This window comes from Anolis sagrei, chromosome 1, assembly GCF_037176765.1.
Source record: "Anolis sagrei isolate rAnoSag1 chromosome 1, rAnoSag1.mat, whole genome shotgun sequence".
Lineage (NCBI taxonomy): Eukaryota > Metazoa > Chordata > Lepidosauria > Squamata > Dactyloidae > Anolis > Anolis sagrei.
This window is the reverse complement of record NC_090021.1, coordinates 241,071,939-241,129,287: the sequence shown is the minus strand read 5'-3', so window position 1 is coordinate 241,129,287 and position 57,349 is coordinate 241,071,939. Positions and strand designations below refer to the sequence as shown.

The 57,349-nt window shown below is 41.7% G+C and overlaps 2 protein-coding genes across 4 annotated transcripts; one reads left to right on the top strand and one right to left on the bottom strand.

The window, feature by feature from the left end:
- Window positions 1-11,943: 11,943 nt before the first annotated feature.
- RPLP2 (ribosomal protein lateral stalk subunit P2) lies at window positions 11,944-20,167 on the bottom strand. Of its 2 annotated transcripts, none has more exons than XM_060769230.2 (5): window positions 20,058-20,167; window positions 17,599-17,722; window positions 15,779-15,827; window positions 13,351-13,446; window positions 11,944-12,063 (listed from the first exon to the last, which is right to left on the bottom strand). In XM_060769230.2, the coding sequence occupies exons 2-5, from the start codon at window positions 17,719-17,721 to the stop codon at window positions 11,987-11,989; spliced, it is 345 nt and encodes a 114-aa protein (XP_060625213.1). In that variant the 5' UTR covers window position 17,722; window positions 20,058-20,167; the 3' UTR covers window positions 11,944-11,986. The 2 variants fall into 2 exon arrangements, with proteins under 2 accessions (XP_060625213.1, XP_060625222.1); XM_060769239.2 differs by having other exon boundaries at window positions 11,944-12,060.
- A 4,005-nt stretch (window positions 20,168-24,172) lies between these two features.
- PIDD1 (p53-induced death domain protein 1) lies at window positions 24,173-52,944 on the top strand. 2 transcript variants are annotated; one of them, XM_060769251.2, is made up of 16 exons: window positions 24,173-24,404; window positions 26,951-27,324; window positions 29,251-29,664; window positions 31,442-31,645; window positions 33,659-33,713; window positions 36,787-36,988; window positions 38,448-38,570; window positions 38,854-39,033; window positions 40,332-40,479; window positions 40,886-41,021; window positions 42,332-42,482; window positions 43,021-43,144; window positions 44,428-44,546; window positions 46,071-46,178; window positions 49,319-49,524; window positions 50,525-52,944. In XM_060769251.2, exons 2-16 carry the CDS (start codon window positions 27,060-27,062, stop codon window positions 50,760-50,762), a joined length of 2,673 nt encoding a protein of 890 aa, XP_060625234.2. In that variant the 5' UTR covers window positions 24,173-24,404; window positions 26,951-27,059; the 3' UTR covers window positions 50,763-52,944. The 2 variants fall into 2 exon arrangements, with proteins under 2 accessions (XP_060625234.2, XP_060625243.2); XM_060769260.2 differs by having other exon boundaries at window positions 24,352-24,378.
- The last annotated feature ends 4,405 nt before the right edge of the window (window positions 52,945-57,349 follow it).

Here is a 57,349-nt window from a genome sequence, read left to right as displayed (position 1 = left end):
TCCAGCCTTAGTCAATCTAACTAGTTGAATTTGAACCCTATTCTTTGGGCCCTTCCACACTTCCCCTTTCCCCAGGATCTGATCCCAGGTTATCTGTTTATCTCAAGTTATCTGACAGTGAAGACTCATATATTTCAGGCCCCTTCCACGCAGCCGTATAACCCAGAATATCAAGACAGATAGTCTTGATTGGGCTATCTGACTCCACACAGGTTATCTGACTCCACATAGCCATATAATCCAGTTCAATATGGATTTTATACAACTGTGTGGAAGGAGCCTCAGTTTAAAGCAGATAATCTGGGATCAGGTCCTGGGATAAAGGGCAGTGCGGAAGGAGAGGCAACCTGTTTAAAGCTGTTTTTTCCCAACCAGATGTCCATCACCCCTGCAGTGTAATGGTGGCTGGACATGTTAGGAATTGCATGCCAACATATCTCCAGAGCACCAGGCTGGGGAAAACATGCTGTAAGGTCATATTGTTACTTAGCCTTCCTCTGGGAATCTGGGTTTTTAGGTTTTTGCGCTTGATTAAGTGAAATGGAGATCTGCAACTTTCACAGAATGGCTTCATTTTCTTGGAAACAAACTCACATTCTTAATTTTCTTGGAAAAATCTCAGTTCCATAGAGAGATGTTTCTATTTTCTTTGAAGCAGTGTTCTGCAGTGCAACACTAACCAATGTAACACTAACCAGAGGGTTAATATTGAGGCAAAGGCAAGATATAAATGAATGAAATATGAAAGTAATAATGTGAAACTTGATATGGTTACATTTTAATTAATGACACTGAAGTATAGCCTATCACTGGTTATGCAAGACCACTTAATACAGGGTGCACTTTAGCCACTATTTTGTATTCTGTATTTCAAACTAGTTAATAACAGCATAGAGGATGAAAACCAGAATTATAATGGAGAAGACTGGTGGCGCTAGTCCACTGGTGGCACGCTGATCTGCTGTATTTACTAATCAAAAGGTTGGTGGTTTGAATCTGGGGAGCGGAGTGAGCTCCTGCTGTTAGGCCCAGCTGATGTCGAACACGAATTTGGGGGACCCTGCCTAGGCAGAGACCGGCCAGACCCAAAAAGAGGACCCGGAACACCTGCCGAGACAGCAAGCACCAAAGAAGATTTTTCTCTGTTTTTTCCCAAAATAAACTCTCACAAAGTTGAAGAAAAGCCACCAAGATGTTTACTTCATTCCGCAGTAATCTGCTCAGGAGCTGACATAACTCACTGGGCAGAAAAACCCAATATTTATAGCCTTCAGATTCAAAAGTTCCCATACCCACCCCTCCCCCCTCAGCTGGCTTTGTTATGATTGGCTTGACGTTAGCAAGCCAGGACGAGATCCAATGAGGGCCCTAGTCCTGCTTTTGGCCACCCAGCCAATGAGGTTGAAGGGAGGTGGGCAACAGGGAAACAATTAAGAAATGTCTAGTTGACTGGATTAGGAATGGCTGGTGTTTGCCAAATGACCCAGCGATAGTTTCAGGTTCTCAAGCCCGGTCTGAGTTATTGTTCTGTTTCTTGAATTAACATTTTTGTCTGCCCCCAAGAGGCCAGGTCCTTTGTTTTTACTATCCTGTGATATGGAGTTCATTGATGAAACAGAGATGAGTTTCAGAGATCCAAGTGTGGCATAGCAGGGAGGCGGAGAGAAATCCCCGGTTCCTTGCAGATGAGGAAATGTCCTTTGTGTTGGGTGATCCAATATGTCCATAGACTCCATTAATCTGGATGGGCTGGCTATCAGCCCTCCAAGGTCCAAATAGATAGAGTCAATTATCTATTGTCCATGCAAATGGATCTGGTTGAGTCCTTTTTTTAGGGGATTACCAGCTCAGGAAGTTTGGAAACTCCAAGAGCCATTACTTGCTGGTTCATTAAAAGGTTGCTTTCCTTCATATTTTCTTGTATAGACATACATACATATAGGGAATAAGGAATGGGGCAAGGGAGCATACAGAGTTCATAGGAAAAGGGGGAATCATGCAGGGTCTAAGAGGAAGTCACATCAGCCCCCCACCCCCACCCCAAAGTCCATAAAAGTTCATAAAGTTTGGCAATTGTTTATAGAAGTTCCTATAAAGTTCATTAAAGTTCATAAGAAGTCATAAGAGTTCATGGGGGAGGGGTGCACCAAAGCTCAGGGGGTCACCGAGTAGTCTGAGTCCATTCATAAAAACAGGAGGAGAGATAGGGGATAATGGGATCAATTCAGCCTGGTGTCCTTGGCAAAACTATGAATTCCCTGATTTTGAACTATCCTTTACAGAGCCCGGGGGAGGGGGGGGGTTTACCTCCGATCACACAGCTTCTGCCAACCTAGCAGTTTGAAAATATGCAAATGTGAGTAGATCAATAGGATACCTTCTGCAGGCAAAAAAACTGCACTCCATGCAGTCATGCAGGCCACATGACCTTGCAAGTGTCTACAGACAATGTTGGCTCTTTGACTTAGAAATTGAGATGAACACTACCCCCCAAAGTCGGACATGACTAGACTTAATGTCAGGGGAAACCTTTAGCTTACATTTGTAGAATATATTTGAAGGGCAGCACTGCAATATGGGGAATCTGGGTGTATTTGCCTGTCCACCTTTGTAAGTGGAGATGTAAATACATTGTGCTTCCAAATGTGCGATCAGAAATGATTCCCTAACTCATGTCTTTCTATCTGTTTATGTTGAAACCTGATTAAAGGTTGGGGCAAGGGGCTTCAACCAAAGCATTTCTCCAATTAACTAAAAGTGAATTTAGGATTAAATTTATACTGACATGGAGCCTTTAGTAAGCCTCTAGAAGTGAACTCTGATCCCCAAAGCCCATACTATTGTTTTCAGAACAGTCGTAGACTGCTTTGACTCTTGTAAAAACATGGAAAATTCAATTTCTTTATTATGTCAAACTAATGTGATCATGGTGGGTAGCTGCGGCTGAATGTACCTGAAAGTCCTTCATGCATTTCTAATTAGGCACAGGAGATAACGGCTAATAAGCATGCCATACATGTTCCCCCCAAAGTTTAAGCCCCACAAACTTTCTTTCATAGGCAGCAGTCACAGCAATGCTATCTAAACATTAGGTCAGTTGTATTTACACCACTTCCTCTCTACTGCATTGCATGATTCTTAGTATCACATGTTTGTGTGAGTTAATAGCTGAGGTTACATGACAGTGTATTTTTGTCCTATCAAGGGTATGCGTCATAACCGCACATACTAAACTGAATGTAACCCATTTTACAGCTTCACAAAGGAATAAAAAAACATGAATTTGGTGATAGCATTCCCCCATATCCTCTTGTAAATATGATTAAAAAGCCTCTCAACTTCTGTGGGGGAAAAGAACCAACAAGGTTTTCTTCCAGAGCAGAAGTTCATAGTTCATTATAGTTTTGCCTTTGCACTTTGGACAGAGCACCTACAGCTGTTTTTGTTTTTCTAGGCTGTTTTCTCTCTACTGCTCTCTTGAGTCCCTCATAATAATTTCTTCTCCACAGTGCCTTTTGTTTTTCACTTGCATCCCAGGTGAGACGTGCAGTCTGTAGCTGGACATGAAAAAAAATGACTTCTGTATATCTGCTTTTTCCCCCAAGTATTCATTTGCAGTATTTTATCAGAAAATTCCTTACAAGTGTAATGAAGAAACCAAATGATGTGCATTGCATTACCGAGTGTAACCCTGCATGTTGTATAAATACTAATTGAAGACTCAGAAAATAGAATTATTTTATCCTTCCTGACATTAATAGGATCAAGTCATTCACTTCAGTGTGCATGGCATCACTCAGACAATTTCTGAACAGCTTATGAGCACCTTACAGACTAGGTTACAGTTTGAGTTGAGTGTGCAAAATGTTTTTGCAACTCTAAAAGAGTCCAAACAAACATCTGCATATACACATCATGCATTTGAACATTTGTTTTCTGGCCTGAGAGCAAGTCAGAGCTGCTTCCTGCACATTTGTGATACAGTTATTATTGATTTATCATTAATTTCATGTTGTCGAACTCCACACCAGGTTAAGTCACAGAATTACAGGTTGACTACCCCTTACCCAAAATACTGGGAGCCAGAAGCATTTTGCATTTCAGATTTTTTTTTTTAATGTTTGGAATAACTATATTACGTACTATAGACATAATGAAATATCTTGGGAGATGGGACCCAAGTCTCAATATTAAATTTGTTTATGTTCCATCTACACCATGGACACAGAGCCTGAAAGTAATTTTATACAATATTTAAATAATTGTGTGCATAAAGCAAACACTGTGTATTTCCAAACATATGAAAGCAAATATATAACTATCTCAGTCACTCACGTGGACAATTTTGAAAGTCCCAAAAAGGGATGCTCAACCTGTTGTGTTTTGTTGTGATAACGCCTCCAGCAACATACCACCAAGACAAGACATTTTCTGACTTATAAGGACTTCCACTGGTTGTAAGATCTCTTTACAGACTAAAGATCATTACTGCAGTGTGGGATGATATGGCCCTCCGGATGGTGAATTCCATCTGGCAGAAGCGTCGGCCAGCAGAGCCAATGGTGAGAAAATTGCAGCTTTCTCTCGGTACCACTGCTTGATGAGAACATATGAGAGGGCGCTTTAAAATGCTCCCTCTCATTAATTTGGTTTGATATAGTTTTAACATTGCTTTTATACTCTGCTGTTTTAATTGTGTTATTATTGGACTGTTATTATGTTTTTAACTGTGCTTTTGCTGGTGAATTTTGTTGTATGTTCTGGGCCTGGTCCCCCTTGTAAGCTGCACCGAGTCTCTTTGGAGAGATGGTGGTGGGGTATAAATATAAAGTTGTTGTTATACTTTAAACTGCAGTTTTTAATACGATAATTATCACTGAGTAATCCTTTTTAATTACAATCTTTTTTGTATTAGCCGTGGCTTTGTTTCAGCCTATGCTGTGAACTGGCATGGGTTCTATATTGAGCATAAAAATGATAGCAATAAAATAAGAACAATATGGTTTTACCATGTCCATAGTGAGTTGTGATCACTTCCTACCCACATATAGTTAACTAGTTTATTGTGCTCTTGTAGTGTGCCTTCAAATAATTTCTGACTTACACGGACCCTAAGGCAAACATATGACAGCATTTTCTTGGCAAAATATTTTCACACAGGGGTTAGCACTGCTTTCCTCCAATGGTGAGAGTGACTCTGCCTAAGGTCACCCTCTGGGTTTCAATGACCAAGTGGGATTGATTTATTTATTAAGAGCATTTCTATCCCGCCTGTCTCACCTCCAAAGAGGGACTCAGGATAGCTACCAGCAGGCACCATTCAGTGCCAAACAATATACAACATACATTTATACTACATTAAAAACAATTATAAATACATTAAAACAATATGCCATTTCATGTCATCCTCCAAATCAATCCATAGCCGTAAGTTCAAACAGTCCCTTAAAACCATCTTCAATCCATTGCTATCAACTAAAAACAGTCCGTTAAAACTATATATGGTGTGAACGCTTGATCCCATAACCAGGGTTTGGTCTTTTTCCAGAAGGTCATGAGGGAGGGGACAGATCTAATCTCATTAGGGTGTTCCACAGCTGAGGGGCCACCACCGAGAAGGCCCTATCTCTCGTTTCCACCAACGTGATTGTGATGGCGGTGGGACTGAAAGCAGGGTTTCTCCAGACGATCTTAAGGTCCTTGGGGGTTCGTAGAGGGAAATACGTTCAGACAGGTAAGCTGGGCCAGAGCCGTTTAGGGTTTTTTAGGTCAAGGCTAGCACTTTGAATTGTGCTTGGAAGCTAATAGGCAGCCAGTAGAGCTGACGTAACAGGGGGGTTGTAGAATCATAGAATCAAAGAGTTGGAAGAGACCTCATGGGCCATCCAGTCCAACCCCCTGCCAAGAAGCAGGAATATTGCATTCAAATCACCCCTGACAAATGGCCATCCAGCCTCTGCTTAAAAGCTTCCAAAGAAGGAGCCTCCACCACACTCCGGGACAGAGAGTTGCACTGCTGAACGGCTCTCACAGTCAGGAAGTTCTTCCTAATGTTCAGATGGAATCTCCTCTCTTGTAGTTTGAAGCCATTGTATGCTCCCTGTACCCCGCCCCTGTGAGCAGCCTGCCCCACTACCCTGGTCTTCAAAGTCATAGTCCAACACTCAAATGACTACATCGCATTGACTCACAGTAACAATAAATCCTTTCTGAAAATTTCTAAATCAGTAATTTTATTAGAAGTCATAACTTTGAAGAGGAAAAAACAATGAAGACAATAAGAGATTTGGTGGGTGCAATACCTTATTAATCAGCAAGACTTAAACAATTTGATCTCCAGAGTCGTAGTCGAATGCTCGAACCATGTTGGCTTTCCTTATTATGATTTCTAAAATCATAAATGAGGGCATTTTCTCATAAATGATCCCTTTGTTCACCTACTAGCAACTTTTTGAGATTTCAAAGCAAAAATTATTTCCAAACCAGCCACGCAAGATGCTACAAGTGCCCCAAATTCAGCATGTGGTCTTTTGCATATTCCCCACATGATCTTGTTAAGACTATGACTTGATGATACTGGCCATGCTAATTGGAGTTTGTGGGGGGGGGGGGGGCAGGGAGAGGTCAGAGTCCCAAAACAGAGAATTAACATTTACCAACTACAGGCTACAACATTTTGAATCTTAGCTATATCATATAATTATTTTCTGTGAATTTGCTGCAATGAGAAATTATGAAATCATTCCGTAAACTAGGAAGGTGGTGGAAAAGCATTGCTACACCATGTTGGGTTACTTCCTTATTTCATAAAAACAGATCTTTCAAAACATCGCATTGTTTGTTTGCTAGTGAGTTGTGCAAGTCTTATGCAAACCTCCCATAAGATTGCTAAATTGCTGCACCTCCAGTTATGTGTGGCTAAGCATAAAGTACAATATATGTAGATGTCCAACGCTAGGATTCTATGATTCTTGAGAAGGGAGTATTTGGGGAAAATTTTCTTCTAACGATGGAGACCTTAGGTGTTTCATAGAATCATAGAATCAAAGAGTTGGAAGAGACCTCATGGGCCATCCAGTCCAACCCCCTGCCAAGAAGCAGGAATATTGCATTCAAATCACCCCTGACAAATGGCCATCCAGCCTCTGCTTAAAAGCTTCCAAAGAAGGAGCCTCCACCACACTCCGGGGCAGAGAGTTCCACTGCTGAACGGCTCTCACAGTCAGGAAGTTCTTCCTAATGTTCAGATGGAATCTCCTCTCTTGTAGTTTGAAGCCATTGTTCCGCGTCCTAGTCTCCAAGGAAGCAGAAAACAAGCTTGCTCCCTCCTCCCTGTGGCTTCCTCTCACATATTTATACATGGCTATCATATCACCTCTCAGCCTTCTCTTCTTCAGGCTAAACATGCCCAGTTTCCCTAAGCCGCTCCTCATAGGGCTTGTTCTCCAGACCTTTGATCATTTTAGTCGCCCTCCTCTGGACACATTCCAGCTTGTCAATATCTCTCTTGAATTGTGGTCTAACCAAAGCAGAATAGAGGGGTAGCATTACTTCCTTAGATCGAGACACTATGCTCCTATTGATACAGGCCAAAATCCCACTGGCTTTTTTTGCCGCCACATCACATTGTTGGCTCATGTTTAACTTGTTGTCCACGAGGACTCCAAGATCTTTTTCACACGTACTGCTCTCGAGCCAGGCGTCACCGATTCTGTATCTTTGCATTTCATTTTTTCTGCCAAAGTGGAGTATCTTGCATTTGTCACTGTTGAACTTCATTTTGTTAGTTTTGGCCCATCTCTCTAATCTGTCAAGATCGTTTTGAATTCTGCTCCTGTCCTCTGGACTATTGGCTATCCCTCCCAATTTGGTGTCGTCTGCAAACTTGATGATCATGCCTTCTAGCCCTTCATCTAAGTCATTAATAAAGATGTTGAACAGGACCGGGCCCAGGACGGAACCCTGCGGCACTCCACTTGTCACTTCTTTCCAAGATGAAGAGGAAGCATTAGTGAGCACTCTCTGTGTTCGTCCACTTAACCAATTACAGATCCACCTCACCGTAGTTTTGCCTAGCCCACATTGGACTAGTTTCCTTGCCAGAAGGTCATGGGGGACCTTGTCGAAGGCCTTACTGAAATCCAGGTACGCTACATCCACGGCATTTCCCGCATCTACCCAGCTTGTAGCTCTATCGAAGAAAGAGATCAGATTAGTCTGGCATGACTTGTTTTTGATAAATCCATGTTGACTATTAGCGATGACTGCATTTGTTTCTAAGTGTTTGCAGACCGCTTCCTTAACAATCTTTTCCAGAATCTTGCCCGGTATCGACGTGAGGCTGACCGGACGGTAGTTGTTTGGGTCATCTTTTTTTCCCTTCTTGAAGATTGGGACCACATTGGCCCTCCTCCAATCTGCTGGAACCTCTCCCGTTCTCCAAGAACTCTCAAAGATGGTTGCCAATGGTTCCGAAATGACTTCCGCTAGTTCCTTCAATACTCTGGGGTGTAGTTGATCTGGCCCTGGGGACTTGAACTCATTAAGAGTGGCCAGGTATTCCTGTACGACTTCTTTCCCAATTTGGGGTTGGATGTCCTCCAATCCCTCATCCACTCCGTCTTGCTGAGGTTGAAGACTCTCTTTTTGTGAGAAGACCGAGGCAAAGAAGGCATTAAATAGTTCTGCCTTTTCCCTATCCCCTGTCAGCATTGCCCCATCTTCTCCTCGAAGAGGTCCTATCGCCTCCTTGTTTTTCCTTTTTCTACTGACATAAGAATAGAAGCCCTTTTTATTGTTTTTAATGTCCCTGGCAAGTCTGAGCTCGTTTTTTGCTTTATCCTTGCGGACCTTTTCCCTACAGGTGTTGGCTATTTGTTTGAATTCTTCTTTGGTGATTTCTCCCTTTTTCCACATCTTGTGCATGTCTCTTTTGTGTCTTAGCACAGTTAGAAGTTCTTTGGACATCCATTCTGGCTTCTTTGCACTTGTCCTATTTTTTCTCTTTGTTGGTACGGTTTGCAATTGCGCCTTGAGTATTTCACTCTTGAGAAATTCCCATCCATCCGTAACTCCCTTGTCTTTTAGTATCTGTGTCCACGGAATGCTGCTCAGCGTTTCCTTCATTTTTTGGAAATCAGCTCTCCTAAAGTCCAAAATGCGGGTTTGACTTGTCTTAGTTTCAGCTTTCCTTTGTACCTCAAATTGCAGGAGCACATGGTCACTTGCCCCTAAGGATCCTACCACTTCGACCGCATCGATCAGGTCCTCCGCATTTGTTAGGATGAGATCAAGAGTAGCCAATCCCCTTGTTGCCTCTTCTACCTTCTGGACCATGAAATTGCCTGCAAGGCAAGCGAGGAATTTGTTGGACCTTGTACTCTTGGCCAAGTTTGTTTTCCAGCAAATATCGGGATAGTTGAAATTGCCCATGACTACTACATCTCTTTTCTGTGCCTGTTTGGTCAACTGTTGGCAGAAGACTTCATCAAGTTCTTCCTCCTGGCTTGGGGGTCTGTAGTAGACGCCTACAACGACATCTTTTTGAGTCCTAGTTCCCTTGATTCTTATCCAGATGATTTCAAGCTGGTTTCCCAGATTGCTGTCTTGAATCTCTTCTGCAGCATAATAGTTTTTGACATATAAGGCTACTCCGCCTCCTCTCCCCTTTGTTCGGTTTCTGTGAAAGAGGTTATACCCCTCAATATCTACATTACATTCCAGCGATAGGAGTCATCCCACCAGGTTTCAATGATCCCTATGATATCATATTTGTGGTGTTGTGCTAAAAGTTGGAGTTCGTCTTATTTCCCATGCTCTGTGCATTAGTGTGGTTTCATACACCCCAGCTCACACTTTCTCCACCCAACTGTAACATAAAGGACATGTGCGGGGAAAAATCAAGTCAGTGTTAAACCCCCCTATAGAAACATCTCAAGAAAAACCTATAATAGGTTCATCTTACCATTGCCCTAAATTGGAAGGTGCACAAGTACAGAAATACCTTATGGTAGTGTGCATAAAATATTTGAGTCCAACATTGCTCCTTAATTCCTAGTTTAATATTAATGCTGAGTGAAAAAACAAAAAGATCCATTCTTTAACATTCCAGAAATCAGCTTTAAAAAAGCATTTTGATGTCAGAAACTAGCTTATTATTGTGCTTGTTTTGAAAACCACCAGTTCATTTAAATAGATGCTCTAAACTGCAGCACTGATATTTAGATTGTATTATTACCAGCTATTTAGTAAAATAGTTATTCTAACCATCCCACTAAACTAAGTCTATTCTGGTTTTCACATTAAGCTTTCCCATTCTTTTCACCTTCCCAAATGCGTAAAAGCTTTAGCATTGACTCTATAGGAAAGTGTTATCTAGAAACGTAATGTTTTGTGTAAGACGATGGCAAGGTTTATATACCAAAGCTTGCATGGTGTAGCGGTTTGAGTGCTCAACTAGGACACTGAGTTCAGTTCCGTTTGGCCAGTGGAAATTCTCTAGGTAACTAGCCAAGTCAGGAATGGCAATGGCCATTCTGAACAAATGTTGCCAAGAAAACTTCACATTAGGTTTGTTCCAAATCAGAATGGCTTGAAGGCACTCATCAACAAGACGTGGTCTATATTTAGCACACAGTGGGCATGATTAACATGATTAAATGTGGAAGGCTCAAATCTATTCCATTAGTGTTTAAATGAGTATCGCAAAGAGACAGTCAAATGGTAGTCCAGCCTCAAAACAAATCCTTTATCCAGTTTGAATTCTATAACAACATATTTTAGTGAAGACAGATGCATGTCAAGGAAAAAGAGTGATTTCCCCAAATGACAGTCTTATAAGTGGCCTTGACAATACCTCCTTCAAGAGTTAACACTATGATTGGTGTTATTGGTGTCATGCTACAATAAACGCAAACGTTCCATAATTGCAAATCCCTTATAAGATAAGTAACTATATTATAGGGCCAGGCCCCTCCCCACATATTTGACTAAGCACACTACCAGTAAGTCTGGTCTCTAAAGAAAGGCTAAGCCAGATGTTGAAAAAGGATATTTACCCTTAAAAAGCTGTATATATGTTAATAATTTTCAAAGCAGCCATGTTAGTCTCTTGCAGCATAAAAAAGAGGGGGGGGGGAGGAATGTGGTAGCCCCTTTATAACTGTTTTTTAAATTTTTTAACTTGAGCTTTTGTGGATATGATCGCACTGCCAAATGATTTTTTTTTCACTCTGTACTGCACCTGAAGAAGTGGGTTTTTATCTACAAAAGTTAATGCTAAAATAAATACTAGCTAACCTTAAAGGCACTACTACATTCTGTTTTCTCCTCTCCCCTTCTTCCTTTTTATGTAGACATGGTAGTTCTGCACGCAAACCCTATTTCTATCTTATCACATCACACAGGCATAGTGAGGTAACACCTTTATTAGAACCTAATAAACCCATATCTATATAGATATATAGATAAATTGATTGTGCCGCCGTCAAGAACTACAGATCTCTTAATCAGCCAGATAAAACATAAAAGCAGGAATGTGTAAGAGGAATGAAACCTGATTACGTTGGTATCACAGTGATCCCCTCCACTTTTAAAAAATATATATTTGTATATAATCTAGAGAGTATTACTTTCCAGTTGGTCTAATTAGTTTATTGAATTAATGTGAATTTATAGTTATGACTAAATACTATCAGCTTTGCTTTTTTGGTGGCTTAATAAACAAACTTTCATAAACAGCATCTCAGTATTCTTCTTAAGAATAACATGTGTAAAATAATGCTTGCCAGAGTTGAGTGTACAATGAAAAGTACTGCTATCACCACCATAATATAGAAAACTCATAAGTAAAACATAGAAACAATGTTCTGATTTTTCCACTGGATATGATTACTGGCATAGAAAATGATCCATAAGAAAAAAAAAACCCTTAAGACTGCAAGATCTTTTATCAAAGATTTATTACAGATTAACTCTAAATAAATTTTTAATCAAACAGTCCAAATCCCATATCATCATCGGACTCTTCTGATTCTTCTTTCTTTTCCTCTTTCTTTTCTTCTGCTGAAAAGATAAATAGATTCGTACCGTTAGCTGACAACTCTCAAAACAGCATACTTCTAGACTACATCTACATTTGCTTTAAAGATTAAAAGTGTGGAACCCATTACTTTTAAAATTCCAGAGTAGCACTGCAGATGCTGATGCCAGACAGGGCCCATCATCAAGTTGCATAGACTCAAAATACATATGTTGTGTGAAGAATTCAATCCTATCTTGAAATTCCATTTTTCTTATATAGCATTAATGATTATAGTTACAATTGGTGGTATCAATATTCATACTAAGATAAGAACTGCGAGCCAAAAAGAATTGTGCCGAAAGCTTAACCAGCATCCTACAAGTTGGGTCCCCCTTACTCAGAGTTCCAAAATACTCCAAAATTGTCTACATAAGTGGCTAATATACAGGGAGTCCCTAAATTATGAACAAGATAGATTCTGTAGGTTTGCTCTTAAGTTGAATTTGTATGTAAGTTTGTATGTAAGTTGGAGCGGGTACATTTTAAAGTGTAACTCCAGCCATATAAATACATACACAAACTCCTGTGGAGTTTGTTTGCTGTCTGTACCCCTGTTCAGATGATTTCACCTCACTTTCTATCCCTGTGATAATTTCATTTTGAAAAAATTGGCTTGTTGTGGAAACAAGGATTGGTGAGAAAGCTTCAGTAAAGACTCCTTTCCCCCACGATAGCTCTTTCGGGGTGAATTTCTCTTCTGAGTAGATTTCTCTCACTTCGTGTTGTCTCACCCTATTCATAACTATCAGTCATTTGTAAGCTGGATGTTTTTAAGTCGGGGAGTGCATTTGTTTTCTGATGGTTCAATGCAACCAATCCACATTTCAAGCACAAAATGTTGCATATAATTACCTTCAGGCTACGTGTAAAGTGTATTTGGAATGGAAACAAACTGAGTGTTTATATTTGGGTCTCCTCTTCAAAATCTCACTATGTATGAATATGCAAATTCTAAATATTCCAAATTCTAAAACAAAAATCCGAAATCCAAAATACTTGCAGTCCCAACCATTTCAGATAAAGGATACTCAGCCTATACTTCCTTTCAATAAACATTTCCTTACCATTGACAAGAACTATTACCAATGGAACCTTTCCATTTTTTCCATTTTCCAAATTATTTGTGAAACTGGTAAGATTTCAAAACAGTAGTGTAATAGGGTGGCCAGTCAGCAAGGTTTCATACATCTGGACTCCTGTTTATTAATTGTGCAGCCGCCTGATGCCCACCTCTCCAAATATTTCTTGCTGTGCTAAATTATACCCACCAGCAGCTGGTGCAGCTCCAGCAGCAGGAGCAGCAGGACCTCCAGCAGAGACTGCTACAGCTCCACCAACTGGCATGCTGGCAAGCTTGCTATTGCCTGGTTGAGAATAAAACAGGAAAAAAAATAAGCATTGCAAGCAGACAAGAATCAGATTAATCCACAGATTATCAATCCCACCCAGATAATAAGATAGCCTAAAATGGCCTTCTGATGCGGTAGAGCTCTACCTTGGCTAAACTCTGCCCTGTGGCCACTTCTCTCTTTCCAGATCTTTCCCTGCTGCCTCAATTTATACATGAGAAATACAGGAAAGGGATCATGAATGCACTATTGAACCCATGGTGCCTACCCCACAATGGGACATGGGAGGCTGAATCCTTTCCTTCTGCAGCATAAGGCCAAACATAAAACTGTCACAAAAGTACTATGCAACAAGCACTACATGATGGATGGACCTTGGAGATTTAAAATGCTTGCTTCTGATGCAAGTCAACAGTTCCAGAGAAGCTGGCAATATACCATTTCCCTTGCGGACATAGATCCCCTTGGCTCTCTATAAACGTCAATGAGGGTAAAATATCTGTTTGCTTCTAGGAACACATGGTTGAACAATCCTATGGTGTTCCTGGGCCAAAGAACAAACATGTTATATAACTAATTCAGAATAGCCTCAGAAATAGTGCAATTAATACAGAAGCCAAGTAATCATTCTGACATACTAAAACAATTATATGGACTCAAGTCCCAATGAAGTTTTAACCAGCCTAAGTCCAGAGTAACCTGTTGGTTTTAACCTTATTAGACAATTAACGGTTTGACTGTTACTGTAACTATGAGTGATATCACTGAAATAAGAAGCCTCTTTTTGATTAGCAGCACCAAAAATCACAGGCAGCAACCTATTGGAAAGGGAGGAAAGGATGTGGAAATCATGGAGGTGTTTCAAGTCACCACAGAAATTTGGAAAAGGCTGAGCAGACTTTGGACAAACTCCTTTTTGGTGCAAGGTATCAGCAAGATTGGATCTAGCATTAATCCAAGGCTTCATCCCTCTTTAATGAGGTGGGCAGACAATGAAAAAGAAGCTGAGGGAGGAAGTTCAGTCTTGGACACAGTAAACTTAAGGTAATGAAATGCCCAAAAGGTCATATAAGCAGCATAGTACTGGATGAAAGAACAAGCCTTTTAAAAAACATTTTTGGAGCAAAACAGAAGGGAACAAACAGATACAAGGAGAAAGTAGAGGCTTTCACAAGGCACAAGAAATCACTGGTAATGTTATGGAAGTGGATTCAGGGTCCACAAAACATAGACTGCAAGATTAGAAGGAAAGTTGGGAGAAAGACATGTGAAGTACTGGGAATAAACATTCAAAAAGTGGAAGCAGAGAACAGAAAAAGGGTTGAACAGGAGTTACAGAAGTATCACATCAAGAGAGTTTAAAGAAACTTAAAACACAGGACATATCTGAATCTAATGTAGAAAGCTGGGGAAACCTGAAAGGGAGTCTGCATAATCACACATTTCAGTGCTTAAGTGCAAAAGGGAAAATGAAAAAGGGGAGGTAATAAAGAGCATGAGTAGATATTGGAAGCCAGTAAGGCAGACTAATAGTCAAGTGAGAAGGTTTTGGGCACATGGTGCAGAGAAGCATTTTGATGGATTATATCCTTTCAGAACAACTCAGGCTCCAAACATGCCTTATTTTCATAAATCAGAACTCTTCCACAGCAATCTGTTCAGAACCTCCTCTCTGAACTGACAAACAAATGTCTGTCACAAGAGGGGTTTCCTGCATTAATGTAGTCCACCAGCGAAACCCAGCAGGAACCATTATTCGCCTGTGGGAATTAGGATGGACTCATTACATTTCAAAGAAAATCTCACAAATACTATATATATTCTGGTCACGGAGGAGTTGGAAATGTATGGCCACATAATAATTTTTAACATAGAAAAAAGTGGCAAAGCCATTATGCATCAATTCACCAGTTGCAGTTCTTTGGTCCAGCAGCTAATACAGCATTAATCAAGCTACAACACAGTAAGTGGTAGTAGATTTGGGCTATTGTGAAAAAAGTGAGTCACTGGGTTGTTGTAGGTTTTTTTCGGGCTATATGGCCATGTTCTAGAGGGATTCTTTCAGAGGTTGCTTGCCATAGATGCAGGCGAAACGTCAGGAGAGAATGCCTCTAGAACATGGCCATATAGCCCGAAAAAGCCTACAACAACCCAGTGATTCTGGCCATGAAAGCCTTCGACAATACAAAGTGTGTCACTGAGGCTGTTTCCCCTCCTGTTCTAAATAGCTTTGTTATATTTGTAAAACTACTTGAAAATCCCTGAAGAGAGACATAGCAGGTTCCTAAATCAGATGCAGGGAAAATGCTACAGTATCATCAAAACTGCTTCCTCATACTTAACTCACCTTGGGCAATAACGTCTTCAATATTTTTCCCATTCAATTCGCTAATGACCTGCAGGAAGGAAAAAGACAGTGTTACTACTGAAGTGTTTAAATTTAATCCCAATTGCAGTCTATTGCTGGCTGCATTAGTAACCCTAATCGTAAATCTAAAACCTGAAAGCATTTGAAAACAAAAACTTTTTTATCAGCACCTAATTACTTCTACCTGCCTTTCTTTTCCTCCTCAGGCGATGGGTGAAGGGCGGGCCTTGTTGCTGGGGCTACCAAGACCAATTTGTTGGTGACAGCATTCTCATAAAAATCACCATACTAGCGAGAGGATCATCTCATTCCTCTTACGCCCCCAACCACAGTGTCCCACTAAGATGATCATGACAGCAAAGGCTTAAAATCAACTGCTCTGAATCCTTCCTATTGAAGACTACTCCTTCTTGCCAGCATATAGGACAACCCAGCAAGATTGCCAAGGGCACAGAGTATGTGCATGTGACAGAGGAGATTGGGGGTGGCAGGCAATGTCAGCAAAGGACTAATTTGACCCTCTCGCAGTAACTATCAATTATTCACATTATTTTTGCTCTATGTGAGCATGAAGTTTGCTGATGTTTGTTATCGGTTACTTCCTGTTTGCTTTGCACACTGTACCTGTACCTTTTTGTCATGGTCTAGGGCAGTACAATAAACTATTTGACATTATCACACACTGCAGCATTTTAGGAGGGAAGCACACCTCACATTTTTAATTTCTACTCTCTGGTGTTCCTCATCTCAGTTTACAGGAAAGACATCTGCAGTGTGAGCTGAAAGTTGAAACAAACCTCTTCCAAGGTGTTTAATAATATGCAAACAGAAAAAGGAGGGGCAGATACTTTATATTAGGAATCTTATGTTCCCAGAAGATAAATGTGGAACTGACTTTTATCTTATTGAATAAGTTTATTTAAATTCTCTGTAAGCTTTCAATTTGGCAATATTCTGTTAAGTGCAAACAAATGAAAACAAGGAATGTCAAGAGGGAATTTCTATTCTAATTTGTGAAGAAAATAAATTCAAATGAATGCAACTTTGAGGGTGCTGGTAATCATATTCAACTTTGAATCTTAGTACATTATTTGTTTTTTGTTTTTTTTTTTAAAAAAAACACCACTTGCCTCTTAAATTGCAAAGAGAACATTTTGCCTGAAATTATAGGTAGTGCCTATGGAAAACTACTGTTATTATAAGTCAATGTTCCCACTAGTTAGCTTTGGTTAAAGGTAAAGGTTTTCCCCTGACATTAAGTCCACTCGTGTTCAACTCTGGGGATTGGTGCTCAACTCCATCTCTAAGCTGAAGAGCTGGTGTTGTTCATAGACACCTCTAAGATCATGTGGCCGGCATGACTGCATGGAGCACTGCTACCTTCCCGCTGGAGTGGTATCTATTAATCTACTCACATTTGCATGTTTTCGAACTGCTAGGTTGGTAAAAGCTGGGGCTAACAGCGGGAGCTCATGCCGCTCCCCAGATTCGAACCTGAGACCTTTCAGTCAGCAAGTTCAGCAGCTCAGTGCTTTAACCCACTGTTCCACCGCAGGCTCTTTAACATAATTTAAAATGCTTCGGAAATTTCTGTGGAGAAAATATTCCACACGTGTAAGACAGCTACAAAACCATTCTGAAATTATGTTACACAGGAGGACTACAAGTAAGTCAGCTGATCTCTTAAAAGGATCTTAAAGTTAGTCTAGTGGTTCAACACTCTTCCTGTGGAAAAAGATGTAGTTCCAACTACAGCAAACAAGAACAAATGTGTCATATTACATTTTTTCATCACTCACCTTGTTAACCCGTTCATCATCAGTCTCAATTCCTACGCTGTCAAGAATTTTCTTTAAGTCTTTTGAGCTTGGGGACTCATTGCCCCCAAGGACGGCGAGGAGGTAAGCTGCAACGTAGCGCATTCTAAGGAGGGAAAAGGGAAAACAATCAGGTTTTAAAACATGTGGTTATCTACATTTTAAACAGATTAAAGGTTTTTAAAAAACAGATTTTACCATGAAACAAGCCAGTTAATAAAGACAGTGATAGTGCCTGACTGTTCGGGGGAAACACATATAAATGACAGCAAAATTCAGTTTATCCTTCCTCTTAAAAACTACACTCATATCTCTTGCACAAGAAAGCTCAAGAAAATAAAGGAAAAGAGTTATAAGACAGGGCCAAACCTCACTGGTACAACAAACATTTTTGATGTAAATAAGTCACAAATTCCCTACCACTACCACTTTTTTCTTGAAGTAGTTGTGGGAACCACAGGACCTACTGGATGTTGCTGGACCACAATCCCCAGCATTCCTCGCCACCGACAACACCTATCTCTGGAAGACCACATGATATCCAAAAAAGTCAGGGAGAATACTGGACTACAGCTTTGAAGCCTCAGGTTCGAACCTGGGTGATCTTGGACAAGTTACACTTTTCTCAGCTTCTGACAGGCAAAAGCAACCTCTATCTGAACACATACTACCAAGGAAACTTTACTGGGCAAGATCAGGCAAGCCCCCAATTTAGCAGCCTTTAAGAAAAATTTGAAAACTTGGCTCTTCCGATATGCCTTTGGAGAATGACTACTTATCCTATTTCTGTTTGTTCCATCCACAGTGTTGCCCCTCTGATGCACTTTCCCCCTTTCTAAACTGAAAGACTAATGCCACTCTTCATCCCTTTTGGGCTCCTCTCAATTACACTTTTTTGTATTCTTACCTCATCCAGGGTTTTATCATTTTACCTCGCCCATTTGGCCTGCCCATTTTGTTCGATTTATATGACATTTATTTGTTATATTTATTTTATGTATTTTATTCTGATGTGGCTTTGTTGTCTGAATTTTGTATTTTATTCAGTTACTAGCTGTCCTGTCACACATTGCTGTGGCCGTCTGTGTATATGTGTTTTTGTGTGTGTATATATATGTGTGTTTATAGGTGTACATGCATATTGTGTATATGTGTGTGCTTGTTTATATGCATATTTGTATTTATATGTATATATGTATGTGTGCATGTATATGTGCGTGCATGTGTATATGTATGTGTGCATGTATATATGTGGGTATGTGTGTATATATATATACACGTGTGTATATTTGTGTGTGTTTGTGCATATATACGCGTGTGTATGAATGTGTGCATATGTATATGAGTGTATGTGTATATGTATATATGGTGGATTTTTGGGGGTTTTAAGTCTGTTCCACTGGGGTTCTGTGTGTATGTGTGTTTATGGGTGATGGACACTTGTTGGACTGTTAGGTGTATTGTGCCCAAATTTTGTGTCAATTTGTCCAGTGGTTTTTTGAATTATGTTAATCCCACAAACAAACATTAAATTTTTATGTATATAGATATTGTATCTTCGGGCTTGGCCTCATGTTAGTCGCCCCGAGTCACCTTCGGGGAGATGGTGGCAGGGTATAAATAAAGATTATTATTATTATTATTATTTAAACTGCTTTTAAATTTTGTTAGATTTTAGCTATTCTTGTAAGCCGCTCCGAGCCCTAGGGGAGTGGCGGCATATAAGTTGAAATAATAAATAAATAAATAAATTATTATTATTATTATTATTATTTGTTTTGAATTAATATAGTTTAACACTGTTTTAAGTGCCAAAGCTCAAATGCTAGGGAATACTTCTCCACCAAAGAGTGTTGGCGACTCACTAAACCGAAGCTCCTAGGATTCCATGGCATTGAGCCTAAAAGCGAAGCCAAACTGCATCAATTCTACAGTGTAGATGCCCTCATGATTGCTGCAACCGAGAAAGCAGAACAGCAAAAGTAGAGGAAAGTACCATGGTATGCCTTTACTGCGTCGTAAAGCCCTACAAGGGGAAGAAAGGGCGTGAAAGCCACTCCAGAAAGCTGATCAGAGTAGGCCTCCCAAAGAGAAAAGGCACTCTCTCATTTCTCAGTATTTGCTTCCGCCTAAGTTTCTTATACTTTGCAGCCAAATGCTTCAAACTGTAAGAAAGTAGGTTCAGAGGCCTTCCCCACGCGGCATCGAGCTGCTCATGTTCCCTCTTCGTTCATGGAGGCCGCCACCATTTCCTCCTCCTCCTTCTTTTCCTAGGACTCAGGAAGCACATGGCCGCCATATCACCCCCCCCCTCCCCAGCCGCCGCACATGGTATCGTCCACTCCAGCCCCTACATTCGCGCAACGGGCTCAAGGAGACGGCATGCGACCCGAGCGCATCCAACTACAGGGGGGCGGGGGGGAACCCTCAAAAGCACCTACTTGGACGCGTTCTTGGGCAAACGCCGGGCCTCGGGACGTGCGCTCTCGACGACGGCAACGGCGAAAAGGAAGGGGAGGAGCCTACAGCGCGGGGTTCTTCCCGCCACCTCCCAGTAAACCGGTTGGGTATTGGTGGAAAAAGATCCAATCGCCAATGGGATGATTGGCAGCAGCCACGTCACTGCGCTATAAAAGTCATCTTCCGGGAAGCTTCCCTTCGACTTAGAGCAGGAAGGGGCAGATTTTGGCCTTCCTCCCAAAGCGGCTGAGGGTGAAAAGGAAAGGGCCTGAGGCTGTCAGGAATGGTGGGAGTTGAAGTCCAAAACACCTGGAGGAAAGGCCAAAATCTGCCCCTGCCTGCCTGACTTAGAGTCAGGGTGTAGAATGAATCTAGTTCAGGCATGGGCAAACCAGCCCTCCAGGTGTTTTGGATTTCAGCTCCCACAAGTCCTAAAAGCTGGTAGGCTGTTAGTATTGGAATGTCCATAATCTTTTGGAAATTACTGCAAAGGTAAAAATGGTGTCACCTCCGTTTGGCAAATGTGAATCTCTATTGAAAACCAACAGTCCAAAAAAAAAAGTATGGCCTTGTTAGAAGTCACCCCTTATTTATTTATTTATTTATTTATTTAGAGTTTTTATACCCCGGTCTTCTCACCTCTGGGGAGGGACTCAGGCTGGCTAACAACATAAAATTCAATACAATAAGAAAAACATTATAGGTCATCAATATAAAATACATTAAAATACACTTCATACAAATTACAGCAAAAATCAGTTCGTCCAAAAGAATCACAAATTCATCACCATCCGCCAGAAAGGTCAGTAGTTATTGACTCAGTCATCAATCTGTGAATGCAGTATCCCAAAGCCATGTTTTTACCTGCTTTCTAAACTTCAGGAGGCAAGAGGCAGATCTAATCTCCATCGGGAGGGAGTTCCAAAGCCGAGGGGCCACCACCGAAAAGGCCCTGTCCCTCGTCCCCACCAAACGCGATTGCGAAGGTGGTGGGACTGAGAACAGGGCCCCTCCAGAAGATCTTAACAACCTTGATGGTTCATAGGGGAGAATCCGTTTGGACAGGTAAATAGGTTCAGAGCCGTTTAGGAGTTTATAGGTCAACACCAGCACTTTGAATTGTGCTCGGAAGCTGATTGGCAGCCAGTGGAGCTGGCGCAACAGAGGAGTAGTATGCTCCCTGTACCCCGCTCCCGTTAGTAATCTGGCTGCCGCTCTTGTACTAGTTGTAGCTTCCGGGCAGTCTTCAGAGGCAACCCCACGTAGAGAGCATTGCAGTAGTCTATACGGGATGTAACCAGAGCATGTACCACCGTGGCCAAGTCAGACTTCCCAAGATACGGGCACAGCTGGCGCACAAGTTTTAATTGTGCAAAAGCTCCCCTGGGGTTCCAGGCTCAGTGATGAGTCCAGGATCACTCCCAAGCTGCGAACCTGCGCCTTCAGGGGGAGTGTAACCCCGTCAAGCACAGGCTATAACCCTTAAGACAAGGTGATACTCATAAAACAATGTAACAGCACACAGGTAGCTCGGCTGTTAAACTGAGGAACATGTCTTTAAACAGCCAAGGATAAAAGACAAGCCACTTCAAAAAATATATCTGGATAAAAGAAGATGGTTGTTTGAAGTAGAATTTGCTGTTGCCCAAAAGATATACACTCCCTTAAAACATGCACTCAAGTGGAGAGGGGAGAGCAGGCATGCTCAGCACACGGCAGCATAGTGCGAGGGAGAGCACGCAAGGCTGGAGGGAGGCTCAGGCCAGCAGGTTCCTTCAAGGCGGGGGGAAAAGTAGTCTTTGAAAAACAAAATATCTTATTTAGTAACAAACTTGTATATATTCAGTGTACAAGCACATAGTCTTGTAAGTTCATGAGCACACACATCCACCTCCAAAGAGGTCTGAAACCAAACTTCTCTTATTGAAATCTATAAGCATATAGAACACAAAAAGGAGTCCTGAGTTTGCACATGCTCAGTACAATCACATCTATAACTCCTCCCACATCAAAGAGGTACAGCCAAACTGACAAATCAAAACACACATAGAATGCAGGCTAACAATTGTATATACATTAACAAACAGTCCGTGGGGGCTTGGAAGGTTGCTATTTCCAATACTTAGGGATTGTGGGAGTTGAAGTCCTAAACACCTGGAGGGATGAAGTTTACCCATGTCTAATCTAGTTTGTGAACATTTTGACAAAGTCTGTAGCCTTCTCTGCGAAGAGTACTCTTGAACAACATTTTTTTGTGAACTGGGAGTAGATTTTGGAACTTCGGCTCCTGACGGGAACGGCTTGATAAATGGCAGGTGTGTGATTTGGGATTATATCCCGAGTAGACATGCAGTTTTGTTTATTAATTTATGTTATTTGTACCCTGCCTTTCACCCCAATGGGGCCTCAAGGCGGCTAACAGTCACACAATCACAGCACAATTTAAGACATAGAAAATACAAAAATTTAAAAACAAATAGTACTGCATGGATTTAGGTTAACATTGCATTTAAAACTCACAATCCCACCCACAACCTCTCCAAAGCCTGCACCTTGTCCTTCCCCAAGTGTCGCCTGGCACATAAAGGTCTACATTCTGCCTTCAAAAGGCCAGCAGGGATGGGCATCCTGGTGTCTCTTGGAAGGGAGCTCCACGGCCTGGTAGTAGCCACTGAAAGGGCCCTCTCCTGCGTTCCCACCAACTGCCCTTGAGCATGTGGTGGGACCGAGAGAATGCCCTCCCCAGCAGATCATAGATGCCTCCCAGGTTCATACAAAGAGATGTAGTCTTTCAAAAAACCTGGACCTAAGCCATATACAGCTTTGTAGGTCAAAACCAGTACTGTGCCTGGAAATGTGTTGACAGCCAATGGATCTGTTGCAACAGAGGAGTTGTCTCCTCCCTGTAGCCAGCCCCAGTTAGCAGTCTGGCTGCAACTCTGGACCAACTGAAGTTTCTGAGCACTTTTCAAAGGCAGCCCCATGTAGAGCACATTACAGTAGTCCAACCAGGATGTAACCAAGGCATGAACCACTGTGGTCAGATCAGACATCACTAGGAACTAGTGCATTTGGCACAATAGCTTTAACTGTGCAAAAGCACCCCTCGTCACTGCTGATAGCTGAACCTCCAGGTTCAGAGCCAAATCCTGACCTGCTAATCTGTGTTTTCAGGGGGAGTGTAAACCCAACTAACACAGGCTGACTCCCTACTCCCAGATCTGTTTACTTACTAAGAGCACGCCTGTCTTGTCTGGATTAAGCTTCAATTTGCATTTTCTGCATTTTCCAGTGTTTTCAGGCTGAATCCCTATTCCCAGATCTGTCTTTCGATTGACCAGGAGTATCACTGTCTTGTCTGAGTTAAACTTCACTTTGTTTGCACTCATACATTCCATTAAAGCTGAATAGTGCCTTTGAAGAAGTATTTAGAACACAGATCTTGGTCATTCAAAAGTGAACCCTCTGTGCCCTTTGAAGTTTACTCCCTAATAAGGTCATAATGCAAATTGCTATTAAGTTTGCACCTTTTATGCATGCAATGGTCTATCAGTTAACCAACATTGGTGGGGATTGATAGAGTCAGATAATGTAGTATCTGGTGGCTTAAGAACTCTAGTTTTCTAAATACAGCAGAACTAAAGCTGATGTGGTCTACCCAATGCAGTTTTCTAAATCAGCACCTCAAATAACCACAGGAAAAGGCTTAAAAACCATGACACGGAGATTGTCTGTGTTATTGGTAAGTAATAATCACAACATCCAACATTAGGAATATTTTCCAGATGGTATTCGCTGTTTGACATGGGACTGTGCCGCTTTGGAGAGTGGTGGGTTCTCCTTTTTTGGAGGTTTTGAAGCAGAGGCTGAATGGCCATCTGTCGGGGGTGCTTAGATTGTGTGTTCCTGAATGGCAGAATGGGGGCCGGGTTGGGGAGATGGCCCTTGGGGTCTATGAAAAGGCAGCATTTTACATAGTGTTAGAAATGACTTGAAAGCACCGCACAGCGACAGAAAGGAGAGGCGGGAGCTCTGGCTGGGAAGGCGCGCCTCTCCCGGCCCCTCCCCGCTGCCCCAAACCGGCCGCTTCGCTTCCTTTTCGGAGTAACCCTCCGCCTCCCGTGGGGGAGCTGCAAGGAAGCGCGTGGAGTGACTGACCGGGGAAGCGGGAGGGAGCGGCCTCTTTAAGGGGAAAAGTTTGGAGTTCTTGCAGCGGGAAGGTGCCAAGGCGGCCGGGGGTGTGGGAGCGGGTCCTCGTTGGAAACCGTGACCTCTCTCAAACTCCCAGGAAGAAAGAGACGGGTGAGAATGTCCTCCTCCCGGCCGCGGTAAGGCTCCCCTCTCTCCACGCCTGGAAAGGAGCGTGCAGGCGCGCGCGTCCACAAGCGGGCACGGGCCAACTTCGGCCCTCCAGTAGGATGTTAGGAATGGTGGGAGTTGAAGTCCAAAGCACCCGGAGGGCCCAGGTTTGCCTATGCCTGGTTTAGCCTGAGTTTGGCATCTCTCATTCCTTCACACTACAACTTGAGTCCAACAGTTGGAAAGTACTGGGTTGCTGTAGGTTTTTTCGGGGTGTATGGCCACGTTCTAGAAGCATTCCCTCCTGACGTTTCGCCTGCATCTATGGCAGGCATCCTCAGAGGTTGTGAGGTCCTTAGAGCCGTCGCAAACTCTGTTCCTGCGAGAGAAAACCTTGCTAGCATGTCCCTGACGTCACGAGACTCCGCCTCTCGCCCCGCCCCTTTCTCTGCCCCTTTCTCCATGCGAGCGTGGTTTTTCCTTTGCTAGGGCAGCATTGCCCGCATTTTCTCTCAGTTGGCAGAATTCAACTGAGAGAAAATGCGGGCAATGCTGCCCTAGCAAAGGAAAAACCACGCTCGCAAAGAGAAAGGGGTGGAGAAAGGGGCGGGGAGAGAGGCGCAGGCTCATGACATCAAGGACTTGCTAGCAAGGGTTTCTCCAGCAGGAACCTAGTTTGCGACGGGCCTTAGAGGTTGTGACCGCACAACCCCTGAGGATGCCTGCCATAGATGCAGGCCATACAGTCCCCAAAACCTACAACAACCCAATGATTCCGGCCATGAAAGCCTTCAATAATAAGTTAGAAAGTAACCCATGGTTGGTCTGGTCCAACCCCTTGCAAGCACAGCAACCCAAAGACATCCAAACTGTGCTGAACACATTCTAAGACCCCTTCCATACATCTGAAACCCCACATTTTCTGCTTTGAACTGGGATATATGGCAGTGTGGACTCAGATGTCCCAGTTCAAAGCAGAAACTGGGGGATTTTCTGCCTTGATATTCTGGGTTACAAGGCTGTGTGGAAGGGTCCTCCCAAAGGGACCTCTTCTAACTTCTCTCCAGGTAATCTAACCCACTGTTGAACAACTGCTATTACTACTGTATTAGCAAATTCATCCACGGATTTAATCATCACCTTTTTTGTAATCGGAACCAAGCAGTGCAAGCAGCAGAAGACAAGCTTCCCTCACTGGGGTGTTGTATGGTTTCTGGGCTGTTTGGCCCTGTTCCAGCAGGACTTTCTCCTGACGTTTGACCTGCATCAGAGGCCTCTTCCATACAGCTGAAGGAAACCCCACATTATCTGCTTTGAACTGGAATATACAGCAGTGTGGATTCAGATAACCCAATGCAAAGCAGATATTGTGGGATTTTCTGCCTTGACATTCTGGGTTGCATGGCTGTGGGGAAGGGCCCTGTGGCTGGCATTAATGGGTGGAATGGGGATTTGGTGCTTGAAACAGCCCAGCCCATCCCCACCCCCAAATACATAGAGCCATATAAGTCAGAATATCAAGGCAGAAAATCCCACAATATCTGCTTTGAACTGGATTATCTGAGTCTACACTGCCATATATTCCAGTTCAGATAATGTGGGATTTTATTCAGATGTGTGGAAAGGGCCTAAGAAAATTGTATTGGAGCAGCTCTACTTCCTTAGGTGTGGTATTCACATCATCACAGTAGAGAATGAATCCACTTTAAATCCAGTTTCTGCCTCCCGCAGAATTCTAGTGTTTGTGCTTTAGGAGGATTTAACAGCCTCACTACAAACCCCAAATTCTGCAGGAGGCAGGAACAGGATTTAAAGTGCATCCATGTGTGATGAGGCAGGTTTTCTGTGGGTGAGCAAATGAAGACTGGTATATGGCATATGTTCTGTATCTCAAAAACTACAGCTGATAGGGGAAAATTGGTATCATTTTTGGAATCAGCAGGGCAGATATACCCAGAAATAGGGCTAATGTTTGAGGCATCAAAATATGTGTTGGCTCGTGTAACTAATCCACCCAGAATGCATTTAATCTTTAGATTTCTTGTTCCCACTTTGACCCTTTGCCATATTATCCGTACTAAATAGGAGCCCCCGGTGGCACAGTGGGTTAAACCACTGAGCTGCTGAACTTGCTGACTGAAAGGTTGGCAGTTCAAATCTGGGGAACAGGGTGAGCTCCTGCTGTCAGCCCCAGCTTCTGGCAATCTAGCAGTTGGAAAATATGCAAATGTGAGTAGATCAATAGCTACCACTTCTGTGGGAAGGTAACAGTGCTCCATGCAGTCATGCCAGCCACATGACCTTGAAGGTGTCTACGGACAACGCCAGCTCTTTGATTTGGAAATGGAAATGAGCACCGCCCCCCAGAGTTGGACACGACTGGACTTAATGTCAAGGGGAAACCTTTATCTTAAATACATTTCCAGCTAAAGGATGTCTTACTGGATTCTGGCAATATTTATATCTGATACCTTAACTGCTTCAAGTAAAATTTCTGTTCCTTTTTTGGTCCTGATCATTTCTTCAAATCTGTGTGCTTTTAAAATGTTTTTCTTCTTCCTCACTTTCTTTCCAGAGGCAGCTTCTCTCCGACATTTCCGCTCCTAATTATTTGTGGTACCACCAGCTCTTGTTTGATTGGCAAGTCGGAACATGAACAGCCGAGGGCAATGTAACACCAGAAGATGGCAGGGCGGAAGGAGCTTGGGGACCCCCTGGGGGAGGGGGCTTGGGGCGCTGAGAGGCCTGCCAGCTCTTGCTTGGCTGGCAACCGGCTCAACTTGGACGTCTATGCAGAGGGCTGCCTTTTCTTCCTTCGGCTGTTTGAGACGCGAAGGGAAGAAGTGGAGCAGGTGGAATTCCTGAGACTGAGCTGCAACGAGGACTGTATTGCTTCCACCCTTAGCATCATTCCTGCCCTGAAGGGCCTGAAATCTCTTGTACTCAAAGGTAACTGCATGGCAATAATTTTTGGTCCAAATAGACTTTGCTCTGTTCAGTGGGACTTGCTTCCAGGAAAGGATTAGAAAATTGTAGCCCCAGGTTTCAAACATATGCATGTTCACAGAGGAACTGAACTCATGGGGTTTCCTTTTGAGTAAATATGCAATGGAGAAATCTGCAGGAATGAGGTCTTTGGCATTCTTTTCTTGGCAGAATCGCCTGTTTACTCAGATGTAAACTTATGGTTTTCAACAGCACTTGCTGTTGTTTAGGCTTGCAGGTTCCATTATTTTTCACTGAAAGGGCTTTGTTTTTACCCTGAATCCCCTTTGGAATAAAGTTTTGATTGAACTGCAGTTGATGGGAGGTTGCTCCCTGATGTCTTGGCTGTATAGCGGCATGCACCACTTCAGGGTGTGACATCCTTGGAGACCCATGCAGGTGGGTCACTATCTGTGGACATGCGCAAGATGCCAGGTAGGCACAGCCTTTCCATCATCAGCACATAATGATAATATTTAATGAATGACTTGTTTATTGTACTACCCATAGGCCATAACATCAAATAATATACATCTTTTAAAAATACAGTATACACGTTCCAATATAAATATTAAAACTTATTCTCTGAACAAGCTCTTTCAAATTACAGTAGCAGTGACAATCCCTATAGGCAGGGTAACAATAACAAAATCTGATTTGCATTGTCCCAAACGATTTCCATTTTCATTTTTAGCCTCCGCTGTGGACTTAACAAATTTAGCTTGGATTTTCTGGGCTGCAACTTCAAATGTGAGGACGTTTATCGTTATATTTTTTTGAATAATCCGCTAACAGGTCACAGATAACTGCTGACTAATTATAATATTAGGATGGAATTAATACTGTAACTTAAAATTGTGTGTGTAGCAATTCATGGGTATATTTTTGCCTTCATGTGTATTCTTAGGTGTTGGTAGGGGAACTTATTTTCCCTTACTTATGTTTCAATATTCCTTTGAGTTTCTTAGAGGCTAGCTTGTCCCTCTGTTCAAAATAAAATAAATTTAGGATTGCGATGCCATTTTTAAAATAGGTATTTTATTAAGTATGCCTGATGCTTTTGTAAAATGTCCAGTGGTGTACACACACCCAACCCAATACATTATTAAAAAGTATGAATGTGTATGCTGATAAACCTTTTTGCATTGAATATGATTTTTAAAAAAATTATATCTGTTTTGGTTCTCTTCAGCCTCTCAGACAAGCTTCTCTCGCTGGAGTATTGTATGGTTTCTGAGCTGTTTGGCCCTGTTCCTGATGTTTCGCCTGCATCTGGGGCTCCTTCCACACAGCTGAAGAAAACACCACATTATCTGATTTGAACTGGAATATACAGCAGTGTGGATTCAGATAACCCACTTCAAAGCAGATATTGTGGGATTTTCTGCCTTGATATTTTGGGTTATATGGCTGTGTGGAAGGGCCCTTAGTTTGTTCACATCTAATTACTCTGAAGTTCTGTCCTACCTCATTTGGCTTCCATACAAAACAGGCAAAGGCTTATCAGATGTTATTGGGTTGCAGTTCCCATCATCTCTCACCAGCTATCTCTCACCATGGGCCTGTTCATCCCAGGGTTCCCACTCATGAATGCCAAATATTAACTATTGCTTTAGTCCTCCTGAAATATGATTAAACCTGAAAGCAAAAGATGGTTTTGGAAATATACTAACCACATTAGTATCAGATTCTTTTAATTCCAATCATGCATGACGTTTCAGAGCTGGGAAAAGTTAATAACTGGGGGATTTGGAGAGCTGTCCTCCAAAACTAACGTATCATGAAGCTAAATATTGGTTAGTCTTCCATGTTTTTTTTAGGAAATACATTTGAAATGAATTACCTCATACTGAGTAATCCCTTCCCTCCTACATTTCCTCTCTTTAACAGGTGGACACACCAGGGATGAAGCTGGGGCTTGCCAGAGAGGATTGCTCTCCTCCTTGCCCCATGAGCTTGGAGAGTTAGCCCAGCTTGCCCACCTTGATCTCAGCTTCAACAGCTTCACTGTGTTGCCCCCCTGTGTCACCAAGTTACTCAGCCTCAGAAGTCTCTTGATCTGCCACAACAGCTTGCAAGAGCTGCCGGGGGACTTTGGCCAACTCAGTGAGCTGACTTTCTTCTCGGCAATGAAGAACCAGCTCAGAGATCTACCTCAGGGCATTGGAAAGCTGGTAGCACTGCAGACTTTGGACCTTTCAGAAAATGCACTGGAATCCCTTCCAGAAGAGATTGGGAATCTTCGGCATTGTATGGAGCTGGATCTCTCAGGAAATCTGTTGACTGGAATCCCTACCTCCCTTGGTAAGATGTTAATGACTAAGAAAAGTGAGGTAAATCCCTCCCTTGTTCTTGAGCTGTGGTTGATATGGACACATTATAAAACAAATCTGCAATCCTTGCTATAGCATCTTGATCAGTGTCCATCTCTGTAGTGAATTGGGGAGAATGACTATTCAGTTGATCAAATCTCATTCTATTATTTTAATAGACATTTCTCATTAATCATTAGAATAGTCAGTACGGCTACTGACTTTGTCCCCTTAGTCTTTTTGAGTTTGCATTGTTTATGTATGCTCCATCATGTCTCCAGCATAATTTTTGTCTTTGTTCAGCTTCTCACGGCTTTGAATGTTTGCCGATATCTGTTGTAAATTGCCCTGAGTGCCCTCTGGGAGATTGGGCGGGATATAAATAAAGTTGTTGTTGTTGTTATTATTATTATTATTGGAGACTTACTGCTAGGCTTATGGGATATGTTTATAGTATGCTATTTTTAAAACATTGTGTATATATTTTTTCTTTTTGTTTGTCTACTGCTATGACTCCTAATTTTAAAAATTCTGCATCCTTGAACACCATGCTTAAGATTGAGCTATACAGCTGTAATTCTCTGCATTTTCTTTAGGAAATAAGTCCTGCTGAATTCAGATAGATTTACTTACATAACATGAGCTTTGTTTCTTATTGTTGAATTCCTACAGCTTGATCAACAACAGATGTTTTCAACTTGTATTTTAGGGTTGATTGATTTTACTGTAGTATTGTTTTATATATTGATGATGTGAATTAAGTTTTCCTTTGATATTGATGTATCTGTATTTATTGCAAGATATGGATCGTTACATTATGAGTGCTTTGTAAGCCGCATCGAGTCCCTTTTGGGAGATGGTGGCGGGGTAGAAATAACTTTGTTTTATTATTATTATTACTACTACTACTACTACTATTATTATTATTTTAAAACCAATTTTAAAAATTGCCCCTTGCATTAAAAGCATTTTAGGGTTCATTTAGGTCACAACACATTTTTTATCAGTGAAATATAAAATTCAAAAAAACTACAGGAAAATTTATTTTTAAAAAAAGATCATTTGTTACAATAGGAGCCCCTGGTAGCGCAATGGGTTAAACCTTTGTTCCGGCAGGGCTGAAGACTGACAGCTTGGAGGTTCAAACCGTGGGGGAGTGGGTTGAACTCCCTCTGTCAGCTCCAGCTCCCCGTGCAGGGACCTGAGAGAAGCCTCCCACAAGGATGTAAACATCAAAACATCCAGGCATCCGCTGGGTAACGTCCTTGCAGACAGCCAATTCTCTCACACCAGAAGCGACTTGCAGTTTCTCAAGTTGCTCCTGACACACACACATGCAAAATTGGTTACAATCATCTATGATCCTAAATACAAAGGAAGATGTAAGTCTGATTTCCCCATCCCCCTCCCTTGGTAAATTAGATTGTTTATTGTTGCATTCCTTTGGCTATATGCTTGCCTTAAAATGTGTGTATGGTATTCATCTATTAAATGTTTTGCACCTTTCTGTCAAACAATGGCACTCAGGGTTGTTAACAGTAAAATTAAAATTAAAATACACACAGTAGGCAAATGCAGTTTAAAGAATGTACTTCTGCTTTTGTGTATCACTAATATCTAGAGACTACTAAAAGCAAAATCCTCTGTTTTTAAAGGGATTTGGATAAAAGTTGAACCTATTTACACAGGGGTACATATCCTCTTCTCAAGAATAAATTGATCTCTTACTCTCTCTCACGCTTTTAAAAAAATCCTGTTCTGACTTGCAGCCAATTTGCAGTTTCTGCAGCAGCTGCATCTTCACAGCAATCTCTTGGTGACAGTCCCTGCATCCCTGGCCCACCTCCCCAACTTGTCCAGGCTTGATCTGCAGAATAACAGGCTACGCACCATCCCTCCAGAGATCCAGAGCTTGCCCTTTGTGCATCTGCGAGGTAACCCTCTAGGAGAACCTGAGGTGCCTCTGCAACCAGGTAATTGCTTCCCTTCTGCTTGCTCTTGTCTGTTGAACAGCTGTTTACCACCTTTAATGAGAGTCGGAAGCCATTGAGTGATCTGATGTTTGGTTTGCAGAGGATGAGGCTATGTTTTGCCCTATACACACAGCAGGGCTTGCTATACACTGGGTTTGAGCCCAGGACCTCCCATGGATGCTCAGTGGCATAGTAAAATGGGTCCCTTATATAAAATGGCAAAAAAATCAAGATTTGTATTTCAGATGGAGCCCCCGGTGGCACAGTGGGTTAAAGCCCTGTGCCGGCAGGACTGAAGACCAACAGGTCACAGGTTCGAATCCGGGGAAGAGGCGGATGAGCTCCCTCTATCAGCTCCAGCTCCTCATGCGGGGACATGAGAGAAGCCTCCCACAAAACATCCGGGCGTCCCCTGGGCAATGTCCTTGCAGATGGCCAATTCTCTCACAACAGGATGCTCCTGACACAACAAAAAAAAAAAAATCAGATTTTAAAAGTATATTTTCAAGCTATAAGTGATTGAATCCATGGAAGCAAAATCCATGGATAGAGAGGACTAATGGTGCATGCAAACTAATGATACAGCCTTTTTCACAGCTTAGAAAAGTTATTGTTTCGAATTACATCTCTCAGAATTTGCAAATTAGCCTGGGGAGAAATCATCTTGACTCAGGAACCCTCACTGATATAGTAAAAAAAAAGTAAAAAATTCAGCTCTCTCTTTTCTTAAGCATTTATAGAATAAAGGAGTTATTGCAAAAATCACTGTTACAGAAGATCAATAAAAATTAAAATGGCTAATAAAACAATTTCAGAGCAAGGTCTACATATTACAATATTTCAGTAATTTAATCAAATATAATTTTGGCTATGTTAAAATCACAGTATAATGCAGAGATTGCAGAGATTGCACTTTTTAAAACATCTGAACTAAATAAAAGGGCTCGAAAAATAAGACGGTCTCCTCCCAGTGTTGATTGAAAAGTAGGTGCCAAGCAGGATTCTCTAGGGATGGTATTCCACAATTAGAAGGCTGCTCCTACAAAGGCCCTGTATGAAATCTTTATCTCAGATTAAGGAAGGGGATATGAAAGGGGCTTAGTTAGATTTCACTGCCTTCAGAGTCATCTTAAAGCAAAGCACTATAGGTGAGGATAAGAGAAATATGCTAAGGATACAAGCTTTAGATTCAAAACATACTCTTGGAATGTAACCTGTTTAAAGACTTCTTGTAATTTTCTGAAGCTCTAGTTGTGTTAGGTGTCTTTAAATGACATGGATCCATTTATTTTGTGCATTCACTATCATTATTGGAGCCCTTGGTGGTGAAACGGGTTAAACTGCTGAGCTGCTGAACTTGCTGACTGAAAGGTCACCTGTTCGAATCCAGGGGACTGGGTGAGTTCCCGCTGTTAGGCCCAGCTTCTGCCAACCTAACAGTTCAAAAACATGTCAATGTGAGTAGATCAATAGATACTGCTCCAGTGGGAAGGTAACAGCGCTCCATGCAGTCATGTCAGCCACATGACCTTGGAGGTGTCTATGGACAATGCCAGCTCTTCAGCTTAGAAACTGAGATGAGCACCACCCCCCAGAGTTGGACTCGACTAGACTTAATGTCAAGGGGAAACCTTTACCTTTGCTTTTTAAAACAATCATTATTAAACTAAAAGTCACTAGCAATCCTAGACCTGGTGGTACTGTGGCTGTTGTTATTGTTAATGCTATTATTATTTAGATTCATGTTCTTACATCAATTATTGTAAAGTATTGATGGGAGTTCAGATTGTAGGGGACTTGGTTGATAATTTATTTATTTGCTATATTTATATACCGTCTTTCTCACCCCTGGAAGGACTCAAGGCAGTTTACAACATACCTAATTTCCAACATATATGAAAAATTATTGTGAATCCAGCCTGCCCTGCAAAACTAACTATACAGAAACTGGAATGGATTTTTTTTGGGTATGCTGACATGAACTTCCAGCCTCTATTTTCTCAATTGTTGCAGAGAATTCAACTTTGGAAGAACCAAGAAGATTGTTTATTGAAACTGGTGAGAGCAGGTATTTCACATCGCTCTTTTAGCCAACACCCTCTTTTGTTTTGCCGAGCATGCCAGTGCCCTACTGCCTTGCTTTTTGTATAAAATCCCCATTATACCTGGAGTTCTTCTTTAAGGAAGCATTAATCAGGGGGTGGCCTAATTTATTATGCTGGGGCAGTCATCCCCTTGATAGTACAGAGAAGCCACACTGCTGTGATTTCAAGGGCAATGCTCATGTGAGTTAGTCAGTCTGTACCACCAGGAGGTCTTAGCTACATGGTAGGTCCCAGCATACATACTTGCACTGTGGCTCCCCTGTCAAAGAACTCTGGGTTTTTGAGTGCAGGGAAAGCCACCAAAATTGCTCAGAGCATTGATGCCCTGGCTTGCCAGTTCTCACTTGTAGCAGTTAGAAGGCTGCAATCCCTGCCACACTTGAAGCAGTGCCATTTCTGTTGTGGGCCTTGGAAGACTGCCACCAGCACCTGGCAATGTTACATTTGCAGGTTATAATCTGTGGTGATTGGCGGCTTTCAAGGCAGTAGGACATCTGGTTTGTATCTGGACATTAAAGGAACTATTCAAAGCGCTTAATCTATTTTAAGCACAGGATTCAACACTCCTTTGAAATTTAGACTAAAACCCAGAACAGAGTCACAGCCACACTGAGATTAATATTATCAATTGTCACTGACTGCAGTCCACAGAAACTTCAGCCAGTGTGGCCACGGGAGTGCTGTAATCAAAAAATCAATATTTCCACACTTGACTGCTCCCTGTCCATGCTGTACCAGGAAAGGTGGAGAAGGGCAGGAGATGCCATTGTGCTGTGACTGGCCTTCAAACCTGGAGCCTGCAAGAGAAGAAAGAAAGGTGGCAATGTCTGTTCCTTAGCTGTGAGTCCAAATAGGCAGTTACCAAAGCTAGGATAACTTGAGATACTAGAGAAGCTAGAATTGTGTTAAGCTTTTGAATCAATACCTTTGGAGAATCATAGAATCAAAGAGTTGGAAGAGACCTCATGGGCCATCCAGTCCAACCCCCTGCCAAGAAGCAGGAATATTGCATTCAAATCACCCCTGAGAGATGGCCATCCAGCCTCTGTTTAAAAGCTTCCAAAGAAGGAGCCTCCACCACACTCCGGGGCAGAGAGTTCCACTGCTGAACGGCTCTCACAGTCAGGAAGTTCTTCCTCATGTTCAGATGGAATCTCCTCTCTTGTAGTTTGAAGCCATTGTTCCGCGTCCTAGTCTCCAGGGAAGCAGAAAGCAAGCTTGCTCCCTCCTCCCTGTGGCTTCCTCTCACATATTTATACATGGCTATCATATCCCCTCCCAGCCTTCTCTTCTTCAGGCTAAACATGCCCAGCTCGTTGAGCCGCTCCTCATAGGGCTTGTTCTCCAGACCTTTTATCATTTTAGTCGCTCTCCTCTGGACACATTCCAGCTTGTCAATATCTCTCTTGAATTGTGGTGCCCAGAACTGGACACAATATTCCAGATGTGGTCTAACCAAAACAGAATAGAGGGGTAGCATTACTTCCCTAGATCTAGACACTATGCTCCTATTGATGCAGGCCAAAATCCCATTGGCTTTTTTTGCCGCCACATCACATTGTTGGCTCATGTTTAACTTGTTGTCCACGAGGACTCCAATATCTTTTTCACACGTACTGCTCTCGAGCCAGGCATCCCCCATTCTGTATCTTTGCATTTCGTTTTTCCTGCCAAAGTGGAGTATCTTGCATTTGTCACTGTTGAACTTCATTTTGTTAGTTTTGGCCCATCTCTCTAATCTGTCAAGATCGTTTTGAATCCTGCTCCTGTCCTCTGGAGTATTGGCTATCCCTCCCAATTTGGTGTCGTCTGCAAACTTGATGATCCTGCCTTCTAACCCTTCATCTAAGTCATTAATAAAGATGTTGAACAGGACCGGGCCCAGGACGGAACCCTGCGGCACTCCACTTGTCACTTCTTTCCAAGATGAAGAGGAAGCATTGGTGAGCACCCTCTGGGTTCGTCCATTTAACCAATTACAGATCCACCTCACCGTAGTTTTGCCTAGCCCACATTGGACTAGTTTCCTTGCCAGAAGGTCATGGGGGACCTTGTCGAAGGCCTTACTGAAATCCAGGTACGCTACATCCACGGCATTTCCCGCATCTACCCAGCTTGTAACTCTATCGAAAAAAGAGATCAAATTAGTCTGGCATGACTTGTTTTTGATAAATCCATGTTGACTATTAGCAATGACCACATTTGTTTCTAAGTGTTTGCAGACCACTTCCTTAACAATCTTTTCCAGAATCTTGCCCGGTATCAACGTGAGGCTGACCGGACGGTAGTTGTTTGGGTCATCCTTTTTTCCCTTCTTGAAGATTGGGACCACATTGGCCCTCCTCCAATCTGCTGGAACTTCTCCCGTTCTCCAAGAACTCTCAAAGATGGTTGCCAATGGTTCCGAAATGACTTCTGCTAGTTGCTTCAATACTCTTGGGTGTAGTTGATCTGGCCCTGGGGACTTGAACTCATTTAGGGCGTCCAGGTATTCCTGTACGACTTGTTTCCCAATTTGGAGTTGGATGTCCTCAAATCCCTCATCCACTCCGTCTTGCTGAGGTTGAAGATGACTTTCTTTTTGTGAGAAGACCGAGGCAAAGAAGGTATTTAGTAGTTCTGCCTTTTCCCTATCCCCTATCAGCATTGCCCCATCTTCTCCTCGAAGAGGCCCTATTGCCTCCTTGTTTTTCCTTTTTCTACTGACATAAGAAAAGAATCCCTTTTTATTGTTTTTAATGTCCCTGGCAAGCCTGAGCTCGTTTTGTGCTTTAGCCTTGCGGACCTTTTCCCTACAGCTGTTGGCTATTTGTTTGAATTCTTCTTTGGTGATTTCTCCCTTTTTCCAGTTCTTGTGCATGTCTCTTTTGTGTCTCAGTACAGTTAGAAGTTCTTTGGAAAACTGAGTCAGAAAACTGAGTCACTGGTTCTATAACATTGACTCTTTATTATTATTTAGTCTTCCAACTCTGAGAACTTTGGAGAAAATAGGATTGTTGTATTACAAAAGCAGTGCTTCTCTTTGTGTCTCCTAAGTTTTATAGTGACTCCTGATGGCTGCAGAGTTTCCTTGGCTTGTGGCATCCAACTTTCATTCCCCCCAGGTGCCACCACTACCTCGGTCACTATCCACTTCCAAAAATGCTTTCCTGATCCTCAGTGGGTAATGCTCAACCACCATGATGTCTTGCTGAGCAAAGTCCTAGAACTGCAGCCTCATGAGATTGGCTTCAAGAAGGTAGGAGCTCATGCAATTAGAAAGGGATTCAAACTGGAACTGATTCAAAAAATGCCTTGCAACGTGGATGGGAAGACAATCACTGATAGATTAGCATAGGGGGCTATGTCACATATTGTCTTTGTGGGAAACATAATACTGGCTGGGTTGCTCTGCAAATAAGTATTTATGGCTGAGGTTGGATAAACACTTCATCAAAACTTCAGCTCTATTTATAATGTTGGAGTTGGAAAGGGGAGAGCATCTATGAGCATGTGCGGAATACTGAAAGATCAGGCATAGGTGTTTGTGAGCATAAGCAGAGTACTGCGGTGTCATGAGAAGAGTGTTCATGAGCCTGTGAAGAATGCCTATGTCTTTTCATATACATCAAGCGTAACAGCGGGGGGGAAAAATATTTATTTATTTATTTATTTATCTATTATACCTCACTCTTCAGCCACAAAGGCTTTCAAAAAGAAAGGGATGTCATTTTGCACAGAAAATTAGGGAAAATATTAGAAAATAATAAGTAGGTACAAAAATTACAACAGGCCACTACATATTATTCATTTATTATTCATATTATTCAGTGGTTCCCAGCCTTTTTTTGACCAGGGAACACTTGACCAGGGACCGCTCTCCAACATTAGTACCAAAAGGGTTATGAATGAGTTTTTGGTCAACTTTAGATTTGGTTTGGTTATTTAGGGTGCTGATTTAGAAAATTACATTGGATAGACCACATCGGCTTTAGTTTCCCACAGAAAAGTCTAGAGCCACGGACCTTGTTTTAGGTCTCGCGGCCTACAGGTTGGGAACCACTGATTTAAATGTATAGTATTCCTGTAAATTGAGGTAAATAACAAACTAAATTATGAAATGAGCAAAATAAAATGTAATGTTTAAAAGCTTTCCCACCCTAGTCCCCAATTCATCCCCTGATCTCATAAAAGCCAGCCATGGCCCTTTACTATGATTGCTTCTGGCTACAAGGAGAGTTTCCACTTATACCTTCCATGACCATTGCTGTATTGTCCATGTTGCGTCACAGGATAGTGTAAAATCTGTAAGTGTATGTCTTGTCCTCCTTCATTTATCTCTAACCTCTAGTGTTTTACTGTAACTTCCATATTACCTTACCCTTGCCTGGGCTGATGAGCTTTTGGTCATTGAAATCCAAAACTCATGGAAAGCCAAGAGTTCCCATCTCTGTGAGACTCCATGTCTCTTCTAGTTATCATCCACTTAGTCTTGATGGTATCATCTGCCATGTAAGTGTCTTAACCTTTTCCTCATGGCCTTTTTGATGCCTCTAGCATGCATAATGCAAAATAAGCACTGCCAACACCATTAACTTATTCTCCAAGACTTCCCATGACAGCAGAGGAGCTCTGAGGTCCTTCTCTTGTACAGGACAGTAGAGTTTTCTTCTTGCTGGTTAACTTGTGGAACATATCTGCTCTTTTTCACATTCTAGGAAGTGCAGATCCAGATGCCTTATGCTTCCCCTCAGAGCCTGAATGATCATGAGATTATCATTCGAACCTTCAGTGGAGGGAAGTGGAGTGAACTGGGAACCAGAGTGAAGCACAAAGAGAAGGTAAGCCTGGAAGCATAATGTTGGCTGTGCTTGGTTGATGTAGAAAAGAGCTTAGAGAAGAAGGAGGACTAAAGGGAGACAGACCAGAGGTGGATGCTGGCTTTATCCATCCAACCAATCTAGAAGGTATGGGTTTGCTGGAGCCTTGTTCCTGTAACTCAGTATTGGCTTTTTAAGAATTACTCTCTTTGATGGTGCCAGGAAAAAAAATGTTTCCTCTGTACACTTAAGTTGTTGTCATAACTTAGAAAGAATCTTTTCACTTTCCTACATCTTCTAACAGATGCATTTGGCCTGCTGCAGTGTTCCCCACTTCTCCTGGTTTGTGGTTGTCTCTCGCCTTGTGGAGAACGAATGCAGAGTCCCTCAGGAGGGGGCACTACTTTTCTCAACAGTGGACCCCAACATCAAAGTGACCTTCCCTTCTGGCGCGACAGAGGAGACGAGGACGGTGAAACTCCAGGTATGAGAGCCATAATGAAAATTAAACCAGCATCTCAGGAACTAAATAAGGCAACAAAGTCACGTTCTTAGGCTGGAAGGCTAGAGATGCAGGATAAGTCTGTTCAGGTCACTGTTTGGGTCATGTGTGCTTGGAAGTTGTAAAGGCAAAAGAAAATGTCCTGAAAAAAATAGTCCTGAGCTGCTGTTTGATCTGAAGAGTCATGACTCAAAGTCCTCACCTTACAAGCTTGTAAATCTAAATTCAAGCTGCTCCACGTCTTCCAGCACTTCACTCTGCTTTAAGAGCGTGAGATAAAGAGTAATTGGTGGGTCTGGTCTTCTTCAGTATCACATGGTGCTTCTTAGAAGATTAAAAAGTACCTATGCTACATTGTTATAGTCATTTGCTATCAATTCAACGATCATGGCTCCAACCTGCAGAATTCCAACATTTGTATTTGGGAGGGAGACATAGAATTTTGTGCTGAGGAGCTCTAGTGCTGTAGTTTAGGGAATTCTACGACCTTCACCAAACTACAAATCCCAGGAACTATATTCGGTGGAGTAATGATTACTAAAGTGGACTCTAACTGAAAGTTTGCAAGATGAGAGTAAAGCAATCCAGAAATGTAATTAGATAATTCAATCTAAATAGTTAGATAAAAAACAAAACAAAACAAAAACACTGGTCCATAATTTAATTTACTAGAGCCATGTGATGTTGGCTTTTTTGGCCATTGAAGAAGGTAATGATAGTCTTTTGGATTGATAGTGCCATTCTATTTGCTTCAGATGTGTTAGATTGAAAGTTCCTGCATTTCCAGGAGTCCAGCACATTTGGAAAAAACCAGGATGGTGAAGCCATTTTGACCACTAAATTGCTAGGATTGGTCAGTGTTTAAATGATTGAACCATGACAGAAAATTATAAGGCCCGCAACCTGGATCCGGTTTCTGAATCCATAAATTATTCCCTGTAGGGACCAAAATATTCAGACCACTGGCTGGAATCTAAAGACCTTCCCTGATTATTATTTTATTGCAGTGCCTCACATTATGTCAGTTTCCTTTTTGTCAGGACATTTGCCACTTAGGCCCCTTCCACACAGCTGAATTAAATCCACATTATCTGCTTTGAACTGGAATTTATGGCAGTGTGGACTCAGATAACCCAGTTCAAAGCAGATGTTGTGGGATTTTCTGCCTTGATATTCTGGATTATATGGCTGTGTGGAAGACCAATTTTGCAAGGAGTTACTGGCTGCTGTGGGATGGAGAGACCTGAAAGTGCCTTGTGCTCCAACTTCTTTCTATTCAGGTGTTGCCAGTGTCCACAGAAGAGCTCCAAGAGATCACAGAAGACCATGAAACGGTCTCCAGCCCCCTCCTCTTCCTCTCCCAGAATTCCCCTGCAGACTTCCTCCGGCCTGTTAAAATTCAGCTCCCGCTGCCATCAGGGGTCACAGGTCAGTTTGCTCCTGGAACCTGGGCAGCAAATAGAAAAATGTTGTGATAGAAACATGTTGTCATATGAATCTCACAACACAATTTAATGAACAAGACATCAGTACGATGAAATGCGCATTTGAGTTGTAGAATACAATGCCTGTTTGAGTAATCATGTGATCTTGAGAGGAAATTGACATAAGCCCTTAAAGAGCATCATTGCGCAAGTAGGTGCCGTATAGCTTTGACCCGCAGAGTAATCTTGGTGTTTACATATAGTCAAACAACCCCAGCCCTTCCTGAATATCACATACCCTATTAATAATATACTAGAAACAGAACCTCACCCACACTGATGCAGTTATGAGCTGGAAAGGGTTCATCCTCAAGGCTGGCAGATAAGAGCATCTTCCCATCTATCCTCAGGTCTAACCTTGGACCGTTCCAGAGTCCATCTGTTACATGGGGACATAAATGCTCAGAATTGGGATGATATCACGGATCAGGTGGTGCTGGAGTTCACCCATCTTTATGCTTTGTTTGAAGTCACACACTTCTCCTGGTAAGTTGAACCATCAGAGCATGACCAATCCTCAGAAGTGTATATGGGACTGTGCGTCCCCTGATGTTTTTCAAGCTAAGCAGCCCCAAACATTGTAGGATTTCTTTGTAGATCTGTTCCTCCGGCACCTTGATTATTTATCTGGCTTAGTGTCTTTTGTAGCCAGTGCTTCCTGTTAGAAGAAGGAGGAGTTGGAAAGTACTGTGTTGTTGGGTGTTCTTTTACCTTAAGTGGCCCTTTATGCCTATTTTTCCAGTCTATGGTGGGAATCATTAGCCTGGGAGTTGGGCCTAAGACTGCACATCTAATTCAGTTGTTACTAATTTCATTTCAATTCATTTTGTTCCCCTTTTGTTTCTCTTTCTTAAAAATACCAGATCCCCTGTTAATTGTAAAGCTGATTTGGTCAAACTAGCAGAATGTGAAATTATTGGGTTGCTGTGAGTTTTCTGGCCTGTATGGCTAAGTTCCAGAAGCATTCTCTCATGACATTTTAACCACATCTATGGCAGGCATCCTCAGAGGTGTGAGGTCTGTTGGAAACTAGGCAAGTGGGGTTTATATATCTGTGGAATGTCCTGGGTGGAAGAAAGAACTCTTGTCTGCTTGAGGCAAGTGTGAATGTTGCAATTGGCCACCTTGATTAGCATTGAATGGCCTTGCAGCTTCTAAGACTGGTTGAAACTTCACTTGCCTAGTTGACACTTTTCAACAACCTCTGAGGATGCCTGCCATATATGTGGATAAAACGTCAGGAGAGAATGCTTTTGGAACATGGCCATTCAACCCGGAAAACTCACAGGAACCCAGTGATTTCAGCCATGAAAACCTTCAATAACACATTGTGGAATTATTATTTGGAGGCTGCTTGTGGTAAAAGAGCCGTATGTGTGCTACACGATTAGATACTTCAGTCCCATTATTTGCTTAATCTCTATTTAAATGGGTTTCAGTATCACAGTAAATATGTGAATTGAATTGAAGCAGATGTGCATTTCATCCCATCACAGACATGCTTATTCCCTCATAATTCACTAATTATGGAACTTAAGTTGTGGCTCTTGGTCCTTGCACCTAATTGGTGACAATTGGTATTGTTTATAAGTTGTATCTTGTGCAAAGATTAGATTCCTTTCCATTTCTTTCAATAAATTAATGCATTTGCGCTAATTTTTTAATATATGATGGCATGGGTATGTCCCTGTGTTCTTGACATTTAGGAACATGCTTGACACACTTCTACCCCTCATATTTTCAGATGAATAAAAAAGTAGGATCTTTTACTTTGCAAAACTCTGTTTTTTTCATAGGTACTGGTTATGGTGCACCACCAAATCCTATATTGGAGGCATTGCCAGAAAGGTGTATAAAAGACTGCGCATGTACCAAGTAAACTTTATCGCTTTGCAAAGGAAGAAAGACCCAGAACAAGTCCTGCTGCAGTGTGTCCCAAAGCACAAGGTGAAATATTTACTACCCTGATTTTGTGAGAACCTGTGTGCTTCAGTGATTGTGGGCATACAGGTTGTTCTTGGAATTAGTTTTGGAAGCAGCCAGAAATGTGTATATAAACCGAGATTGCAGTAACAATCTGCAGTAACTTGGGAACAATATGTACATTATATTATGGTCGGTTTTAGAAGAAGTGACAGCAATAAGTATAAGTGGAAGGAAGAAATAAAGACAGATTAAATGGATGGGTTTCTGAAATGGCATTCATATAAAATGAGTGAGAGCTGAGTGGTGAAGGAGAAAATACTGAGATATCAACACTAGTTAATTAATTAATTAATTAATTAATAACAATAATACACCAATTAGCTACCTGAGATTCCTGCAGCTAAATCTCCAGAAGCAGGGTAGGTAGCATTCTTTGAATATTAGCATTGTGTTTTCTTGGAAGCCTAGGGCCAGTCACTGTAAACTGTGTAATGAGTAACAAGATGAATTGCTGCTGTAAGTTGTCATAGCTCTTCTACTCTTTTGGAACTTTTCACAGGTTGATCCTGTTTTGAAAAAGCTTCAGGACAGATATCGAGGTCCTGAACCATCTGATATGGTGGAGATGCTTGAAGGAGAGCAGTTCTTTGCAGCCTTTGAACGAGGCATCAGCATCGATGCAGGTAAAGTGAAGTAGGACCTACTTGGGGAAGTCATAGGGAGGAGGGAGCAAGCTTGTTTTCTGCTGCCCTGGAGATTAGGACGTGGAACAATGGCTTTGAACTACAGGAAAGGAGATTCCACCTGAACACTAGGAAGAACTTCCTGACTGTGAGAGCTGTTCAGCAGTGGAACTCTCTGCCCCGTCTGGAGTGTGAAGGAAGGTCCTCCTTTTGAGGCTTTTAAGCAGAGGCCGGATGGCCATTTGTTGGGGTGTTTTCAGTGTGACTTTCCTGCTTCTTGGCAGGGGGTTGGATTGGATGGCCCATGAGGTCTTTTCCAACTCTTATGATTTTATGATTTTCTCCTATCCCACTAGTTGTTGGGTAATTTCAAAGAGGCACATTTAAAAATGTAAACCAGCAATAGCAACAGCAGTTTAGCAGATCAGAAGCTTCTTGAGCTAGCAGTAGAGCAAATGAGCTTCAGCAGTTACAGAAACAGAATCAAGCTTTAAAAAGTTTCAGAAGACTTTATTGAAAGAACTACATTTATATATAGGAAAGTTGGGGCCTAGTTATTTAACTTCTTTTCTGGAGACATCTTTTCTCTCTCCATGCTCACTGGAGAAGAACAAAAGGACTCAGGGTCTTGCAATGCGGTCTGGAAAATATGTATTAAAAGGGTGTGTCCCTGAGAAGTATCAGTCTAACAAACAGAAATAGGAATAGAGAACAGGCAGGCAAAGAGAGCAGTGGGAAGGGCTTTCTCTGCCAGCTAAGTCATCTGCCTATCTAAGCCCTTGATGAGGACTACAAACTTCTGCAGGATGTGGTTAAGTCCAACACTGGTATAGCCTCAAATGTGGGAACCTTCTATGTGGGTTCTTAAATATGCTTTAGTCTTTACATCACTGCAGTTAGTAGGTAAAGGTAAAGATTTCCCCTGACATTAAGTCTAGTCATGTCCTACTCTGGGGTGGTGCTCATCTCCATTTCTAAGCCAAAGAGCCAGCATTGTCCATAGACTCCTCCAAGGTCATGTGGCTGGCATGACTGCATGGAGCACCATTACCTTCCTGCAGAAGCAGTACCTTTTGATCTACTCACATTTGCATGTTTTCAAACTGCTAGGTTGGCAGAAGCTGGGGCTAACAGTGGGAGCTCACCCTGCTCCCCAGATTTGAATTGCTAGTATTTCCATCAGCAAGTACAGCAGCTCAGCAGTTTAACCCACTTCACCACCAGGGATCCCCTGTAGTTAGTAGGATCTAATTACATAATCTGTTTCCTTAAACTTAACCTAGATCGACCAGACTGCATTGATGGAAGGATTTCATTCAGCTTCTTCTCACATTTGAAAAACGTGAAGGAAGTATATATCACCTCTGAAGTGGACAGGAAAAGCACTGCTGTGAAAGGGCAGGTACACAGTTTTCTTATTTTGCATTGACATGTTTTCCCCATGATATCTAACTCTATACCTTGATTAACTGATAGATCCCTTAAATTATATTGATCACTTCTCTTTTCCTCCATTGTCATTTTTTTCTGAAAGGATCCTAGTTAATAAACAGGGATTATTATTATTATTATTATTATTAACTTTATTTGTACCCCGCTAGCATCTCCCGAAGGACTCGATGCGGCTTACACAGGCCGAAGCCACAAACACAATACAAAGAAACATATCACAGCAGTAAACAAGCAAATCAAAACAATTAAGCAAAATAAACAGCAAATGATGTTTATCTTATTATTATTCTGTTGGTACAATTCAGAAGATATGGGTCTTGATCGTATTGAAATAAGTCAGAGTTAATTGTTGATATTACTCTTATTTCTTTGAATTAGTGAAATATGCAAAATGCTGTAAAATCTCTATGGCTGCGGGGAATATGTTCCTGAATTTAATGGAAACAGGAAACTGTGAATAAAGTGAACCTAATTAAAATGAACAACTTCTTCTGGGAGTTGTATGGAGGACCTAAAAACAAATGTATCCTCTCTAGAAATGTTCTAGGTCTGCCAGGGCAGCTCTCTATTAACTTTCAGTGGAAGTTAGCATAGAGTTTTGGACTCTTCTTCCTAGAATTGCTTTGCCATTCTAGGAGTAAGAGTCCAAAATCTTTGGAATGCATCCTTTTGGGGAAGGCTGAGATAGAGGCTGAGTCTCAAATGTATAAGTTTGCTGGAGCAGAGGAAGAGGACTGGCATAGACTGTCACTATGCCAACCTTGGTTTACTAACCAAACAGCCACACCGCTTTTCCTTAGCAGCTGGTAAAGAAGTTATCGTTTGATGTCATTATCCTTATATGGATGTACTGGCTGGAACGGGATGAAGTCCTGGAGCTGATGATACAATCTTCTCTTTGCCGCCTAAGAAATCTGCATTGCAGTCTTTATGATAAACTCCTAAAAGGTGGAGGTTGCTTTTGCATTGACAAAGAGAAAACAGACATGGGCAAATAACAGAAAATACAGCTTATTAGCCAGTGCGACATTTTGTGTGTGTTTGTGTCAGAAGCGACCTGAGAATATACTGCAAATTGCTTCTGGTGTGAGAGAATTGGCTGTCTTCAAGGACGTTGCCCAAGGGATGCCCGGATGTGTTACTATCCTGTGAGAGACTTCTCTCATGTCCCTACATGGGAAGCTGGGGCTGACAGATGGGAGCTCACCCCGTCTCGCAGATTCAAACCTCCAACCTTCAGGTCAGCAGTTCAGCCGGCACAGTAGTTCTCAATCTGTGGGTCCCCAGGTGTTTTGGCCTACAACTCCCAGAAATCCCAGCCAGTTTACCAGCTGTTAGGATTTCTGGGAGTTGAAAGCTAAAACATCTGGGGACCCACAGGTTGAGAATCACTGGTTTAACCCATTGCACTACCAACCAGTGTGGCTGATTTACCATTATAAACATCTACCTTTGATGGACTCTCTTTCTGAAGGTTTCCTTTTACCGAGGAGCTGTTCCTGAAAACATTCCAGAAGAGGTTAGCAAGAGGAGAAAAGGCCCAGATTCTCATTGGCTAGCTACCTTGCCAATCAAGCTACCTGTAAGTTACCTATGTGATTTGATTTTTTGTTTTTGATTTAAGTAGCCTGATTTCTCCCAAGGAGAGCTTGGGCACAAATGGAGAAATAACTGTGGGAGGTAGGAATGCCACCTTTTTTCCCACCAGTCTGCCCTGCATGTTTTCAGCTTGACGTGACACGTGCTTTCCCCATCGCATAATGCAGGGGAAAATGCTCAGACCGGAAGGTCTCTTGTAGGGATGTAAAGGTCCTTCTGCTCACACCTGGCAGCTGCCACCCCTCTGCCTCCCCAATTGAGCACATGCTGCCAATCCCTCCTCTCTCTTTGCAGTGCCTCGTATCCCATTCTTGCTCTCCCAAAGGTTCCCCTGACTCTCTCAAATGGCATTATGGGGACAGGGTTGGCGGTGCATAGAGAGCTGTTGTACTGGGAGGAAGTCTTGTTTTCATGAGTGGAAATCCTCCTTTCTTCCTTCTCTAATCCTCTCTCTGCTTATCTGCTGTTTGTCTGGATACCCTTAACGTCACAGAAACAAGGCCAGAAGGAAAAGCAGCAATCCTTATGGAGTGCAAATTCCATCGAATATGCCTTTGGCAGCATAACTGAGTGGAACAAATAGAGTCCTAGCCAAATATTCCCATATAGAAAATGCAAAAATATGTTTTTTTCTTTAAAAATCAGAAACAGAATCTGTTATTTTAGAAGCAGAGCAACAGTCTAGAGAGTGACATAAATATTGTATTATGTGTGAGCCTTTCCAACATTCCCCAGATAGATTTATGTATTTAATTAATTAACTAATTAATTAATTATAGCTGCTTTTACTCTCTCAAAGGAGACTTCAAGAGGGTAACTAAAAATCATGCAGTGATTAACTAATTAGTTTCACCACAACAAACCCATCTATGATAACTGTATTCACTGCTAAGTCATATACAGAAAGGGCTACTCTTGGAATTAAAGTCTTTCATATTTTTATAAAGCCTGTCTCATTGATCCTTTCAATGTAATGATTTTCACTGGGATATCCTGAAACTAATAATCCATGTGCTCTGCTAAATGGTCTCCTTTGCAGAAGTTCTGGGAATCTAAGTCAGGAAAGGTTTGGCCAGTTATTTCATTGTTACTGAACACAAATCAAGGAACATGAAAGGCACTGCAGACTAATTCGATCTGAGAAGTCAGCCATAGCAGAGTACTTGAGGAACCAAACCTGGACACAGCATATTATTTGAGAACACAGAAATGCTGGACCACTCTGACAACCCCCATGTCACACTACACAGAGAAGCCAGTGAAATCCAAAAGCAGCATGTGGACAATTTCAACAGAAAATTTCAACCACGAAAATGAACAAAATGAACAAAATCTGGCTACCATTTTTTTTAAAAAAAAATAATCTAAAATCAGGACAATAAAGAAAGAGGAACAATCAAATTACAGGGAAATTCCTGACATGGAACAATCAGGGCCAGCTAACACGTCCCAACAAAGGATTCCCCCCAAGTAGGAAACAGCCAGTTTTTGAAGCCGCAAGGCTATTCAGTGCTAATCAAGGTGGCCAGTTGCAACAATCACACTTGCCTTAAGCAGACAAGAGTTCTTTCTCCCACTCTGGACATACCACAGATGTATAAACCTCACTTGACTAATTTCCCACAGACATCACAACCTCTGAGGATGTCTGCCATAGATGTGGGTGAAACGTCAGGAGAGAATGCTTCTGGAATGTGGCCATGCAGCCCAGAAAACTCACACCAACCCAGTGATTCTGGCTATGAGAGCCTTCGACAACACATACTTAAGATATTAAACAAGGAGACATATACACCTAATTTAGAGGAGTCCTGAATTTTTCCAAATCTCTATGCTTCAACCATAGAATGAGTATATCATTCATTTCTACCATAATATCCATACATCTAGTTAATATGTTTGAGACCCCTTTAATAGAAAATGTATTGTTTATTAATGATTGACTGAAGTGATAAACCTTTTAAATTGTATCTTTGACCTTGAATGATGTCCTGGTCATCCAGCAAACTTCAGATAAACTACTTAGCCATGGTCATTATATTTATAGCCCACCTTTACTCAAATAACCCTTTAACCTTCGATAATAGGGCTTTAACTGGAAATTATCCAGACGACTTGGCTATAAACAATATGTTACACAGTGTTGATTGTGAAATCATTTTGTTTGTGTATGTTTTCTCTTTCATTCAATCAGTTTCTTTAAAAAAATTGCTCAGTCTCTAAACTTGTAATTATATCACCTAAATGTGCCACTTTTTACTTTGGCATTTCATTCAGCTATAACTTAGCTTTTTAAAATGCATATTTACCTCAATTAACAATGTGGATGTTTTCTGAACATCCCTTCTTTAAAATTAAATAGGTACCAGAGGCAGAAATAATAGGGAAAATATAGAAATAGGGTTCTGCAATGCAACAAAAAGGGGACTTCGACATGTTTCAGCAAGCATTTTATTTAAAAGTAACAATAATTAAAACGAAGTTTTACTGCAAGTCAAATTCTATATTGTGGGTATCTTCCACTCATTTGGCAGGAGGAAGTTGGTCACATAAACAGGTAATGGTTTCTCCTGACATTAAGTCTAGTTGTGTCTGACTCTGGTAGGTGGCGCTCACCTCCATTTCTAAGTCAAAGAGCCTGCATTGTCCATAGACACCTACTAGGTCATATGGCCAGCATGACTGCATGGAGTGCTATTACCTTTCCGCAGAAGCAATACCTATTGATCTACTTACAATTGCATGCATTTGAACTGCTAGGTTGACAGGAGCTGGGCTAACAGCAGGAGTTCACCCCCCGCTCCCCAGATTCAAACTGTCAGCTTTTCAGTCAGCAAGTTCAGCAGATCAGTAGTTTAACCTGCTGCACCACTAAGGGGCCCTAGCTGGTCACATATTATAGAGTTAATGAATTTAATAACTCTGCGTTCATTTACCTAAGAATAGTTCTGAGTAGACACGGCAGAACACTGTTGTTAAGTCCCAGGGCATTGAAGAATGGGCTCTCATAAACTCACACTGAACTTTATTTTCTTCCCTCCAATTCCATTATACTTATACTTCTTATACTTATATCATAGCATTTATGACTGACATACCTTTCCTTTTGTTATGTTTTGCCAGAAACTGAAATCTCAGGGAAATGAGCAACCTACGACCTCAAATGGCTTCTCTCTTCCCCCTCTGAATTTGGGGAATGCAGAAACTGGTTACCTCACACAGTCCAATCTACTTGGCATTGCTGGGCGCATAGGAGCAGATTGGCAAGCCATAGGCTTACACCTGGGGTTGTCCTACCAGCAGATTCAGAGGATTCAGTACAACAACAGGTAGGAGGGGGAACTATAGGGATGCATTTAGGGAATGGGAGTTAGACCAGTGCTACTCCAAGTGGTGGTTCTTGGACTCATGACAGTCAACAAGCCATGGTTTGCCAGAAAAAGAATAAGCAAAAGAACCACTCAGGTTTCTAGACTAGTATCAAATATGCCTTTGCACTTCTAAGCTTCTCTCTACTTATTCCAGATAGGAATTCCTTGTTTTTAAAATATAAATACATTGCCACAATTTCCATAAGAATATGAAGTTTGGTTGTGGGACTTTTGTCTTCAGAGTGCTTTTCCTCTTAAGGAAGGAATTTAGTGAGACTGTTGCAAAAAGTAAAGATAGTTACATATTCTAAAACAAGTTTCTTATTTTTTCCTGTAATTATATATATATATATATATATATATATATATATATATATATATTCTATAATTGTATGCTCGTAAAGTAAAGTTAAAGTTTTCCCCTGACATTAAGTCCAGTTGTGTCCGACTCTGGGGGGTGGTGATCATCTCCATTTCTAAGCCGAACTGCCGGCGTTGTCTGTAGACACCTTCAAGGTCATGTGGCCAGCATGACTGCATGGAGCGCTGTTACCTTCCCACCGAAGTGGTACCTATTGATCTATTCACATTTGCATGTATTCTCTTACTATGCTTCTAAATATTGTAAGCTGTTTGGAGCTATGAAAAGGCACGCTATCTAGTCAACCTTTCACATTCACTGGAGTTGGGGCGCAGAACCTCCATGAAAGTAGACAAACTATGAATTAAAAAGCTACATTTTTAATCTAAGGTAACACATTTCTAGCAGTGTCTAGATCCTCCAGCATGACCGCTGTTGGAATGGACATAGAGATTCATAGAGAAAATATATTTATCAAATCCACAAAAGTCAAACCTGCAAATGTAGAGAGCCAGCTTACCTGGTTACAGTAAATCCATGCTTAAGAGTAATGTATGCATGATATCACTTAGCTTCTCTCCCAATCTTTCTCCTCAGGGAAGACCTCAATACTCAGATTCTGGATATGCTCTTCTCTTGGGCTCAGCAAAATGAAAAGAAGCCCGACTGCGTAGACCAGCTCATCCACGCCATGAAGGAGAGCGACCGCCAAGACATAGCCGATGAAATCATGGCCATAATTGCACTGGGAAAACAAAAATACAGGGAGTCCATCCGGAGAGTGGGCCTGGACCAAGAGAGTAGCACTGAAGATTCAGCTATTGCCATGATGTAGCTGTCAGCAAAAGGCCACCATCACTGTGTTACCATAATGTGCCAGTGGCCTGCCGGAGCCACAAGAAGAACTGGCAGAGGATCAGCATATTCCTGTCCGTTCCAAAGGCAATGGTTGTCAATACCCTGCTTCTAGCCCTTTGCCCTGGCTAATTAAAGCCTGGATTGGGTCAAGACCCAACACATATCTTCGTCATGATGACTGGAAATGGGAATGCCCTGCTGGATAGGGAACAGCATCACCAGACTGGAGACAATATGGTTTCTCAGTGTTTTGTATCATTAATTAATTTATTTCTAGCCCTACTTGCTAAGATTTTGTTTATTTTATGCATATACTGCATTTGTTATGGCATCAAATTGCTGCCTGTTGTAAGGCCACCCTGAGTCACCTTCGGGGTGAGAAGGATGGGGTACAAATGTGGTAAATAAATACTGCTTAGGAAAGCATCCCTTTCTGGGGTGTGTTGCCAAGTGCAAGGTGATGAAGGGAGCAGGGTAGTTGATTCCATGCCTTTGTGCCCTAGTGATCCTTAGTCTGTTGTTTAGCACCAGAGACTTACATGTCTTTCTATTCAGGATTATAGAGAATTGATGTCCTGCTTCAATTTCAGACATGTCCTGCCCCCATTGGACTGATCGTGTTGTAATGTGGGATCAGCTTTTCAGTGTCTTTAATGATTTCTCTTACTGCAGAGATAATGAAGCATCGGTGTGAGCTGTGGTACCACTCTTGCTGCATTCATGCAGTGGTTTCCCAGTTCCAACTATAGCATGGTATTTTGCATTGTCAAAGGAACTGCATACATAAGAGCATAGTGTCTAGATCCAGGGAAGTCATGCTACTCCTCTATTCTGCCTTGGTTAGACCACTATACCTGGAATCACACTGTGTCCAATTCTGGGCACCACAATTGAAGGGAGATGTTGACAAGCTGGAATGTGTTATGGTTATACCTGGGTGTTTTTTTCATGGCAAATCTCCTTTCTTGTTGTTTGAAATAATAATAAGCCCTTAATTATTTAACAGCCCCCCTGGAGGCGCGGTGGGTTAAACCACTGAGCTGCTAAACTTGTTGACCGAAAAGTCGCAGGTTTGAATCCGGGAAGCGGCATGAGCTTCCACTGTCAGCCCCAGCTTCAGTCAACCTAGCAGTTCCAAAACATGCAAATGTAAGTAGATCAATAGGTAAAAGCACAGCGGGAAGGTAAAAGCACTCCATGCAGTCATGCCAGCCACATGACCTTAGAGGTGTCTATGGACAACACTGGCTCTTCAGCTTCGAAATGGAGATGAGCACTAGCCCCCAGAGTTGGACATGACTGGACTTAATGTCAGGGGAAAATGTTTACCTTTAATTATTTAACAAAATTAAAATGCTACAAGCCACCAACCTTCAGTATAAAACAAATCAAAGTAGTGAAACTACAGAGACTCTTTGACTTTAAAAACAAATAACAAATACCAGGTACAGCAGAGTGAAATTATATGTTCAATAAGCCTTTAGTGCCAAAAATGTAAGGAATTACAAGTTAATTTATTGATTTTAATAACAATTATATAAAAAGTGAAATCTCTCACTGTGCTGCTGTGATAGAACTGTATAAGTCCCAGCTCCTCTATTTAGGCTGCCCCACCACTATTTGAGAATAGTCACTTTTCTGTTAGTTTTACGAAGGTGGAGCTTAAGGAAACCCTTCCTGGTTTGGATCAATAAGTTTGCCCATCCCTTTGCCCGGGGAAAGAGATCCATCTTTAGCTTAGGGTTATTACCACCAGGAAGCAAGAAATGTCTGTAGTTGGTCCCAGCGAGATCCAGGCTCGGACAAGCCATTTCAAGCTAACTAATCTGGGAACTCATCCAGCTATACTGGCCTATCTCTGATCAGTGACAGTCTGTGGAATTTCCAGTGCCTTCAGTGAAGTGCCAGGCCTCAATAGGAGGGACCTGCTCTCTCTACCTCCGGCCTGGCCACCTTGGGCATTGGGTGCCCCAGAGGACCATCTGTTAGAGAAAGTGAGCAAGGGAAACTCATGTCCTTCATCATCATCCACGATCAGCAACTTCAAGAACAACCAGTTGCCTTCAAACTTTAAGTATGGACTTTGTTGTGGGGAAATCAAGATAGTGCCTGAGTGGCGATAGGCCCAAGAGCAATTAATAAATTATCGTTTCTTGAAAGCAATAGCGTGGACATTGATTCTGTGGGGTTCCTTGCTCAAACAGGAAGGCAATCCAGCATCCCCCAAGCTGATAGAAAGTCAGGGCACTAAAGACATTTAAAGCAGCTTGGATGCAACAGTACAGCTGCAATCATTTAACTTCGATAAGTCTTGTTATTACAAAATTAATTACAGGCAAATTGTTATATGTAAGTAGTTAGTTTCAAGATCTACATCCAGTGCTACGCACATAACTTACATGATTTCCTATGGCCCACCAAGATTTGGAATACTTGCTTCAGATGCTTACTCAGAGTTCAAGGAGGAAAGAGGGATTAATCCATCCCCTTTCTATTCATGGAAACACAATATTCTGTTTTGGCCAAAGCATCTGCACTGTTGTTCCAACAAAAGCTGGGTTCTACCACCTACAAAGATTACGCATATTTATTTATTTATTTATTTATTTATGTCTGCCTATGTTTTGCCTAATTTATCTACGTTGGCTGCTCATGGATAACGCGGAGGCGCAGTGGGTTTAACCCTTGTGCCGACAGGACTGAAGATCAACAGGTCGCAGGTTCAAATCAGGGGAGAGTGTGGAAGAGCTCCCTGTGTCAGCTCCAGCTCCCCAGGTGGGGACATGAGAGAAGCCTCCCACATGCATGGTGAAAACATCCGGGCGTTCCCTGGGCAATGTCCTTGCAGACAGCCAATTCTCTCACACCAGAAGTGACTTGCAGTTTCCCAAGTCGCTCCTGACACGGGAAAAAAAAAGGTTAACATGAGTAAGGAGTTATTTAAAGTGCCGATTATCTGTCTGTATGCTTAAACTCTTCCTCTTTCCTTAGAGAAATCACCAATGTTTGAACCAAAGAACCATGTACTCCACAGAAAATAAGCCTGGAGGTTTATTGGGCCAGTTCCTGACTATGAGGGCTGTTCAGCAGTGGAACTCTCTGCCCTAGAGTGTGGTGGAGGCTTTGGAGGCTCTTAATCAGAGCTAGATGGCCATCTGTTGGGGGTGCTTTAAATGCAATTTTTCTGCTTCTTGGCAGGGGGTTGGACTGGATAGCCCACGAAGTCTTTTCCAATTCTATGAAATGACAGACCTATTTCTGAAGTCTTCCTTGACTAAGAAAACATTGAAATTCTTGGGGGTGACATATGCCCATAGACAGCTTGAAGGCACACATACACACAATCTCCATACAGTATCTGGGAAAGGAGCCACCTTCTCTGGGAGCTGTGCAGAGCAGATCTGTCTCCCTTTTTAAATTACCATTGCAATCCATCATGATCGTTAAGACAGTTTCCTTTGCTGTGGTTTTCTTGAGCCTCTCTCCTCTTGGTACTCCTGCTTCTGAGATGTGCCTCATATCCCTGTTTGAAGTCAGTAGTTGTCAACAAACAGTTAGTGCTGGGTGGGAGGAAGGGGACATTAAATATAGAATGTTGCAAAATATCTTCCCTTAGCTGCAGTACATGACTAGGAAGTGGAGTTCTTGACTTTTTTTATCGCTGATTCAGGAAATTGTCAGCAAAAGTTTATGCTAACTGTCCTCCTCAGTTGGTATTTATCCTTCCTGCTGTCAATAACACAGCCCAACCAAAACATTTATTGGTATGTAGGCCTGTTCCTATGGTTATTTGGCTGATTCAGAAAATTGCATTGGATGGACCACATTAGTTCTATCATGACTTTCTCTGACAATCAGTATGTTAAAAACTAGAGCTGATAGGGGAAAACTGGTGCCATTTTTTAAATTAGCAAGTCATATATACAGAGAAACAGGCCTAACATTTGAAGCACCGAAATATGTGTTTTCAAAGGCTTTCATGGCCAGAATCACTGGGTTGCTGTGAGTTTTCTGGGCTTATGGCCATGTTACAGAAGCATTCTCTCCTGACGTTTTGCCGACATCTATGATAGGCATCCTCAGAGGTTGACCCCTCAAACTCTGAGGATGTCTGCCATAAATGTGGATGAAATGTCAGGAGAAAATGCTTCTGGAATATGGCCATACAGCCCAGAACACTCAGAGCAACCCAGAAATGTGTGTTGGCCAGTGATTAACTTACTTGGCTCTCAAACTTTAACACTTCAGATTGTTTTTGTATTTCAACTTCCAAAAGACTCAGACAATCTAGCCATTGGTCAGGGACAGTGGGAGTTGTAATCCACAACATCTATAAGGTGAAGGGTAAAAAACCTCTGGCCAAGATCAGAGCTCCCCAAAGCAGCCATAACCAATCTGTTGCATAACGTCCTTCTTACTAATTTTTGCTTCTAAAATGCATAAAATGTCAGCCATACAATTAGTTCTTGGTGATCTTTTTCTAATTTCAAAATGTTGCTTATCCTAAATAGTACCTCTGGATATTGTGGCTGTCTGCCTTTTGAGCAACAGAGAATTAAAAAGTCAAAAGCTTGGGCCTGCAGTACTCTTTGGTATGCACTAGGTGGCAGCAGCACTGTTCCAAACATGTGGCGCCTGCAGTTTCTTGGCTAAAGCCAGGCCATCATTCAGCATCCAATAAAATAACCTAAAGTGTTTCAGTACAGAGATAAAATGAAAGCAGATTGTGTTATTTCTCTTCCTCTCAAACAGGTTGAACTGTGTGTGGAACAACTTCTTCTGCAGCTTCCTAGAACAAAAGATACTGAATAAGTAAGGGAACATCTGTTAACCCTTATGCTGCTGAACTCAAAGAGACAGCTGGGTCAATCTGTTTTAACTTAAAAAGAAATATAGGAATCCAAAGCATATTTGAAACTAACTAGAAAGAAGAAATTTGTACAATAAGCTTTGATCAAACTAGGCAAACATGCAAAAAACAACAACAACAAAAAAACAAACCACCATAGGCCTCAATCTATTTTTTTAAAGCCGTCAGTAATAAATGCTCAATGTCATGAAGAATAACTACTGCCTAAATCCATTTACTAATCCAAAGTAGAATCAATTGGATTTCCATAAGAATAGATTTACCACTCAGAAATAGACTGAAAGGTTGAATGTTAGTTGTAACTAACAGATTTAGGCTGGAGTGGGAATTGGGTGGTTTTCTGCATATTTTTGAAACACAACTCCCAGCATCCCATTGGCTAGGAAGCTGAAAACTAATCCATCATCTGGAGCAGTGGTTCCCAACCTGTGGACCGTGAGACCTAAAATAAAGTCTGTGGCTCTAGATTATTAAAAAAAAAAAAAGGTTTTCTATGAGCGAGCAGATGGTGACTACTGGATGGCATATGTTCTGTATCAGAAACTAGAGCTGATGTGGTACTAATGTTGGAGCGTGGTTCCCTGGTCAAAGTGGTCCATGGTTTTAAAAAAAAAGGTTGGGAACCACTGATCTGGGGGGATGCACAGTTTCCCACCCATGAATTTAAGTTTCAGAAATTACTATGACTTCCTTTTTTATACATGAAGCAAAGTTCTCAGTTAATATTATTGTTCTTTTGGTTTATTCTGCATGTTACCTCTAAAGCTTTTTTTAAAAATTAATTTAACATAGAAGTGTTAAGTAGCTAGTCTTGTGTGACCATTGTGTACATTCCTTTGGAAGAGTTTCCTAAAAAATAATAATAGGTTTTTATAAAGTACTAAATGAAATGAAATACTGGAAATCGAAATGCTCTGTGGATAGTTTTGGGAGCTAGGAATCCAAGAATGTGACTAGGCTAAACTGCCAAGGTCTCTTTATTTCAGAATTCTCTTCTCCCTTCTCCCTTTTCTTTAAATAAATAAAGAAAATTAAGCTTCCATCCTCTGGTGTGGAGCAGTTTGAGCTCTTTTTGGTCTGGGGAAAAAGAATTCAGTTTTGTCTTGAAGTGGAAACCTAGGTAACAGCATAATGTTGGCTGAATATGAACTTTTTCCCTATTTGAAAGGGGAAAACCTAGTAAAAGGAAGTAAACATTTTTTTTACTACGCATTAGATTGAAAATGACTTTGAATAGTGTGGACAACAATCTTTTAAAAATGCAAACACAAAGCTCAATTCTAATCACGTTTACATAGAAGTACAACCCACTGAATTCCTTGAGACTCACTCAGTGGTAGTTGCTCTTAAATTTGCAACTTCTGTAAGTAACTTACTTGAAAGTTACCTTTCAGCTGCTGAATTTTGTAATATAGGTCTAGTAGCCTGAACAGTCAAAGCTAAAGTTGTCTTTCTTTTGCCTCAAGGAGAGGTGGGGAAGCCAGAAGAAAGGCAACTTCATAAGTAAACATACTAAACACTGCAAGTAGTGCAACATTTCATGGTTGGATGGCACATTGCTTTTCCGTTGTTACTGTAGTATGTACTAAAAATATTATTAAATTGTTGATGCATAGGCATTCTTTCATGTATTTTTATCTGCTTTGGAAAATACTGAAGTTAATTCTGTATACAGCAGGAATGGCCAAACTTCG

What these genes read in the sequence shown, in the direction of transcription:
- RPLP2 (XM_060769230.2), bottom strand. Translation starts at nt 17,721, where the DNA reads ATGCGCTACGTTGCAGCTTACCTCCTCGCCGTCCTTGGGGGCAATGAG. An exon ending in ATGATGAACGGGTTAACAAG is followed by an intron (nt 15,828 to 17,598) that starts GTGAGTGATGAA and finishes TCCTTCCTGCAG; the next exon opens with GTCATTAGCGAATTGAATGG. An exon ending in TGAAGACGTTATTGCCCAAG is followed by an intron (nt 13,447 to 15,778) that starts GTGAGTTAAGTA and finishes ATTCTCAACCAG; the next exon opens with GCAATAGCAAGCTTGCCAGC.
- PIDD1 (XM_060769251.2), top strand. Translation starts at nt 27,060, where the DNA reads ATGGCAGGGCGGAAGGAGCTTGGGGACCCCCTGGGGGAGGGGGCTTGG. An exon ending in ATGAGATTGGCTTCAAGAAG is followed by an intron (nt 36,989 to 38,447) that starts GTAGGAGCTCAT and finishes TTCACATTCTAG; the next exon opens with GAAGTGCAGATCCAGATGCC. An exon ending in AGGATTCAGTACAACAACAG is followed by an intron (nt 49,525 to 50,524) that starts GTAGGAGGGGGA and finishes CTTTCTCCTCAG; the next exon opens with GGAAGACCTCAATACTCAGA.